The sequence below is a fragment of the Gordionus sp. m RMFG-2023 genome, chromosome 1, assembly GCF_954871325.1.
Source record: "Gordionus sp. m RMFG-2023 chromosome 1, tfGorSpeb1-WG-v2, whole genome shotgun sequence".
NCBI classification, from domain to species: Eukaryota; Metazoa; Nematomorpha; class Gordioida; order Chordodea; family Parachordodidae; genus Gordionus; species Gordionus sp. m RMFG-2023.
This window is the reverse complement of record NC_088775.1, coordinates 42114810-42186898: the sequence shown is the minus strand read 5'-3', so window position 1 is coordinate 42186898 and position 72089 is coordinate 42114810. Positions and strand designations below refer to the sequence as shown.

Genomic DNA, 72089 nt, shown 5'->3' with positions numbered 1-72089 from the left:
AATAATAAATGATAGTGATATTAAAAGATCTGTTTTGCATGTATCCTTAGATGCATTAACATAAGATTTATAAATCCGTGCAGAATTAAGTTAAACTATATTTTAAAAAATTAAAAGGTGGGTTAGTCTTAGATTCATTTTTTAAATATAATCACCTAGTCCACATTCATAAAAAAAGTCTTATGAAAATTTAAGAATAAAAGATACTATAAAATATTATATCATAAATCGAAACCTTTAAAACTAAATTATCGTAGTAGACTTGTTTTCTATATATTAATATTTCTTGCTGACAAATAATGGATAACCAAACTACAAAATGGCGCTACAGCTGATTACAATATGTGGACACTTTTATAATGCATTGAATGAATGAATCGTCAATCTATAGTTATATATATCATTGTTCGGGTCCTAAATATTCCCACAGCTGTTTTCGCGTTAAAAAGAAGAAAGATGGTGAATACAAACTAGACATTTTTTTAAATTTTATTTTTAACATTTTTAAAATTTTAATAAATTTATAAATATTTATACAATAATTTACACAATATTACTACTAAAGTAAAACATATTAATTTTTTTAATTGTATTAATATAGAAATAACATTTAACTTTATATAAATATATATAACAATTATAAATAAAATATTTAAATATATATAAAATAATATTTATTTATATATATTAAGAAAGACTATTAAAACATATCATAATCCTGGATTAATATAAATGATTTCAGATAATAATAGAATAAACCTATAATCTTGCATCTATGTTTTGTCAGGTATAAAAGAAAGGTTATTGACAAACTGTCAGATGACAGTTATAAAGATTTAATATGACGTAAAATAATATACCAAATTTTTATCCACTATTTTCTATTTTTATCTAAGATAAAAAGCTTAAATATATTTTTTTAATATGCCCCACTGAGTATTTTGGAAGAGATATCTTAAAGCTCCCTACCTATTTTTTTTCTCTCACCTTCCTCATTCTATACTGTGTGTGTGTGCATTAGACTAAAAAATTTTCAATAATTATCTTCATATAGCCATTTATGCCACTTATCCTTTACATTATTTTAACTAGATATACAAAAATACGAATCGAATCGAATAATTCATATTCGTAGGAATAATAAAATGATTATTCGATTCGATTCGTCGAATATTCAATTCAATTTGAAAATTTTATTTAACCGTAAATTAAAAAAGATAATATTAAATTTATTTTGTAAAATTTAACTTTGAATTTTATTAGTAAGATAATATAGATACATATATAGTATAATAATGTAGAAAAATCAATATAATATTCATATCATGTAGAACAAATATACCAATAACAAATTTTTAAAGAAAAAATATCTGGTTCGCCCGTCATTCTTAACGGGATAGCTAGTTATTTAAAATTGTATATGAGTTATAAATTACATATAAATAAATACTTTCTTCGTCCATCATAAAACAATTTTCAGAGGTTAATTTTGTATTATGAATTATTCGAATAAAAACAGCCGTTAACAACATTTAGAAATATAAAATGTTTCTTCATTTTTCCTAGGAAATTTTATTAAATAGGAATAATTGTAAATAATTCCTACTAATAATATATTATTAATAAATTATTTTAATCGAATAATCTCGAATTATTCGATCGAATAATATATTTTCCTATTAGAATTTTTCAATCGAAATTGTGTTATTCGTATTCGTAAAATACGAATCTAATCAAATCGAATATCTTATAACAAATAATTCGTTTTAGGTATAATTTTAACTATTATTATTATAATTTTAGACACATCAAAAAAGACACCAACTATCGATGATTTTTTTGGAATAATATTATTGAAAATCTTTTAGACGCATTTTTTTAAATCTAAAAATAATCGAATGAAAAATTTTGATGATTTTACTTATATAAAAAAATATATATTAAATTTAATATTGCATTGCCCTCGAGTTCTAGGGTTGAATAATTTGGAGGCTATGTCTCCTACCCACCCCGGCCATGTAGACACTGATTATAGATATTACCAGATGAAATCCTTAACTACGCATATATTTAAAATTTATTGTGGTGTTTATGTTTTAAGTCCATGTTACTTATTTGTAATAAATTGTCATTTCTATTGTATTCTAGGTCTTTAGGCTTTGTCTTCTGAAAATATCCAACCAAACCATTTTAAATTTCTGAACCCTTCAGATTCGAAGCTATGTTAAACTTTACATTGATAGTGAAATGTGCATATATTTATCAAGATCTTTAACTGTGGATAACTAAATTTTGAAAAGTTAACATCATCCAGCAAATCACATTAAGTAATTATTTTTTAATAAAATCTAAATCAAAAGTGTTTAATTATTTCTAATCTATTAAATTGTTAAGATTAGGTAAGTTTCAATTACATATTTATTTAAATTCTAAGTCTATATTTTTTAAAGTAATCAGATTTTATATTTATAATTTTTATACCTATTATTGACCAAGACATGTGAAAAGTCTAATAATTAATTAATCGATTGTTTTAAGTTAAAAATGTGAAATTGATTTTATGAATATAATAATGATTATATTTATATTCTACATTTCTTTTATAAATTATCTCCTTCCATATATTTAGACCTGATACAAAAAATATGAATAATAAAGTTTTATTTTAAAATATATTTTCAAAAATTCTCAATTTATATGACAAAAAATTAAAAAGCTGCAAATATCCTATAATAAAATATAATATTTAATTATAAATAATATGACATTCAGATTCTATTTGTAATGTAAAAATTAATTGTCGAACTATAACATATTGAAAAAAACTAGACAAAAATTTTATGGATGAAAAAGATGTAATCGATTTCACCAATCTTTTCCTCACAAATAAAACAACATACATCCACAATGTAAATATCGATTCAGTCATATAATTTTACTTTTCCCCAAAAATAATAATTTCAACCTTTATAATTTAACGTTTTTTACGATTTTTAATAAAAATATATGCATAACAATTGAATCTGTTGAATGTGAATATGCAAGTTAATATCTAACATACTTTATCTAAGCAAAAGTGTTCAACTCCATTTCAATGCTATAACAACATTTCTTTCTGTGAAAACTATTATCGGAATATTATTAAATATGAAGTTTACATTGACACATATTCACAACCAGCCTGATGAATATTAAGAAGAGAATTATATTTTAGTAACTATGAATAAACTTAAAGAACAAATTAGAGCTTACAACTATCAAAACATATAATCAAGTTATGCGTATTAGAAAAATGGATCCTCTCGTTCAACTCTATTCTAATGCTCTACCAACATTTCTATCTGTCAAAACTATTATGAATCGTGTTATTAAATCATTGAGACCACCTTTGCCTTTCATAAATTCTGATATCCGATTATAAATTAATACTTGATAATAAGACTTTTTTTAATTTGTAATGAAAATAATGAATTATTAATATTTTCTACACATGAACTACTTGAAAGTCTCTGTAATGCCGACCAAATTTTGATGGGCGGCACATTTTTTTCGTGTCCTATATTATTTAAGCAATTATACACTATTCATACAATAATTCTTTGCGCGTATATATTATTGCCAAATAAAAATAAAGAATTCTAAAAATAACCATTGTCGATCTATAGGTATTTTCTTTTCTCCAAGCCATTATAGATTTTTAAATGAGAGTACTTACAAACTCGAATAAATATTTACAACCTGCTATTTTCATTATGGTCAATGTATTTTAAGACGAATACAGGGTAATAGGTTGACAGCATATAGAATTCTTAATCCTGATTTTAAGAGATTTTATCGCAGACTAATGGCGATACCTTTCTTAACCGAAATCGACATACCATTGGTATTGTCAGAATTAAATAATGAAGTAGAGGCCTTTAATTTAGATCCCATAAGAGATCTCTTTACATACTTTAAAAGTACTTGGATTAACCCAAACGCTAAATTTAAATATAAGATGTGGAACATGTATGATGTTCAAGGTGTAAGAACAAATAACCATGTTGAAGGATTTCATCGTTCTATAAGTGTATATTACTTATTGTTACTTATCCTAATTTATATATTTTTATTGATATGTTAAAACAAATAAATGGGAAAAAAGTTACCGAGAGAAAAAAAAATACTGCAAAATAGACAAGAAATATTTTTATATTACACTACCTATACACCTTAGTAGTATTTAGAAAGTCAAAAAATCAAATATTCTACGAAGATATTTCTGTGAATTAAAATCTTTATTTTCGCATATCTTGGATAAGATATTTAATATCGAAAAAAAAAATTAAATGAAAAATAATCTAGTCAGCAGGTATATCATTATTTTTTTTCGATATTAAACATTGGTGTATAAGTAGTGTAATATAAAAATGTTTCTTGTCTGATTTTCTCGTCTATTATACAGTATTTTTTTTTCTTTCGGTAACTTTTTTCCCATTACGCAATTGGATAAATTTTATATCCATATCTTGTTGTATTTGTTTTAATATATCAATAAAAAGATATAAATTAGGATGAGAATATGTTATATACTCTTTTAAAGAACGATGAAATCCCTCAACATGGTTATTTGTTCTAACACCTTGAACATCATACATGTTCCACATCTTATATTTAAATTTAGCGTTTGGGTTAATCCAAGTACTTTTAAAGTATGTAAAGAGATCTCTTATGGGATCTATAAAGGCCTCTACTTCATTATTTAATTCTGACAGTACCAATCGTATGTCGATTTCGGTTAAGAAAGGTATCGCCATTAGTCTGCGATAAAATCTCTTAAAATCAGGATTAAGACGACTATATGCTGTCAACCTATTACCCTGTATTCGTCTTAAAATGCATTGACAATAATGAAAGTAGCATCCCTTGACAGAAATGGTTGGAAAAATTTCTTCGAGTTCTGTAAGTGCTCCCATTTCGAAATTTATAAGTGCTTTAGAAGGAGAAAAGGAAAAACCTATAGATCGGCAATAGTTTTTTAAAAGATTCAACATTTTTAGATACGTTTCTTTATTTTTATTTGGCAATAATATATATGCGCAAGGAATTATTGTATGATTAATCATTATATGAATAGTGTATAATTGCTTAAATAATATAGGACACGAAAAAAATGTGCCGTCCATCAAAATTTGGTCGGCATTACAGAGACTTTCAAGTAGTTCATGTGTAGAAAATATTAATAATTCATTATTTTCATTACAAATTAAAAAAGTCTTATTATCAAGTGTTAATTTATAATCCCCGTATAATCGGATATCAGAATTTATAAGAGGCAAAGGTGGTCTCAATGATTTAATAACACGATTCATAATAGTTTTGACAGATAGAAATGTTGGTAGAGCATTAGAATAGAGTTGAACGAGAGGATCCATTTTTCTAATACGCATAACTTGATTATATGTTTTACGTTTGCTTTGATAGGGGTACGCTCGAATTTGTTATTTAAGTTTATTCATAGTTACTAAAATTGCATAATGCTCTTCCTCAGATTCAGAATGATGGTTGTGAATATGTGTCAATGTAAACTGCATATTTAATAATGTACCTCTTGCCGTACAATGACTTAGTCTACATTTAAATAAAATTCCAAACTTATGATGAACATATAGAAATTTATTTGAATATAACAAATTACGTTTTTTTTGGGAAAGAATAAAATTATATGCTGTTCTACATTTAAATATGAGAATTGAATGTTATTAACTGATATTGGTAAAGTTACAGAGCTATCAGCTGCAATGGAGATATCGATTACAACTTCTTCATCTATAAAACTTTCGTCCAAAAATGGTAAAACATGGAGATCATCCTCTCCATCATCTTGTTCATGATTAATCACAGAAGTCACAATCTCTTCATTTCTACCCATCGATTCTTAAGGAAAAATATATTTTTGATTAATTATGATAAAATTAAAAAGAAAATATACTAACAAAATTTTGATTAACTATGATAAAATTAAAAAGAAAATATATTAAAAAATTTTGATTAACCAAAATCAGCATCTTCTCGAATAGGATTGATCATCGAGGATATCGACTCCGGACCTTCTTCAAGGATCCCAGAAATCCCCACAGCACCTCCATCTTCTTGTTCATGATTAATCACAGAAGTCACGATCTCTTCATTTCTACTTATCGATTCTTAAGGAAAAATATATTTTTGATCAATTATGATAAAATTAAAAAGAAAATATACTAACAAAATTTTGATTAACTATGATAAAATTAAAAAGAAAATATATTAAAAAATTTTGATTAACCAAAATCAGCATCTTCTCGAATAGGATTGATCATCGAGGATATCGACTCCGGACCTTCTTCAAGGATCCCAGAAATCCCCACAGCACTTCCATCTTCTTGTTCATGAATATTCACAGAAGTCACATTATCTTCATTTCTGATACTTAAGGAAAAATATACTAATTTGATTTTCATATTATATTGTAAAATACTTCCTCTTCTTGCAGTCAAGTACTTGCAAATATCTAGAAAATAATAAATTACATCTTGTATATTAAAATCTTGCAGATTAAATAATTTACCATTGCATTCTGCTGTCAGAGTAAATACATTATTTAATGTAAATCCTCTACCATGGCAGGTTGGAGAAGTACAAATATAATAAATTTTACATTTATAATATTTGGATTTTCGGTATGAAGTTGGTATCATTATTTAAGATTGCCACAATAACAGTATTGAAGTAAATACTTTAAAATATTAATATGTAAAAATTTTAATTAAAACAATTACCTTTTCCTTTAAGGAGATAAACAGATATACAATATTGATGTAAATGAGATTGCCACAATAACAGTATTGAAGTAAATACTTTAAAATATTAATATGTAAAAATTTTAATTAAAACAATTACCTTTTCCTTTAAGGAGATAAACAGATATACAATATTGATGTAAATGAGATTGCCACAATAACAGTATTGAAGTAAATACTTTAAAATATTAATATGTAAAAATTTTAATTAAAACAATTACCTTTTCCTTTAAGGAGATAAACACAAATTCAATATTGAAGTAAAGACTTTTTCTAGGAAATATTTCGAAATTTTGAAGCGAAATGGTATAATGACAAAAGACAGACAAACGGATCGGACCGATACCAAATAATTGGGGTTTAAATGGTTGAGGAATGTTTAAAAATAAATTTATATTTATATAATAATATTAATCAAGTAGATAAATTAAATTAAAACTATGATTGAAATAAGTATTTTCTTGATTGAGTCAAAGGAATCTGGGTGATAAGTTTTTTTGGCAATTATATATAGGCAGTGGACCTTATTTGGTTGAATATTTGAGGGTGTAATAGATATAAGTATGGAATATCTTGTAAGAGTATAATTTTGGTGAGTTTTATATCAGTGATATTGTGGCAATCTATGTCTCTGAATAATTTCTGGGCGAAAGTAAATTAATGATATTATGTAGTACTGTTGGAGTAAATGTTGAGTTTTTTTATTTTAGAGAATACCAATATAATTTAATTGAAGATCAGTTGAGGTTAGGATTCATTTGATTATTTTACTTAATTACATTATAAACAAATTATTTGATATAAAATTGTAAATTTTTAAAAATATATTATTATTATTGAGCATTTATGTGGTTACAGTCCGCAATTACCGTATCGTACCGCCTTTACTATTTTTCAGCCATAATTAGGGATTTTTTCGCATGACTTTTTGCTAAATTTTGCTTAAGCTTAAAATTTGTATGCTCAATTTAACAAGCTGATTGCTCAATATTTATTTTTACTTTATAAATATTGCCTTATGATTCCGTCATATTTTAGAAAATATGATAGTTATAATACTACTATGTATTACAAATGCACCAGGCCATCATGTGCAAGGAAAGGGATATTTAAAAATAATACCTTCCAAAAATCTAAATATTGTACAGGTATATTTTTTGTTAATCTTATATAAAATAATTATATTATAGCTCCTGCCTGCTTAGAAATAACACAAGTTAAATCTATAGCCACACAAAGTAAAATATAATTCTAATTTTATAATTTATAAAAATTTATTTTAAGCTGATTACATAAATGTAGATAGTATATCAGTAGCCACTCAAAGTAAAATATAATTCTAACTTTATTTTAAAATTTTATCTGAAATATTTTCTCCAGCAACATTTGAGATCATAACCAACCAAGGTAAATTATAAAATATATTACTAATATGCTATCTTGTTAACCTGGAAATTGTATTCTTAGCATCAAATAATATGATCCCTCTAACTAACCTAAGTAAATTTAAAATGTGTCATCTTGTTAACTTGGAAATTTTATTCTTAGCATCAAATAATATGATCCCTCCAACTAACCAAAGTAAATTTAAAATATGTCATCTTGTTAACTTGGAAATTTTATTCTTAGCAACAAATAATATGATCCCTCCAACTAACCAAAATAAATTTAAAATATGTCATCTTGTTAACTTGGAAATTTTATTCTTAGCATCAAATAATATGACCCCTCCAACCAACCAAAGTAAATTTAAAATATGCCATCTTATTAACTTGGAAATTTTATTCTTAGCATCAAATAATATGATCCCTCCAACCAACCAAAGTAAATTTAAAATATGCCATCTTATTAACTTGGAGATTTTATTCTTAGCATCAAATAATATGATCCCTCCAACTAACCAAAGTAAATTTAAAATATGTCATCTTGTTAACTTGGAAATTTTATTCTTAACATCAAATAATATGATCCCTCCAACTAACCAAAGTAAATTTAAAATATGTCATCTTGTTAACTTGGAAATTTTATTCTTAGCATCAAATAATATGATCACTCCAACTAACCAAAATAAATTTAAAATATGTCATCTTGTTAACTTGGAAATTTTATTCTTAGCATCAAATAATATGATCCCTCCAACCAACCAAAGTAAATTTAAAATATGCCATCTTATTAACTTGGAAATTTTATTCTTAGCATCAAATAATATGATCCCTCCAACTAACCAAAGTAAATTTAAAATATGTCATCTTGTTAACTTGGAAATTTTATTCTTAGCATCAAATAATATGATCCCTCCAACTAACCAAAGTAAATTTAAAATATGTCATCTTGTTAACTTGGAAATTTTATTCTTAGCATCAAATAATATGACCCCTCCAACCAACCAAAGTAAATTTAAAATATGCCATCTTATTAACTTGGAAATTTTATTCTTAGCATCAAATAATATGATCCCTCCAACCAACCAAAGTAAATTTAAAATATGCCATCTTATTAACTTGGAGATTTTATTCTTAGCATCAAATAATATGATCCCTCCAACTAACCAAAGTAAATTTAAAATATGTCATCTTGTTAACTTGGAAATTTTATTCTTAGCATCAAATAATATGATCCCTCCAACTAACCAAAGTAAATTTAAAATATGTCATCTTGTTAACTTGGAAATTTTATTCTTAGCATCAAATAATATGATCACTCCAACTAACCAAAATAAATTTAAAATATGTCATCTTGTTAACTTGGAAATTTTATTCTTAGCATCAAATAATATGATCCCTCCAACCAACCAAAGTAAATTTAAAATATGCCATCTTATTAACTTGGAAATTTTATTCTTAGCATCAAATAATATGATCCCTCCAACTAACCAAAGTAAATTTAAAATATGTCATCTTGTTAACTTGGAAATTTTATTCTTAGCATCAAATAATATGATCCCTCCAACTAACCAAAGTAAATTTAAAATATGTCATCTTGTTAACTTGGAAATTTTATTCTTAGCATCAAATAATATGACCCCTCCAACCAACCAAAGTAAATTTAAAATATGCCATCTTATTAACTTGGAAATTTTATTCTTAGCATCAAATAATATGATCCCTCCAACCAACCAAAGTAAATTTAAAATATGCCATCTTATTAACTTGGAAATTTTATTCTTAGCATCAAATAATATGATCCCTCCAACCAACCAAAGTAAATTTAAAATATGCCATCTTATTAACTTGGAAATTTTATTCTTAGCATCAAATAATATGATCCCTCCAACCAACCAAAGTAAATTTAAAATATGCCATCTTATTAACTTGGAAATTTTATTCTTAGCATCAAATAATATGATCCCTCCAACTAACCAAAGTAAATTTAAAATATGTCATCTTGTTAACTTGGAAATTTTATTCTTAGCATCAAATAATATGATCCCTCCAACCAACCAAAGTAAATTTAAAATATGCCATCTTATTAACTTGGAAATTTTATTCTTAGCATCAAATAATATGATCCCTCCAACCAACCAAAGTAAATTTAAAATATGCCATCTTATTAACTTGGAAATTTTATTCTTAGCATCAAATAATATGATCCCTCCAACCAACCAAAGTAAATTTAAAATATGCCATCTTATTAACTTGGAAATTTTATTCTTAGCATCAAATAATATGATCCCTCCAACTAACCAAAGTAAATTTAAAATATGTCATCTTGTTAACTTGGAAATTTTATTCTTAGCATCAAATAATATGATCCCTCCAACCAACCAAAGTAAATTTAAAATATGCCATCTTATTAACTTGGAAATTTTATTCTTAGCATCAAATAATATAATCCCTCCAACTAACCAAAGTAAATTTAAAATATGCTACTAATTTTATCTGGAAATTATCTTTTGTAGGCATTGAAGATTATTCGTATAAATTTATAAAATCTAAATTTAATAATAATTTAATCTATTCAAATAAATATTTATATCATCGCAATAGATATTTTTATAAATGTCGTTTACAAAGTTGTAAGGGAAGGGGTATATTAGGTACTCATTTTATGATGACTAAGCAACATAATCATGATAATGATGAAAAGTATTATGAACTTTTACTTACATTAAATGAATTAAAAAATCAAACAAAATTAAATAAATATTTAAGCTTACATAAAATATATAAAAAGGTTATGCGCGTAAGGAAATTAGATTCCTTTGCGATGCGACATCCTAAAACCTTACCAACATTTTTGTCGGTAAATACAATTATGGCACGCGTTATTCAATCGACGCGGCCATTCTTACCTCGCACAAATGCTGATATAGCATTGCTTGAGGAACATAAAGTCACAATAACTAATAATAATTTTTTAATTTGTAATGATAAATTATTTATTTTTTCTACTCGTATACTTTTATCTCGCCTTTGTTTGGCAGATAAAATATATCTAGATGGCACGTTTAATGCCGCCCCTAAACTATTTAAACAATTTTACACTATAAATATTATTATAAATAATACATTAATTATCTGTGCATATATTCTTTTACCAGATAAATATAAAAATACATATATTCGAATGTTTTATTTATTAAAAAATTATTGCTTATCATTAGGTTTAATTTTTTCGCCACCAAGTGCAACAATAGATTTTGAAAATGGCTTATTTTTAGCCCTAAAGGAAATTTTTCCAAGAATTATTGTTAAGGGTTGCTATTTCCATTTCTGTCAATGCATCGTAAGACGCATTCAGGAATATCGCCTGACCCAACTACACAGGCGAAATCCTTATATTCATAAATTTTTTCGTATTATAATGGCCATCCCATTTTTATTAGAAAGGGATGTGCCATCTATAATGATTGAGTTAACTAACCAAGCTCGATCTTTTCAATTAAGTTCTATTTTAGATTTTTTAAATTATTTTAAAAATACTTGGATTAACAGTAATGCCAAGTTCAAATATGAAGTGGAACACATTTGATGTTAGAGGGGTGAGGACGAATAACCACGTTGAAGGATTTAATCGTGCTTTAAAGGAATACGTTCCTTATTCTCACCCCAATATTTATTTATTTATTGATATCATTAAAAATATAGAACAAGATATGGATCTTATGTTGATGCAATTAGATGATGGGCGAAAAGTTACCGAAAGAAGAAAAAATATATCTTATTAAATTATAAAATAAGAGAGATAATGATACTTTATTGTGGATATTTGACTGTAACCCGCAATTACTATTATTAAATAATGTTAAAAAAGCTAAGCTAAAATGGCTGACAAAATGGCCCCTATAAGTTTGAAGTGAGAGATTTAAAAATATTAAAAAATTTAAACTTTACAGATTAGACAGATTTTACTATTTAAAGTAAATTATTTAATATTTAATTAATTTGATATAAAGAAAAGTTTATTAATATAAATATTAGAAAATATATAATTTTAGTATTAAATATTTATATAAATTAATAATATAATATAATATTGAAAATACATATTTATTTAAATTAGATATGAAAAATATGTAAATTTATTAAATTGTAAGATTATAAGATTTTATTAAAATATAATAATTAATATAATTTATTTAATATATTTATAATATAAATTGCATATTTTAATATTATTAACATATTTAATAAATAGAATTTATTCAATATTATATATATTTTTTATAATAATTCATAACAAATTTTTCTTCTGCATTAGATAACTTATCTGTTTAATAATAAAAATATAAATCAATTTTTTTGTAATATTTATTCTAAAAAATAACCTATAATGGTAAACTAGGAGTCATTTATTTACCTCGTTTTCTGTATATAATTTCATGAGACTTGTAGCTGGGTAGAAAATAAATTTGAGGGTAAATGGAAAATAGATATTTATTATTTCTATAAATATCACATTTACTCATATATTTTAATATTTTTTGTAATTTCTAATGATTAATGAAATCGTTAATTTTTTTACTAGGAACTATATAAATAAAATTTTTATAGTATGTATATATACTTATTATTCCTTTAAATATCTGATTAACTCATTTTTTTTGTTATTTCTAAAGATTAATGGGATCGTTGATTATTTTTTCTTACTAAGAACTCCTTTGATATAATTTTTACAGTAGGTTATTACTATTATTCCTTTAAATATCTGATTAACTTATGGATACATATTAATTTCTTTTTATTTCAAGTGTATAATTTGACAATACAAAACATTAAATTATTATTCATTATAAAATTTTTCTAAAAATTCGCGTAGACAATATTAAAAAAAATTTTTATAAGAATTTACATATATCAGGTTAAATAAAAAAAATAATTTTATAAAAGTGCGCGAAACAATAATAAAAATGATAATTTTGAATTGAAATAATTTATAAAAAAAATATAACGACAATAAATATAAGTTATACAAACTGATAAAAAAATATACAAAGGAAGGTTTCATATTTGTAATTTAAAAAGAATATTCATCTTTTATAAATTGAATAAAAGAATCTAATAATTATTGAAATTTTATTTAATTTAACATATATATTTTATTGGAATAAGAGTATCGCCTCTGATGGCGATACTCTGAGATAAAATTTTGTTAACTTTCTCTTTATATTTTTTTTATTATTATAAAATTAAATTAAATCAAAAGTTTATATAAAATGAAAAAGTGATTTTTACAATTTCGTTAATGTAATAAATATCATCAGTCATTTACATAAAATTAATACATCTGTTAAAATAAATCACTTTATCAAATAAAATATACATTAAAAAAGTTTACATTACAACAGAAGGGTAGTGTACCATTCAGGCATTCCAATCTCAATAACATTATGATTAGTATTATGAACTTTTACCATATAAAACTCTCCACAAATGATGATATAACAATAGTTGAGGAACATAAATAGATTTTGAAATTGGCATATACCATTTCAGCCAAACCCAACTACAATAAAATAACTTGGATCAACAGTAATGATATTTTTTTAATGATTTCAAAAAAAATATAAAACAAATTGATTAGATGATGGACAAAAAGTCACCAGTACAAAAAAATGAGCTAAACACCAATAAATTTTTTAGAATATAAATATCTGGATATTTTATCCAAATATTCAATGGGACTATATAAATTTCCACAATAAAGTATCATTATCTCTCTTATTTTATAATCTAATAAGATATATTTTTTCTTCTTTCGGTAACTTTTCGCCCATCATCTAATTGCATCAACATCAGATCCATATTTTGTTCTATATTTTTAATGATATCAATAAATAAATAAATATTGGAGTGAGGATAAGGAACGTATTCCTTTAAAGCACGATTAAATCCTTCAACGTGGTTATTCGTCCTCACCCCTCTAACATCAAATGTGTTCCACATTTCATATTTGAACTTGGCATTACTGTTAATCCAAGTATTTTCAAAATAATTTAAAAAATCTAAAATAGAACTTAATTGAAAAGATCGAGCTTGGTTAGTTAACTCAATCATTATAGATGGCACATCCCTTTCTAATAAAAATAGGATGGCCATTATAATACGAAAAAATTTATGAATATAAGGATTTCGCCTGTGTAGTTGGGTCAGGCGATATTCCTGAATGCGTCATACGATGCATTGACAGAAATGGAAATAGCAACGCGTAACAATAATTCTTGGAAAAATTTCCTTTAGGGCTAAAAATAAGCCATTTTCAAAATCTATTGTTGCACTTGGTGGCGAAAAAATTAAACCTAATGATAAGCAATAATTTTTTAATAAATAAAACATTCGAATATATGTATTTTTATATTTATCTGGTAAAAGAATATACGCACAGATAATTAATGTATTATTTATAATAATATTTATAGTGTAAAATTGTTTAAATAGTTTAGGGGCGGCATTAAACGTGCCATCTAGATATATTTTATCTGCCAAACAAAGGCGAGATAAAAGTATACGAGTAGAAAAAATAAATAATTTATCATTACAAATTAAAAAATTATTATTAGTTATTGTGACTTTATGTTCCTCGAGCAATGCTATATCAGCATTTGTGCGAGGTAAGAATGGCCGCGTCGATTGAATAACGCGTGCCATAATTGTATTTACCGACAAAAATGTTGGTAAGGTTTTAGGATGTCGCATCGCAAAGGAATCTAATTTCCTTTCGCGCATAACCTTTTTATATATTTTATGTAAGCTTAAATATTTATTTAATTTTGTTTGATTTTTTAATTCATTTAATGTAAGTAAAAGTTCATAATACTCTTCATCATTATCATGATTATGTTGCTTAGTCATGATAAAATGAGTACCTAATATACCCCTTCCCTTACAACTTTGTAAACGACATTTATAAAAATATCCTCTATTGCGATGATATAAATATTTATTTGAATAGATTAAATTATTATTAAATTTAGATTTTATAAATTTATACGAATAATCTTCAATGCCTATAAAAGATAATTTCCAGATAAAATTAGTAGCATATTTTAAATTTACTTTGGTTAGTTGGAGGGATCATATTATTTGATGCTAAGAATAAAATTTCCAAGTTAACAAGACGACATATTTTAAATTTACTTTGGTTGGTTGGAGGGATCATATTATTTGATGCTAAGAATAAAATTTCCAAGTTAACAAGATTACATATTTTAAATTTACTTTGGTTGGATGGAGGGATCATATTATTTGATGCTAAGAATAAAATTTCCAGTTAATAAGATGGCATATTTTAAATTTACTTTGGTTGGTTGGAGGGATCATATTATTTGATGCTAAGAATAAAATTTCCAAGTTAATAAGATGGCATATTTTAAATTTACATTGGTTAGTTGGAGGGATCATATTATTTGATGCTAAGAATAAAATTTCCAAGTTAATAAGATGGCATATTTTAAATTTACTTTGGTTGGTTGAAGGGATCATATTATTTGATGCTAAGAATAAAATTTCCAAGTTAATAAGATGGCATATTTTAAATTTACTTTGGTTGGTTGGAGGGATCATATTATTTGATGCTAAGAATAAAATTTCCAAGTTAACAAGATGACATATTTTAAATTTATTTTGGTTAGTTGGAGGGATCATATTATTTGATGCTAAGAATAAAATTTCCAAGTTAACAAGATGACATATTTTAAATTTACTTTGGTTAGTTGGAGGGATCATATTATTTGATGCTAAGAATAAAATTTCCAAGTTAACAAGATGACATATTTTAAATTTACTTTGGTTAGTTGGAGGGATCATATTATTTGATGCTAAGAATAAAATTTCCAAGTTAATAAGATGGCATATTTTAAATTTACTTTGGTTGGTTGGAGGGATCATATTATTTGATGCTAAGAAAAAATTTCCAAGTTAACAAGATGACATATAGTTGGAGGGATCATATTATTTGATGCTAAGAATACAATTTTCAGGTTAACAAGATAGCATATTAGTAATATACAGGCTTGTTAACCGATCTTTTTAAAACGATCGAATCCCGATCACGAACTTTTCAAAAAAAGAGGATCGAAATCCAGGATCGACCTTTTTTCTATTTAAATTTCTGAAGGAGATTTCTGACCGATGCAAAATTAACTAATATATGTTATAAATTTATTGTAATTGTAATAATATAATATAACCGATGCAAAATTAACTAATATAAAAATAAATTAAATATGGTAGAAATTTATTGTAATTGAATAATAAATATAACAATTATAATATATTTATTTATAATTAAAATTAGCTTTTAATAATAAAATTTTTTCTAAATTATCATCATTTAAACATCCGCGTCTTTCATTTAGAACATGTTTAGCTTTACAAAACAAGCGCTCCTCAAAGGTGTATTATATTCAATAAATTTTTTTTTAAAATTAATATAAGTATTAAAAATATTCATGGAATCATCATTTGAATAAAAAAATTTTAACGGAACAAGAATATTGTACAGTATTTTTTCCCAAAAAAGCATCAATGTCATCCATACATTCATTTGAGGTATCCGCATATGGTTGTTCCTGCATATTTCCCAAATGGGCAACTAATCTTTCTTTTACCATCATATTTTGTGCAGATTAATATAAGGCCATTAAGTTGTTTAAATTTAGGGTGAATCATGGCTGCCAAAATGTTACTGTCTTCATACAGTGAAGGAAATCTATATTATAAAATGATAATTAATTTATTATTAAATAAGTGTTCATTTTATTCATATAAATCAAATCAAGTATCTGCAAAACCTAACCCTTTTAAATTTTACAGTCAAGTCTGGCACATCATCTGTATGGTATTTATTTATATTTGGGATCATAAATATTGATTAAATGTAAACTTAATACTTAATATACAAAGAAATTAACATTGTAATTTATTTACAAAGAATATTAATCAAAATATTAGCTTAAAATTCAAATAATCTAATAAATTTTTAATGTCTTCAAAGGCCCATTAATATTTTACAAGATATCAGAGGTTTAGTAGAACTGGCCTGTTAAAAATATTTTACTAAATTTGCCAGATCTTTGCAATTTTTTAATATATTTTGCAGATATCTGATAATATAAAATAATTGCATAAAAAAATATTACCTTTTATCAATACCTCTAAGAACACATTCTACAAGGGGCTGACAATACCGCAGGCAGTTAAATTTCGTTAATTTATCTATCAATATCGATAGAATTTAGATATCCCTGCTCCATATTATCCTCCCTTTCCAAGATTTTTAACGAGATCGCCAAAGGTTCTATAACCTATAAAATTTAAATTTATTTAGAGAATATCATTGTATTACTGTTGCATGCTCTTTAATAAAAAAACATTCCTCTTGCCTAAACATTGCAAATCCAATTTGATCACATACTTGTTCTACTTCTGTTGGGAATAAGAATTCCATCTTGTCTTGTTGGGAGCTATTAAATATCTTCCCAATTTCTCCAATAAAATATCCGCCATTTTTGACGACATATTTTGTTTATTAACTAAAGCAAAACATTTTGCAAAAGTGGATCTAGATACGTTTATAATTGAGATCACTATCTGCCATCTTTGCATCTGTTGTTGCAATAAGGTTAAGATTAGGGCAACAACAACGTTGATGTTTTGGTAGGCTGATAGTAGGAATAATTGGGTCATCAACGGATAATATGTCATCCAAATTTATCAATTCCATATCCTCAATACTATCTTCTTCATTTTCTCCAAAAACTCTAGAAAATATAAATTTATTTAAATATTTTTTGCTAAATATAAATATTACTTAAATGCCTTGACAAAGTTGGTTCCATTGTCAGTCACCTTCTTCACCACCTTATTATGAATTTTATAGAACTTGTGGATACCCATGATTTCATTGGCCAAAACATCATACGTTTGCTTCCCAATTATCCTCCTCAGTGCCAAAGCGGCTGACCTTCTCTTGAGGGTTTACGGATCCAGCCAATGTGCAGTAAGTCCAATAAAAGCCCTAATAAAATAAATATTATAAAATTCATATAAATAAATATAATATACCTTCGATGACCACTCCAACAATCAGCAGTGGTGCATACATAAGAAACTTCAGACAAGAGAAGGAAGTAGATATCCTGTTGCCCAGTGTTTGGCGACAAATAATTTTTGTCGCAGGAGAAAAAGTTTAATCATTTTTTCAAATGAAGGATCATCAACCAGAGACAGTGGTTGGAAGGTGTCAATAATAAAATCTATGATAACCTTGTCTGCTGTTTTTTGCGATACAGCTGGAATGTTTAGATTGTTAAAATTTAATTTAGATTGTCTGGATTTGCAACCAGAACCACTTTGGTTTTGCAGTGATATATTTTTTTGTGTAGAGAATTCGTTGAGGTGTTTGGTAATCTCATTTTTAAATTCATTGTGCTTTTTCTTTATAAAAGATGAAAATAACTTCTCCTGAATCAAATTTCATTTTTAAAATTTTATATGGAAATTTAAAGTTAAAAAAAACAATGTACAGGCTGAATGTAAAACCTATATAAACAAAAATATGATAAAGGGTTCAACAAATTTTGTTAAACATATTAAAGTATGTTATTAGTGGTTAAAAGGGGGTAGGTTATCTCAAAAATTTAAGTTACAATTCTATCATTATTAAAAGTTGCCCAAGATGATTTTGGCCAAAGATTTTGATAAAGCATTTTCCTATTATGAACATAATGAGCCTTTTTGGCATTTAAGAACTTATGGATTGAGTCAAATGATATAAAAAATACTTTCAATTCAAAATATATTAATAAAAAAAGCCCTAAAAATGTTGTCAAGAGGATTATATAATCAAGCTCAAACTGAAAATATAATACTAATTGATTAGATTTAACATATTATAATAAAGAAATAATAGAATAGATATTTATTTTTCTTTTGGTGAAAAATTGCTAAGTTCAATACAAATAACATTGAAATGGATGTTTTAATTATAATAAAGAAAGTCAAAATACATTTTAAAGACTTAATTATTAGTTATTACACTACATTTATTATAAATACTCTTCTTTTGAAAATTGAACTAATATAATAGTAATATTAAAAAATAAATGCCTAATTATTATATATAAATAACAAAACCAAGATTAACTCTTCATCAAATATTTTATTAATTATACTGTATCTAATAATTCATTTTTTTAAAAAAGAATCTGTGTCTAGATTCTATTTCTGTAGGACCTGCTCAACTCAGGAATGTAATAAATTAAATTTAAACATGTTGACATTAAGATAAGCAAATAAAAAAAATTTAAAAGAATTACTTGTAAATATCTCTTTAAGTTCGAGGATGATATTTTGGAAGATGATATTATCCTCTTACAGAGACGGCATTTGGTGCTGATCATATTATAAGAGTTGCTTTCATCCATTTCACATAAAGTAAAATACTTACGTAATTTCAAAAATGGTAAAAGATTCTCATTCACTTATATCTGCTGTTACATCGACATTTACATTTACCTATTAAAATAAATATTAATATATTATTATAAATTTATATTAAATAACTTGTAAGAGCTCTAAATCTCGTAAAATTTAGGAAATGAATAAATATATCTATAAAATAAGTGGTGGAATGGAAGTTGATAAAATATGAAGATAGATATTTTTTTTAAATATTTTAATTTAATTTTCAAAATTTTTATTTTATTTAATGCTTTTTAAGTAAAAAATTAATTTTTAAAAAGATCGGGATCGAATTTTAAACAAAATGATCTCGATCCTCAATTTAAGTCAGAATCATAAATCTCGTAAAATTGACAAATTTGCGATCGAATCCAGGATCGTCGATCTTTTGATTCGATCTTTTAACAACTCTGGTAATATATTATATAATTTACCTTGGTTGGTTATGGTCTCAAATGTTGCTGGAGAAAATATTTCAGATAAAATTTTAAAATAAAGTTAGAATTATATTTTACTTTGTGTGGCTACTGATATACTATCTACATTTATGGGATCAGCTATAAAATAAATTTTTATAAATTATAAAATTAGAATTATTTTTACTTTGTGTGGCTATAGACTTAACTTGTGTTATTTCTAAGCAGGCAGGAGCTATAATATAATTATTTATATAAGATTAACAAAAAATATACTTGTACACTATTTAGATTTTTGGAAGGTATTATTTTTAAATATCCCTTTCCCTGCACATGATGGCCTGGTGAATTTGTAATACATAGTAGTATTATAACTATCATATTTTCTAAAATGTGATGGAATCATAAGGCAATATTTATAAAGTAAAAGTATATATTGAGCAATCAGCTTGTTAAATTGAGCATACAAATTTTAAGCTTAAGCAAAATTTAGCAAAAAGTCATGCGAAAAAATCCCTAATTATGGCTGAAAAATAGTAAAGGCTGTACGATACGCATTTATGTGATACGTGATAAAAGCGTTTTCGCCCTCTGGTTGTGGATAAACCTCAAAAATCGATCAAACTGGATAGTTAATTAAGGGAAAAAAATGAGGAACCCTTCACACGTTTGTGGGCAAGCCTTACGTACTTGTACGCGCAACAATCCGAGAACTGTTGCTTAAACGTCTATAGGCTAATAAACAAAAGAAATGGGCAAAACAAAAGCCTATATCCAAAAAAAAATAATTTAATTACTTTAAGGGTGGGTGCTGGCTAATTTTAAGTTTAGCATCTAATGTAAGCCTTGACAATTACTATCAATAATTAAGAATGTGTTCATATCAATTGAAATTAGAATTTATTCATGAAAATAAGAAAAAGAAGCTAATGGGTTTACCGCAAATTGTTTAAATAGGTGAAAATTCCAGTGAATAGACAAAACTAGTCAGTAATAGGTTTATGACTATCCAGCAACGAACACCACACAACAAAGGTTTTATTTTTCTTTTCCAGAGAAACAAAATTCTATGGAGTGATAGATAGAATTTATAGAGAAAAAGGTCTTTGATATTAATAAAGATATGAAAGAAAGGAACTACGACGCAGAAATAGGAACCAGCTCCGTAAGTTTTAGGAAATAGAACAGTAATTGTTGGCCAGGATTAACAAAAGGCATGGCTTGATTGTTATATGATAGTCTATCACTCACGGAAAGACTCTACCAACAAACATAATTACAAACCTCGCCACCCCCTCGACTGGTTTCTTCATAAATGAAATAACAAGTGGTCAAAGACTAAGGCTGCTTTCATAGTGGAGACGGATCCGATTTTTATCCGTTCCGTCAAAAGTCAATCTCATTAAAAATGATATATATGTTCATAGTGCGTCCGTTCCGATACCTTCCGTCTTGAAAACGCCGGCAAATTTTGAAGTCAAAACATTTTGACTTTTTGATCCGGCAAATTTTATAGAGCGTTATAACGTTACTTACTTGTTAAAAATAACTAAATATAATTTTTTATTTCTAATATTTTAGCTTGTTCATGTTAAAAATGAAAATTAATGTGTTAGATTTAATTGAAGTTGTTAGAGGATCTAAATTTATATATGATAAATTTGTTTAAAGTTACAAGGATTATTGCAAAAAATCAGAATTTTTGATAAATTTAGGCCTACAATTTGGTGAATCAGGTATTAAAACTTTATAAATATAACATAAATTTTTTTGAATATATTTTATCAATTAAATTGAACACTTTCAATAATTATATATATATATTTAGAATTGATCAAACAATATGATCATTCATTACCTCTGTTTTATATTTTTGAGGTGATGAGTTAAATTTATTGTATTAATATATCTCATCTAAGTATTTAGATAAAAAGATTTAGCTTACTATTTAATTCTTAAATTTGGTGTTACAATGTTAATCAATATCTTTGAATAATTATTTAGGAGCAAACTTAATTTTTTTAATTAAATTAAATACTATCAATAATTGAGCTAACAATATGATTATTTATCTGTTTTATATTTTTAGGTGATGAGTTAAAGACTAGATGGAACAATCTAAGAGATTACCAAAATAAATAATATAAAAAAACTCTGGATAAACAGATGATTTTTTTTATATAAAAGTCAATTAAAAAAATAAATTATATATTTTTAAAATTTTTATTATAAAATAAATATATTATAATTATTAAACATATTATAAATTTTTTATTACAAAATAATAAATATTTGCTTTGTGCTTTTTAAACTTAGCCTGACCTATAATTATATCATTTTAAGTACCATATCAGGAAAGGTCTGATAAAAATAAATTTGATTAGTCAAGGCTTACTAAGTATACAAGATATTTACACTGAGGATAAAACATGGGAAATTGAAAATAATTATTTTATTAACAAGTTCTTGTATTTTTATAAAAATAAAATATATACCAAAAAATATAAAGAAATTTAATAAATATAAATTCAAAATATTGAAAAATAAAATATTAATTTAAAATATTAGTTTGCGAGGGCAAAATGTCTATATTATTAAAATAATTCCTAAATAAATTTCTTATTTTTTTATTTTGATCTGAACTATTTTTAATACTCTGTTGGTTACATAAAGGATAATTTGAACCAACAGGATCAAAACTTATTATATTTAAATTTTCTTTACTTAATATTATATTATGCAAAATACAAGTTGCTTTAATGATGTTTTCAAAAACAGATAGACTAACCTCAACCTGTTTTAATAAAATTCTCCACTTTGAGGTTAAAACCCCAAAACTACACTCCACTATCCTTCTTGCCCGGGATAGGCGGTAGTTAAATATTTTAAAATCATTATTATTATTTTTAATATATGGTTTCATCAAATATCTTTTCAGAGGATATGCTCCATCCCCTAAAATAACATGAGGCCTATATTTGAATTAGGTAAAAGCTTAGGGGGTGGAATTGGGAGCTCACCATTTTCAATTCTTTTTGATAGAAGTGAGCAAAGACTCTTCCATCACTTTGGCTTCCATAACTGCCAACATCTATAACCATAAATTTGCCATTATGATCCACCAATGCTTGAAGGATTATTGAAAATCCATGCTTGTAATTGAAAAACTGTGTTCCTGTGTGCGGAGGCTTATTTGTCTTACAATGCTTCCCATCAATGGCCCCTAGTAAAATATTAAATTTTAATATAGTAAAAATAATTATATCTATCACCTATACAGTTTGGGAAGTTCCACATCTCCTCAAAGCCTTGAGCTACTTCCTCAAACATCTGTAATGTAGGTACCATCATATGGATAGGTTGCAAAATATCCCATAAAGCCTTGGTTGTATCTCCTATTATTTGCTTAATAGTAGATACTCCTAATTTATAATTATAAGACATGGAGACATATGAATCCCCAGTTGCAAGATATCTAGATGAAATGCAGTAAGAAATTATAAAAATGTATTTTAAATTATAAAAATAAGTAATAAGATATAATGTGTCTGATAAAAATAATAATTAATAAGTTTTTCAACTTTATTAATATAAATATAAGGGTTAGATCTCAATATTAAATATTAAATTATTTTAATATATATGATAAGCTAATTTTAATAAATTTATAAGATATATACAGGTTAAAAAAAACTATAAATAAATACCTCAGGGTAATCATTAACTTTTCATCTGATGTAATTTGATTCTTGATAAAATTTGTTTTCTTTTTTTGTGATTGTAAATTTTATGATTTAGTATATAATAAAACGTTTCCTATTTTTTAAAATGGAATTATGAAAATACTATATTTAATAATATACTCACTTTTTTCATACGCATGTAATTATAAAACTTGAGGTCATCTTTAAGTAATTTTGGCAGCAAAGTAAAATATGCTCCCTCCTTCCTCCTTTTCGAATTAACTATATTTTTTTCTTTCTTGAATAAGAGATCATATATAATACATAATTTAACTAAGGAATATTGGTTCATTTTAAAAAATAAATCATATCATATTATACACTGGGGAGACATCCCACAATTAAGTGGGCACTCCACCACCCCATAGAGGGCGTCTCCAGTGCAGTGAATTTGCATTCACTGTTTGGCAGAAAATTTACCCTACTGTCTGGGCCCTGTGAGTGGGATGACAGGTACCACTCGTGGATAAGCCAGGATCCACAAAGTTGACAGTAATTTACCCTACTGTCAGGGTCCCGTTTAATTTGAGTGGGATAACGGGTACCACTCGTGGATAAGCCAGGATCCACATTGTAAATAATGTTTATTTATTATAAAAGATAAGATAGGAATATGTATTAGAAAAAAGGGGAGGGGGGGGGGTGATTAAGGAGTAAAGAGGAAGAAGAATTAGTTTTTGTAATTTATTTATTTTTTTTTGTTTTCTCTTTTTTTTTATATATTATTGGTAATAAGAGATTCTTGTGTTAAAATAATGTTAATATCATATTGATCAAGGAGTTTTCTAAGTATAGTTGTTTTTGAAAGTAGGCCAGGAATGTTGTAGGAGTAGATTGTTAGATTTTTGAAAATTGACATAATATAAATTTTAAAGTAAATTGTAAGATAAATTTGAATTTTGAAATAGAAAAAAAATGGGGAAAAAATAAGCAGACGATACTTGGAAAATTGAAAAAGGAAAAAGCAGACAAGAGAAATGATGAATAAGAAAATATCCATGAAATTAAGTAAGAGAGGATTAAAGTTAAATTTTGTTTAAGAAAGAAGTTGTAATTATATTAAATGTTGATTTATATTATTTTGTTTAAAATAAGTTAATAAGATTAATATATAGAAAAAATAAATTGTTAAAGGAAATAAATAATTGAAATAAAAGATAAATAAATGATTTATAATGCTACTTGCTAAACTTTATAGTAGCTTAGGTAAAGAATTGGAGAAGATAAGAAAGAATTAAGTTATGATGAATTGATTGAGATAAATTAGTAAATAAAGAAGAGAATTTATTTCTTTGAATCTAGAAAAAATAAAAAAATTAATGAATAAAAGTAATAACTTGACAGAGATATATTATGGGTTATGTATAATCCTCAGCAATTAAAAAAGAGTCTCATTACTCTCCCAAACATCTTCCATGCATTTGAAAGAATTTACTAGAGTTTTGATTCAGAAGAGTAGAAGTCAGGCTTTTCATGTCATAAAAAATGTAGTCGCAAAGTAAATATTTAAGGAATATAGTGTGCTTGAAAATGAAATTGTGAGTGATAGAAGTATTTGTAGAATTGATAGATATCATTATTTCTTGGAGGTGGCAATTTAACATCAGTCATTTTCCCGCAGACGAAAAAAGTCCATTTAATATTTAAAAAATAAAATAATGTCTAATCTGTTTAAGTCGAATTGTTATAAAAAAATTCATAATGAAAGCCTTGTCGGACGCCGTCATATCAGATGTTTTGACGTCAAATCGGAACCGTCTCCACTATGAAAGCAGCCTAAGGGAAAACAAAGCTCCGGGGCTAGATAATATCACAGCAGAAAAACCAAAAATAGCACCTATAACAATATCTCGCTACCTATTAGCCCTCTTTCAATAAAATATAGGAGAGCGGAACTACTGCAGTGGGATTGAACAAATCCTACCTAAGTAACTACCCAAAAAACTAAAACCACAGAAATTCTGAGCTATAGCCATCACATCCTGTAGCATGGGAAAAAAATTTTTTTGGTTCACTCAAAAACCACAAGCATATCACCTACACCGAATCCCCCCCCCCCCAAATACATAAGTATATACAGGCCAAGAAAAGAATATACTGGAGCCAAAAATTAATTCAGAAAAATAATCATGCAGAAAAAGTAAGTACAAACCCCCTTCTACTTTACATTTATAAATTATAGCAGAGCTATTGATAATGTTAACCATGCAGCTTCGTTGTCAGAAAAGGGAAGACCCCAACATCTTCCAGATCCAGAAAACCACTAATACATGTTTGGATGCTTCGAAATCAATGACGAAGAAAATCCCCTACCTCCAATGTAAAAAGGAGTAAAACAAGGCTAAACTCTTGCCACTCCTAAATAAATAAAAACATAAAAATAAAAGAGAACACTGGGAACGACCAATGTATTATATTTAGACTCCAATTAAGATGTAATGTTTTGAAAAAGAAAAAAGTTAAAGACGTTAAATCTATTTAACTAGCAATAATAAAGAAAAATATTGAAATGAATAAAAAAAAACAGTTTTCCTCCTTATTTTTCCCAAGAAAAACAAGTAACCACTTCAAAAACTTATAGTTAGAACAGGGTAAATGTAGTCACAATGTATTTAGGAAATATACTTAATAATAAAAGTAGTTGCAAAGAAGAAGAAAAATTAGAATACAAAGGTGAGTGGAAACTTTTAAACGTATACAAAAAGTATGGAAGATAAGAGAGAAATCGGTATTTTCTAGACTGAGGGCACATCCACTATTCCTATATTAATCTATGGAGGGGGCGGACATGTTAGAGAGACCAAAGAAACTGGGGAAGTAAAAAATAAATTAAAAAAATAAAATAAAAGAAATAGATGACCATAAACAAATAAATGTCTCATAAACAAAAGAGGATACCCTCTACCCCAGAAACATTTCGAACTCAAAATCTATGGAAAAATACAAAACATACCCAAAAACTAAGTTAAAAAAAGCCAAAGATTAATTCTAGCCCACATAAGAAACGTAAATCACAAACTATTTCTCAAATGCCATTAATATATCTTAACTCATATAATGGGAAAAATGTATAGAAGTACAACAACAGACATTGTATGTGTAATTAAAAATATGGGACGGACTGTTTTAAATTAGTACATTAAGTCAATAAGATAAATAAAAGCTAATGTCAGTGAAGCTAGTAATTCACAGAAAAGGTGAAAGACAAAGTCAGGAGGTAAATTGAGAAATGAAGAAATTAAATAACCTGAAATACAGAAATAAAAAAATTTAAAAAAAAAATTATGAGAGGTTTAGTTAGTTCGATTTAATTTTTAGTAATTTCTTTATAGATTTTTTGTGTTTGTTTAGCCTTAGGAATTAATGGCATCAATAACGAGGTTATTTTTACTATCGTTTCTCAAAATATGGGCAAAGAGAGTAAGACGCTTCTTTTTTAAAGACACGTGAACTTGGGTAGGTTAGACATCTTCCAAAGGTTTCCATTTGAGATAATATTAGGGTAGAAAATTCCATTTATTATTCTTAAGCATTTATTTACAAACGTTTGTAATTTCCTAGTTTCGGTCTTGGTAATCTCCAATGTATCACCGCTAAAAGAGAATCGGGATGATGGTTGAGCTGAAAATACGGAGTCTTGTCAAAACGGATATCTCTCTAGCTTTCCACAGTTTAAAAAATTTATAAAAAGCTGCCCTAGCATTTTGTATACGAATTTTTAGTTCCACTTTGCAACTACCTTTATTGTCAATGGTTACTCTAGATATTTAAAGGATTTCATCACCTTAACCAACTTTCCCCCAACCACCAAATTATTCAGAAGAGGCGCCTGAGACGAGGACATTATCACTGTTTTATCAAAGTTTATATCCAAGTCAACCTTAAAACTAAAGGAGTTCAATATAGAGATCAAATTTTGGGTTTCTTCCAAACTTTTTGTTATCAATACTATGTCATCAGCATAACATATCACCCTATTTTCCAAGAAGAACGACTGACTGGATCTTAATTCTAAGAGTTTCGCATATGATTTTATTCATAAGTATATTAAACAATAGCGGGGAAAGAACACTACCCCTTTCTTTGTCCTAAAAGATGGAGAAACCTTATTATTGATTTTTAAGGAGGCAAAAAAACTACTATAATGTGTTTTAAGGATCCTTATAATATTAGAGTCAATGCCACATTCGGTTAAAATCTTCCAAAGCGCATCATGTTTAACATTATCAAAAGCACGTTTAAAGTCGATAAAAATAAAGTAAAAAGTTATTTATACTTCTCACATTTCTGCATTATAATCTTTAAAGCTAATATTGGTTCGTTTATATTTCTACTTGGACGGTAAGCACAAATGTATTTAGACAAAAGGTTTGGTGTAGAGGAAAGAATGCGGTTTTTTAAAAGAACCATAAAATCTTTTGATGCAAATAGACGTGAGAGCGATGACTCTATAATCCTTGAATTTAGATAAATTTGGAATTTTCGGTAAGTTGCAAAAGATAGTCCTATTCCAATCCGCTGGCATCATCCCAGTAAACCATATCTTGTTAAACAAAGGCAGTAAGAACCGAGAGATCGTTAAGGGAGCTGCTTTCAGATGTTCGCCTGTAATGTTATCCGTACCCGGACATTTATTATTCCTAAGCTTCTTAATAGCGGCCACAATTTAAGCCAATGAAAAGTTTGCGTCCAATTGTCCAACACTTTGACTAGTGGATGGGATTAAGGTAGGCCTCCTAGAATCAAAGACTCTCATATAGTGATCCAGCCATAACGCCATCCAGTGGCGTAGCCAGAATTAATCCATGGGGGGGAAGGGGGGGGGGGGTTTGAAAATTTTTTTTTAGGGCTTCGCCCCCAAACCCCCTTATCAAAATTTGCCAATATTTTGTGTATTATACCCAGGCCAGCATAAATATTAAAAAATATTAGAATTAAAATTTTTGCCAAATTTATAATTAATAAGCGACTGAAAGCATTATTTTGAAAATGTTATCAATATTTAGTAAATTGTATATTAATTCAATCTATTCGATGTAAAAAAAATTTGCCTCCCCCCAAACCTTCCAATTTTATGATCAACTCAATATATCTTATTCTATGTTAAAAATAATTATTTTAATTAAATTTTTGCATATAACAATATTTTGCAGAGATTTTATTTATTATTAACTTTATTTATTTAACTATGTATTTATTTAACTATGTATTTATTTTAATAATATATAAAAAAATAAATTTCAAAATATATAAATTTTATACAGATTATTATATTAAAAATTGAATAAATAACTATATTTTAAAAAAATAAAATTGCAATAAAATATGTAATTCTTGCTAAAAAAATACAATTTAACAATTTTATTTAGTATAAACCCTTTATTTAACTATGTGTTTATTTTATATACAAAAAATAAATTTGAAAATTAGAATTTTTATACAGATTACTATTTTAATATCTATATTTTAAAAAAATAAAATTACAATAAAATATAAGTAATTCTTGTATGCAATTCAAAAAAATATAATTTAACAGTTATATTTAATACAAATGAGTATATTATATAAATAATTCTTATTGTAGGTGCAATACTATTATTAAATATAGTATAAAAATATCATGACTAAAAATTCATTATAATTAAGTTTTACATATAAAAATTTTATGACTAAGAAAATATTACAATTATATGATTTGAATTTATAAAGAGAGGTCTACTTTTCTCTGAGATTTGGCTAATTCATCTAGAATCAAATTTTTATCTAGAATAATCTCCTTATAAATATTTAATAGGGCTAATCCATTTAAACGGTTTTCACCGGTGCTATTTCTTAAATAGGTTTTTAACTTTTTCAAAGTTGAAAAAGACCTTTCATTACTGCAGGTACTAATCGGTAAAGTAGCTAAAATAAAAAACAATGTTTTGATATTGGGCAGGGAATCTAAAGTGCAATTACACATGGAAAGGGCCTTCAAAGCATTTTTTGGTCTCAAAGAGTACTCTATTCTGCTAAGATTTTTATACCGACATCACAAAGTAACTTATCATACGACCCTAATAAATCATCAGAATAAAACTCTGAGATGTTCTTAATATCCTCTCGCGTTTCAAGTGTAATCAACAATTCAGACTCAACCGGCAAAAGAAAATAAAAGCTTTTTAAAATAAAATTGTGACTTATAAATCTTTCCTTTAATTGAAATAAAAATGTATCAATAAGTGGAATAAAAATGTTAATTTTATAAAAATCCTCAATCGTAGATGCATCAATATTTGAGCGATTGGATTGTCTAGAAACTACTCTAGGTTTAAAAATTTCAATCCCAAACATATTAGCGATCTCCTTTACTTTCTCATATATTTCGTGAAATTTTTCATCCACATTATCTCTGATATTTGTTAATATTTCAACAAAATCCTTTGCCCTATTCATAACCTCCCTTAAATCCAAATCAATTTTTTGTAACATTTTGCTAAAATCATATGTATAATTAAATAAAAAATAAACACATTGAATTGAAATTAAAAATTGAGGCTTCGTAATAGCCTGTAAAAGATTTTCCGCATCTGCGGAATCTTTTTCTTTGCGTAATATGTATGATTCCAGTGCCGCAAAAATAACCTCATATAACTCGATGAAAACCTTCACCGATTGTTGTCTTTCAATGAATCTTGTGGGACAAAATCTTTTGAATTTTTTTTTTGAATTTTTTGAATCAATTTCATAGAACGTTTGGGTAAAAATCTTCCTCTTCTTGGGTGGGGTAAAGAAGTCACAAACCGACGATATTGTTTCTAAATTTTGAAAAATATATAAAAATTATATAAAGATATCTATAATACATAATAAAATCTAATAAATTTCAATTAAATCAAAATCTTTTTACGTAAACTGTTCCAAATATCTCTAATTTCACATGCCTATCATCAAATTCAGGCAATGTGAACTGCAGTGAACATAAAGAGCTGTGCTATAAAGCTCTCTAATTCTTGATTGGACCCCTTTAACATGGCCACTCATCGAGAGAGCTCCATCGTACCCTTGGCCTCTCAGTAGATTTATATTTAAATCCAGGTTTTGAAGTGATTTAATAATTTGATTAGCAATCGTTTCTGACTTAGTGTCAGGTAATTCAATAAATTGAACAAATAGTTCCTTCATTTTATAATTACCTGATTCCATATCAATAAACCTTATTGCTATGGATAGTTGTTCAATATTACCAATATCGGAAGTTTCATCCGCCAAAACACTAAAAAATGGTGATGCTTTGACTTTTGAAGAAACTTCCTTTAATATAAACTGATTGCATATTGATATTATTTCATTTTGAATAGTGGGACTTAGGTAAGTAGCATTTTTAGAGGAGCTTTCAAAAAGCTTTAGGTAGTTGTCATTATTATTACAAAAAAATTTCAATAATTCCTTGAAATTTCCTTCATTGTGAGAAGGGGATGTAAGTGTTATGGGGCCAGGAGATATCCTATGAGCTCTTAACGCCAAGCCCTGCCTCCCTAACCAAATGATAGCATCAATAATTATAATTATTCTTGATCGATTTTTTGTAACAATATCAAAATTTTTTTTATTCAATACATTGGATATTGATATCTTTTGATTCATTGAGATTTCTTTTAAAGAATCCATTATCTCACAGGAATTAAGATGATATTTATTTTTTTGATGATAATTAAAATTTTCGAGCGCATCTTTCCATCTTGTGTACACCTGACTTACCAATGTTTTGAGTTTTTGTAACCTATTTCCAGCATATCTTGGGGAAAATATGACGCAAACTTTACAAAATGCGCCCTTTTCATCGGCTGAGTAAGCAAGCCACTTATATTTGTTAAGCCAGGATGCTTGAAAGATTAAATTTCTTTTGCCCAAGGGCAATGGAAATTTATAACATTTATCAGGTATCCAAATATTTTCAACAGCTAACAATTTTTCATTATCATTTTTAAAATGAAAATTTAAGTAAAGTGAAACATCTTTTTGAGAACGGTGTGGTGTTTCTATATTTTTTTTTAGATTTTAAATGATATATTTCAATATGAATTTCAATGTTAAGAGCTGAGCAGCACAAGAAAAAAATCTGGATTATAAAAAATGTATCTCAGATAGATATCAAAGTTTCTTAATAAAAATTTAAAGACAGATACAAGTAGAAAGAAATTACTATAGAATATCATTACCAATACAAAATATCTTTATTGTTATTTAATAAATTTAACTATGCCAGAAATTATTTACATACAATATATCTTTATTCTTTTATTGTTATTTAATATTTTAGTTCATATAATTTATATATATTTTTAAACGATGTGATCATTTAAAATTAAAACTCCTTTTTTTATAAATATATTTCATTGTGATATTCATATTCATATTGTATTATATATAATATATTATCTTATTTCTCTAAATTGAAACCGTTTTTTAAATATAATTATTCGCAATAAAAAAATAATAATTTTTTATTTTATAAAAAAAAAATAAAAAAAATAATAATTTAAAAAAAAAAAAAATTTTCCATGGGGGGGTTTCGACCCCAAACCCCCACCCCCCTTGTCTACGCCACTGACGCCATCTGTTCGTCGGGGTCAGTAACTAATTTATTATTATCCGGCCTTATAGTTGGAAGAGTCTTGAACACTTTGGCTTTACAAAAGTAATTTAGTCTCTTGTAGGCGTCGAAAGTTCTATTCTCCCTCATATCCCTGTCTATCTCAAAGCTTTTTTAGCAATAAAAATCCTTCTATCTCTCCTTAGGAGTCTATGAATTGAGGTCCATAAATGACCATCGCGCTCTCCTTGTAACTTGATTTGAGCTATCATGCGAATGATGTCATCGGATAGCCATTACTGTCTTGGTGGAGAACTGTTGATGTTAGGGAGATGATTGCAGGCATCAAACTAGTTGTTTTTGAAAGACGCCCAACATTCTTCAACAGACTGAGACTTCGATGAGGATAAGAAAGTTGCCTCCCTATCATTTAAGATTAGATCGAGCTGTAGTTGCAGGACGTTGCAGATGTGTTGCATTCCTTTTCCAGGACAGGTATCTAGGCTGGGGTTGAAGAGAAGGACGCCGAGAGTTTCCCCATAAATTTCTCACAGTAATACTGGCTCTGATTAAGTTATGATCAGAAATATTAATATTAGGCATTGCTTTTACATCGATGAACCAGCTATGAATGTTCGAGATGATAAAATCGATCTGAGATTTGGTATTATTTCTTCTGAAGGTTAGGGTGTTAGATTCGCTGTGTGAAAAGAAAGTATTTTCAACCTTGAGGTTTATACTCCTGCACATCTCCAATAACTTCATACTGTCATCACTGCTTAATTGAGAGAGAGCTGCATTCCCAATTACTCCATCTCTAATAAAGGAGTCATCTTTTCCGATCCTAGTATTTAAGTCCCCAAGGATTATCAAATTATGACTCCTAGGAAGAGAGTTAACAATGTATTCGAGGTCATCAAGGAAAAAGACAAATGTCAGATAAATCAAAAGCAGTTTTACAAAAAAATCAGTTATATTTTATATGTAAAGATCTACGACCTTTAAATGCTACAGAAAGTGAAGGATTTTATAAGCTTGGCCAAGAGTTAATTAATGTTGGTGTTACATATGGACAACAAAATATAAAAGATATACTTGTTAGTCGAAAAACTCTTATGAATACAGTAGCTCCAAAAATATATGAAGAAATTAAAATTAAGATAAAAAGCTTGATCAAAAACAATTACTTGTCCATAACCACCGACTTTTGGACAGATGAGTATAAAAATAGTAGTTTTTTAACTATTACTGGGCATGTTATCATTAAGGATTTTGAATTAAAATATTTGTTTTGGCTACAAGGGTAGGGTAATGGATGAAAAAAAAACAGGAGTCAATATCAAAATTATAGTAAATTCAATTTTGGAAGAATACACAGACATAGAAAATTATTTAAGTAAATGTATAGTGGTAACTGATAACGGGGCAAACCTAATATGTGCATTTAAAGATGATGAAAGGCTACCCTGCATATCCCATATATTAAACAACATTATGCATTACATTTTTGATAATTGTTTACATGAAATAGCTGTAAATATAAATGGTGTGAAAAATATAGTACAGTATTTCAAACAATCAACAGCTAACAGCAAACTAGGCTACACTCTTAAACAAGAAGTGATAACTAGATGGAACTCTGTATATATCATGATACAGAGTTTCTTAATTCAGGTGTACTTGCTTAGCAAGCGAGAATTAAATCGACTAACCACTGTTGATATTACCATCTTACGGCAGTTAGAATTTTTTTTTATCAATATTTAAAGAATGCTCGGAAAATCTGAGTGCCGATTCTCATCCCACATTAAATGAAGTTTATCTGTGGAGACAAAAATTATTAAAGTTTTGTCAACCCTCTGAAGGGGATACAACAATAATAGAAGCCTTAAAAATCAGGACTGGATGTCTTTTAAAAGAAAGATTCATCATGCAGCCCCTACATAAAGTAGGCTTAATTTTGGATCCCAATTTCAAAAGCCTTAAGTTTTTATCAGAAAAAAAACAATATATATAAAACTACCATAAAAATGCTAAATGTCATAAAATATGATATGAATAAGTCAATGCCAAAGCCAACTATTAGCTGTCATAATTCGTCCTACACTCACAAGAAATCTAATATTCTAAATGAAACATTTAGAGAATTTCTAGATGATACTGATGAACCCTCACCATCTATCGAAGAAAGCTGCAAGGATACTTAAAAGATTCATCGCTCAGAAGACAAATAATAATGATATTATTTTGAAGTTTTGGAAGCATGAAAATTCGTTTCCTTTTTTGAAAAAATTAACGAGTAAAATTTTATCCGCCCCTGCAAGTTCGGCATCTAGTGAAAGATTGTTTTCTGTAGCCAATCGCTTGTTGGAAAAAAGGCGTACTCAATTAAAATCAAAAAACATGGATATTATTTTTTTTTTAAATAAAAATTTCGATTTATAAATTGTATTATTTTTTGTTATGGAATTATAGAAATAAATAGAATAAATTCAAAAAAGTGTATATTGATAGGTTACCAATTTTGAAAAATTTAAAAACCCCATGAATTTTCGGGCGTGACGTGCGTGAATCAAAATATTGCCTGTCGTGAGCGGGCGGGTCGGGTCAAAAATTTTTTAGTGGTAAGCGTGAGTGGGCGTGAATTTTTTTTATTACCACCTATTTTGTGAGCCGGAAACGTAAAAATATACAACTAAGCGGTTTTGGATAGAGAATTAAATTCTGAGTTCAATGATATAATTATATTTAAAATTACGTTTAAGATGTTAGTCTCCCAGTTAAAATGATTTTACGACATAAAAATTATTTTGTGAACCGAAAACGTAAAAAAAAACATCTAAGCGGTTTAGGATAGAGAATTAAATTCTGAGTTCAATGATATAATTATATTCGTTTAAGATGTTAGCCTTTCCCCGTTAAATGCTTTCGCGACAAAAAAATTATTTTGTGAGCCGGAAACGTAAAAATATATATCTAACCGGTTTTGGATAGAGAATTGAATTCTGAGTTCAATGATATAATTATATTCAAAATTACGTTTAAGATGTTAGCCTTTCCCCATTAAAATGCTTTCGCGACATAAATTTTTTTTTGTGAACCGGAAACGTAAAAAAATACATCTAAGCGGTTTTGGATAGAGAATTAAATTCTGAGTTCAATATAATTATATTCAAAATTACGTTTAAGATTTTAGCCTTTCCCCTCTTAAATGCTTTCTCAAATTAAAAATACCTTAAAAAATTTATGTTTCTCATTTACTTCTTTATTAAATAATTACAATATATTTATACTTACTTAATATATAAAATCATAACCAAATATTAATTTAATTAAAAATATTAATTTAAAAATTAATATGATAAAATTAATATGATAAAATTAATTTTTAAAAACCGTAAATTATTTCAAAGTATTAATAAAAAAATTGAAAAGATCTTAAAATTTCCATATTTTTAATATATTATAATGTAATGTTATTATAATATTTTTTATCTAAAAAAAGCAATAAATCAATCAAATATCTCATTAATCATTTTCTTTGTTATTTTTATTTTCAATATTATTTTTTAGCCTTTCGTATTACCAAGCCTTTCGACTTTTAGACCTTGCGAGAAAAATGATATTTTCTTGAAAAAGTCGTTTGAATTAAAAGAAAAACATAAATAAAATTAATAAATAGACAGAATAAGTAAAATAGAAACATATTTGGGAGGAAGTCATAAAAATATTAGCGAGTGAGAGAAAAGGGAAATAAAAATTAAGCGTTAAACTAACATATATAATATAAAATATATACGATATTCAAAGTCCAAACAAATATATATATATAAATATAGTCTAATATATGTAATATAAAATAATATATACATAACAAAATGTTAGCGTTGTGTTTGTGATTTATATTTATATAAAATCTAATGGACAGTTAGAAACCAACCTAAAATATGTATACTAAGGAATATATACATAATATGTACTATGAATATATATATATATAAATAATAAAGTATAATGTAATATATATTTCGTTAATCTAATAAATCTAAATAAAATGTAAAATAATGTTACAATGTGCTAACATTAATATGTTTGTTAGTCAAGCTCAAAAAGTTTTAAGCAATAAAATTCTAAAAATGAATTAAATATGTTATATGAAGTAAGAAATATTTAAAACTATAGAATTCCAAAAATTGAGTTAATTTTAACTAATTGAGCTAAAAACTTACAAAACTAGAGAAAAAAACTTTCAAAAACTTATAAAATATCAAATTTAAACTGATCCAATTTTAATTAATATACTCATAGGACGAAAAAGATATTTAATTCAGAAAAGTCGAATCATAAATAATGTTATCATACAATAAGATAAACTCTTTTGTGAAAATAAGAACTAAATAAGATATATGAAAGCAAAGAGCTACAACATAATTAATGTAAAACATAAAATAAAATGTCTAATTTTTCTAATATGTATATAATGTAATATAGAAAAGTCAAAAACTTTGACTAATTTAGATTAATATTTATAAAATGTAATTTATATCTATATTGAGAAGTCAAACATCAATTATAGTTTAAGAACTAATAAAATCTCTAAAATCTACTAAATTAAACAAATTTAAAGCTAAAACATTTAAATGTTATAATATATACTAATCCAATGTACTTATTTAATGAAGTTTAAAACATACTTTTAACAAAGTATTTACTATATATGAAATTTAAGCCCACTTTAAAACCATTAAAAGTATCAAGTAGCTAAATATTTTTGTTATATGTTGGTTAAATCTACTATAAACAGAAAAATCTACTAAAACCAATTTAGGATCTGGACAAAAACAATAAAGTATATTGAGACTAAACCATTTTAAAATAAAATCACAGTGTAGGCAGATTACAGATAAAAGTATTAAAAATTTCATATATTTGTAATATGTTAATTATATTTTAACGTATCTAATAATTCATTTTTTTTTATAAAGAATCTGTATCTAGATTCTATTTCTGAAGGACCTGCTCAACTCAAGGAATGTAATAAATTAAATTTAAACATGTTGACATTAAGATTATCAAATAAAAAAAATTTTAAAAGAAAGGATGATATTTTGGAAGATGATATTATCTTCTTACAGAGACGGCATTTGGTGCTGATCATATTATAAGAGTTGCTTTCATCCATTTCACATAAAGTAAAATACTTACGTAATTTCAAAAATGGTAAAAGATTCTCATTCTCACATATATCTGTTGTTACATCAATAGTAGAAGCAATAGAATCTTCTAAATCCATTTACATATACTTATTAAAATAAATATTAATATATTATTATAAATTTATATTAAATAACTTGTAATAGCTCTAAATCTCGTAAAATTTAGGAAATGAATAAATTTATCTATAAAATAAATGGTGGAATGGAAGTTGATAAAATATAAAGATAGATATTTTTTTTAAAAATAATATTTTAATAATTTTCAAAATTTTTATTTTATTTATTGCTTTTTAAGTAAAAAATTAATTTTTAAAAAGATCGGGATCGAATTTTAAACAAAATGATCTCGATCTCGATCCTTAATTTAAGTCAGAATCATAAATCTCGTAAAATTGACAAATTTGCGATCGAATCCAGGATCGTCGATCTTTTGATTCGATCTTTTAACAACTCTGATTTTATGTTATGGTAACAATAAAATACATAAAGGTAAAACCATTTTAAGTTACTAGAATATAACAAGGAAGACAAATTACTGGCTACATATTTCTTAATTTGTAATATATAGTATTAGTACTTTTCAGAGAGAGGTTAATACAGCATTTTGTTGAAACAGCTAATGGAAAAATAAAATCAAAATATACCCATTTTGAGAAGACTAAAAAAAAATCAACTGCTAATTGAAATAGGTATTGAAATCGGATGGGGGAAAGGTTTCAAACAATTTTGGCCTGTTTAACAACATTAATGGTTATAATATTTGAGGTATTCTTTTTAGAAGGTTAGTGCCCGTCCATTTTGATATCGATTAATATCCTTATTTTTTCTTGTAGGCATCCTTATTTTCATCACATCTTCTGGGGTTATAATCTTTTTATTCAAAAGGATAGTCTCATAATCTGTGTTATCTGTTATCGCGATTTTTGGCATTTTACAATGTGATTTTGTCCATCTGATTTGAAAACTTTATAATCTATCAATTAAAATCATTTAAATCCAAACGTCTTCAATTTATTTCACATGATCATATCGTGTTTACTAAAACCATAAAAAGGATAATCAAATAAAGATTTTTCTTTCCATTGTTTATATTTTGAAAAGCTATTGAATATTTGATCAACGTACAAGCTACAAAATGTCGCTACGGCTGATTTCAATGTGTGGACGTTCTTTAGCATGATCGCCAATCTAGTTATATATATCATTGCTCTGAGGAAATATTTCTTTCAGGCCATTGTGATATTTCAGTAATAGCAAATAATTAGCTCTTCTAACTCCTTAAAACTGTTACTGCTTGATGGCAGAGACTCCTTCATGTTGGACAAGGTTGCAATTTCTTTTTCCCTGTTGGACAAAAAGTTTCAGAAATAATTATTATTTGACTAGAAATTTGAAAATGGTAATAAATATTACGCCACTATAAATTTGAAAATAATAAGTAAATATTACACCGGAAAACTTGAAATCGAAATTAATTGATAAAATAACAGTAGATAAATGTGAGTAATTAAATATATATTTAATATGAGATACGAATAAATATTAACAAATATAAATTAATATAAACAATAATATTTTTGAAAAATATATCCGTCATCAGCACATTTTAGCTCCCCGCTGCGTACGCCAATGCCCTGAGGTTGTAAAGGCTAGCGACGCCCCTGACCTATGATTATCATATCATATCACGAATAATACTATTTTGACTTTGACAAGTGAACGTTTCATGTTATATTTTTTTTAAAATTATGCTTAGACCACATCACATCAAATCCTATTTAAATTTTTTTTGTATATCAACGAAATATTCTTATTTTAAATTCGTATGCTCTATATATAATCCAAATACTCCTTTTTTTCGTTATTATGCTTCTAGTAGAAGTTAATAATATAATAATTTTTTAATTTTTTTTAGATTATAAGAGAAAGATGAGATCAATTTTAAATGAAAATTTAATTTCTGACATTTTTGACTTAGAAAAATTAAAGCATGATATGAATTTAATTGTTGAAGCATTGCACAAAAGGTTTAAATTACAAATTACACTTCAGCATTCTGCAGGTAATAAATATGATATTGATGAAACTTTTATTTTCTTACAGGAATGCTTAATGAAATATCTATTGAAAAGGATAAAAAATTATACAATTTAAATGAAATAGCACAAATCACCATGAAATCTCATGATTTATTTATAATTAATATGACATTTCACCCTGATGTAAGTTATGCCTTAATATTTGTAATAATTATATAGTTACAAAAGGAGAATATAATTAAGTAGGACTGTGCTGATATTAAATATCAGATCAGGGGATATTTTATATTGGAAAATACAGGACTGGGCCTAGACTTATTATGTTTTTGGTTATTTTGTTATTATATATCAAGCATGTAATAAAGAGGGGTTAGATCCCCCACCCAAATTTGCATTTTTTCTTAAATTTTATTTTTTGCTAATAAAGATTTTCTCCCTACAACCCCCCCCCCCCCCTCACCCCATCCCTAAAAATTTAATGAAATATATCACTAAAAGATTAAAAAATAATTAATGAAAATAATTTTTTAAAATAATAACTAAATATAAAATTTTTAGGAAAAAGCATTTTCTTAAGAAAATATGTGAAACCCCTAAATTATTTTTATAAAAATATATAGCCAAAGGCCTACAATAAGTGGACCTAAACTCCATTAAAATTTATAGCAGTAGTGACCCCCCTCTCCTCTATTGAAAAATTATATATATGCCTTTGATATATAAATATATAATATTTTTTATTTTATACATAATAAAATATTAATATAGGGAACCAAAATTTAATTTATTTTTAATATTTTTAAAAAATCTAATTATTTTGAAAGATAATATAGCTAAATTTGGTATTATTTTTTGTTTTATAACAAGAAAAAGGCTTAAACATATGAGCCACATTCTATTATAGCTGATTTTTGAAAATGATGAATTCAGATTTTTTTCAAAATAAAATTACCTAAGTTTGAAAATTTTGTTTACAGATGAGAGAACAACACAGGCATTATATTAACAATCATTATAATAAAAGTTATTTAATAAAAATATGTATTGTATTGGTATTAAAATAAAAAATCTATAGAGTATAATCAATATGGTGTCATAGGCCATGTCCTGGGATATATGTAAGCAGGTAGCCCATATGGATAGGTTTAATATCAGGATTATAACTTAAAACATATTTATATACAAACTATTATAAAAATACTTCTTGTTTTAATCGTATTCCAGTTGTGCTATTAAGTTCCTGAGGCAATAATTTGTAGGTACATTCTATCATTTTCCTCCATTGTGGGGTAAAAGAAGGATGGCAATGTTCCATGGGCATATAAGAAATATATATCTCCTCATTAATTTCATTTTTTTTAGTACCATGGCTAACCACCATACCATAAATATATGTTATGAATCCTTTGATATCAACAAAAAGCAAATTATAGGCATTTGAGATTTGTTAAAATCCTCTGCATATGAATATATTTTTGATTTTAGTTTACTTAAACTCAAAGGAGATAGAGTGTATTTTCTGAGTTCCTGGAATGAGGCAAACTAAATTGAATCATTCTAATCTCTTCTAAATTGTATTGTTCATTGGTTATATATCTAAAATTTACTGGCGGCATGTTTTGCAAACTGATATAAATCAACTGGTGTTAAAATGTACCCTGAACTGGTGCGCCGAAGGCTTGAAGGTGCTGCCAATCTTTTAAATGTTTCAATGGAATTTAGCTGAAAAATACCATTCAGTTGCTATGTCAAAACCAGATTCATGTTAACATAATTTGTAAAAAATTTATGTTTTTTATTGTACTATATTGATTATATCCAAAGTTGAACTGGTTGGGCTCTTCAGATATATCCTCAATGGATTATATATTTATCAAATGTAAGCAACATGAGTAATGTAATGATTAACCTATTGTAATAGACCTTTGGATTTTTTAATCATGCTTGGCGGCACCTAGTTTTATATATTTAATAAAATGAGGATATCCAATAAAATATTATATTAAGTAAAAATCCCGACCTAAAATTTAAAAGGTTTCAATTCATTAAACTTACCTTTTCTGGATATTTTTGACCTTTCTAAACAATGGATCATTGCATAGAGATTTCATTTGTTGGGAGATTAGAACCGTTGTCAAATAATGAAAAGTTAGAACATATAATTAAATCTTTATTAAATACTTAAATATAAAGTGAAAACATAATCAAAATAAAAAAAAATAAAATTAATATAAATTAAAATTAAAAATTAAGTTTGCAAAATAATAATTATAATCATCATACAAGTAAAATATTCCCGATTATATATACTTTTCTATACTATTCATTTACATAGTGTTAAATAACAAACTTAAAATCCTGAACCTTATTTAATCTGAATAATAAATCTTTTTATTCATTTTTCTTATTTGAATATTACAACACCCTTCCACTTAGATTAGACCTACATTTTGCGAAATATCAATATTCGTGCATGTATCTCATTACTATTTTATTTCCTTCGCTCACTTACATCACCGATAATTCTGTTTCTTGTCTTAGTCTGTTATTGATGAGCTCTTAGCACTGACAACTTGATTAACGCATACCTTTAAACGATACACGACTTCTAATCAACGATTATCGATACTACGTCTTAAATTCTCCTGATAAATTAACTTGGTCTTTTGCTTGTTTCTAACGTTCTCTTGTAACTAATGATCATTGCTTTATCTCGATCAACGATGTACGATGCTTGATCTGCCATTTTTCACGAATTCTTGTTTCTTAGATCATCGATTTTTTATCTTATAATAAAGTTTTGATAAGCAATTGGCGATAATTTGTGAACGATTAACGATTGCATTCTGGTATTGACCACTTGTTCTACCTAGTCGCTTGTCAATAAAATTTCTAATGACGAAAAGCCGTTTCTCTTTATGAAGATGGTTAATCCACAACCTAGTATTATATAAAACGATTACTTGTACCTATACCTATCTCTTGTGACGAATTCTTTTTAGCTAAACGACTAATTCTATTCTTTTCCGAATTACTACCTTTAATATTGATACCATTTTTTTATTGCACTCATTCTTTGTCCTGGTCGATAGTCATTTCATACATCCCCTTCCCCCTTTATTTAGAATTTCTTTTTCAGAGTTAATTAGACTGAATTTTTGTAATCGCCCTGGCGCCTCTTCTCTCCAACATCATTGTCAAAGTTGGGAGTTTTTGGATTGTGAACTTAAGAACCTAAATATAAAAAAAATATATACTAAATATGATTATTAATCTTTATTAAATAAATAACTATAATCAATTACAAAGTGAAAAACATAATCAAAATAAAAGAAAAATAAAATTAATATATAAAAATAAAAGTAAAAATTAAAAATTATATGTAAAAGTAAAAATTATAATCATCATGCAAGTAAAATATTCCCGATTATATATACTTTTCTATACTATTCATTTACATAGTGTTTAAACAACAAACTTAAAATCTTGAACTTTATTTAATCTGAATAATAAATCTTTTTTATTCATTTTTCTTATTTGAATATTACAACAATCACTTTAAAAATATAATAGAAAGTAAGAAATAAAAAATGAATAAGCTGATAAAATCTTTAAAAAGATTGTTTGGACCAATATATTATAAAAATTTAGGGTCAGAGCTGAAAAATAGATTTAATTCTGGGCTCAGGCTTCAAAATAGTCCAGTAGATTGAAAATTTGCTGGGTTAAACAGGAATAAATCCCCAATGTAATAATATATACCAAATTTTATTACTAATATTTTGTCAAGCTTAGCGCCATCTATATTAAATTTTTTATTTATAAAAATAATAAAAATTTAAATAAAATTAAAAAAACCAAAAAATGGATCTAGATTGTATATTTTTTACAAATCAAAAATTTAATGCTCTAGCTCAAGTTATGGATCTTCAAAGTTCGTTGAAAGCCTTTTCCTCTTTTAACGAATATCAATTACTCAAATTATTTTTGTTTAACAAATTATATATCATTTTGTAGCCTTAAAAATTCTCCTTCAGAAAATGCAAAAACTATTAAAAAAATATGTTCAGTGTCTTTGTATTTCCGGTAAAACAAAAAAAATTATTATTCATAATTTAATAATAATTAAATTTCTATTTTTAACTATTCTTTACTAATTCGTGCTTATGGATATTACAAGCCTATTTTTTTATTATTTTAAGTTAGGTATATTATATTTAATAAAGTTTTTTTAAATGTTAAGTTGAAAATAATTTTAATGTCATTTTTTTTAAAGAAATTTGCTTTAAAAACTAGCCTCAGCTTAAATTCTCATACAATATAAGTAGAATATAATTTTTTTATTGAAAATACTAATAGTAGTGTGTATAAAATATTGACTAGAAATAATTTAAAAAACAATTTTTTTTTTAACTTCTTATCAAATAAAATATTATACAAAACTTTTTATTAAATACTATAATTATAATGTGATTTTTAATTTTCGTGGGAATGTTACCAATTCATCAAGAATTTCGTTTGTCATTGGAACCAAATCTCTGTGGATATTTAACAGAGCTAACCCATTTTGCTAAGAATTGGAAGTAGTACTTCGTAAATATGTTTTCAACTTCTCAAGTTGGAAAAAGTCCTTTCATTCGTACATGTTGTAATAGGCAAACATGCAAGAATATAAAACAACTTCAAAATATTAGGAAATTGAGCCAAGGTTTCTTTACACCGATTGAGCGCATCAATAGCAAGCTCAGGTAAAATAGCTAAACATAGTAAATATTTATACCACAATTCGAATTTACTGTTTAAATTTATTTCAGTATCAATATCATAGGAATAAAATTTTGCTAAATATTTAATTTTACCAATAGTGGCATTAGAAAACGAAGAAGGATCGTTGGGTAATAAAACTTGAAGATTGCTAAAGACTTGTTTTTTTTATCTAAAAACTGTACTTTTATTTGCGATAAAAAAGTATCTAAGAATGGGATGAAAATGGATATTTTATAATATTGTTCAGTTGAGCCAATATTTATTTTACATCTCAATAATTGCCTAGGTGCTAGACGAGGTTTAATTAGTGTTATATCATAAAATTTAGCCTTCGATTCAACGTCTAGACAAATATTATACAATATTCATCTACATTCATTTTTATTGTATCTACCTGTTCTTATATATTTTCAGCCAAATCAATAACCTGAACCAAATCTAAATTTGGTTTTTGTGAATTTCTACAAAGTAATGAGCTATAGGAAAATAATGTATTGATGCAACTAGCAGCAATGATAAACTCTGATTAATCAATTGAATTCAATAATAATATCGCTTCTGACGACACATTACTTTTTTTCATGCTCAGTCTTATTTAACTTTTGTATTTCTATTTCTTCTGTTCTACAAAATGGAAGTAAAAATGAAAAATGTTTAAAAAATTATAGATATTTATTAATAAATAAAATATTATTAAAAATACTTATTAATTCTAACTCACTAATAATTTTGAATTTAATAAAATAATTATATATAATAATAAAATAAATTACCGTTTGATTTCAATCTCTTTGTCTAAAAATTTTGCCTAAAAATTTTGCCATTTTATCAATATTTTTGAATAATGTTAATGTACTCACACACAAGGAAAGTAAATTTTAATAAAATTTATTTATAAAAAATAAGTTTTATGTTGGGAAATTGATACAAATATTTGTAAAATTTTGATTGGGGGAAGGGGGGGGGTAAATTTTTTATTAGCTTAAAATGATATTTATGAAAACAGTCAATTTGCGATGGGGTGGGGGGGGAATTTCCCCCCATTGGTTACGCGCCTGACCCAACATTATATCACTTATAACTATATATAATCATTATAACCATATCTAATTGACGAATATATTATAATTCATGTTGTATAAATTTTTTAAAAAAATTTTACGGCCCGCCCGGGTCGGGCCTGTAGGTCTCTGATAATTATAATGTATTTTATAAATAAAAATATATGAATCTTAATTATAAATAACCATTAATATTTCTATAAAATTATTATATGCACTATAAATTTTTTAAAAGTACATTTTTATACCCCAATAATGAGAAACTATTTTTAAATTATTTTTATTGACACCCCAATAATGAGAAACTATTTTTTTAATTATTTTTATTGACAGCGCCCTCTATAAATTTTGATTTTTTCCCCCTAGAATTATAAAAACTAAATAATATAATAAATATATTGGTAATAAATCTATTTTATGAGTTTCATCCTTTTAAACTCTCTTTATAATTGATTTTTTTATTCCTAAAATTGTAAAAAATTATATAAAATTAAAATTCTTATTTTCTTCACTAAGATTTTTACTTAAATATATTTGGAATTAACATATTAGATGACTTTTGTTGTTTTAAATGGGGCACTATTCAAAATTTTTTTGTTTTCCCGGAAACAGTAATACTGAAAATAATTTTTGCATTTTCTTAAGGAGAATTTTAAGGACTGCAAAATGATATACAATTTGTTATTTTAGATCAAATTTTTTTTGAGCATTTTGAGAGGCTCTCATCGAACTTCAAAGGCCCATAATTTGGGATATATTTGTAGGGTAATTTAATTTGTATTTGTATAAAATATACAATCTATTTAACCTTCACACCAAGTTTCATCTATTTTTAGAAAGGTTGTTTGAATCACTAGTCGATTTATCATGGAATTACCCAATTGTATTAAAATGGTTAATTAGAATATAGACCGATTGCTAAATTTTATTATTTTATTTTGAAAATAATTTATAAATTAATTCGATGATGCAAACTAAAATAATATATATTAAAATGGTTTAATTAGAATAGACCGATTGCTAAATTTTATTATTTTATTTTGAAAATAATATATAAATTAATTCGATGATGCAAATTAAAATAATATATATAAAAATGGTTTAATTAGAATAGACCGATTGCTAAATTTTATTATATTTTGAAAATAATATATAAATTAATTCGATGATGCAAATTAAAATAATATATATTGTGATGTAAATAGTGAAAGAAATTTTTATTAAAAATTTTTAAAAATTTTGTATCTTATTCTAATAAAAAGTTCTCTATTTTTGCGTGATAATTCAGAAAATAATTATACTAGTTTAACCCCTCATTCATAATTAGCGCGTTGCCCTGCCTTCATAGTTAGCACGATATCGCGCATAAGTATACAATATATTCTGTATTTTTGTGCATTTTTATATACTACGCCGCGAATTCGCGCTAACTCTGAATGGAGGGAGTCGATACTATAATACATATGTAACAATATCAAATGTATAATAATCTTTTATAAGTTATTGCCCAAAGTTGAAAAGGCTTTAATGATCTCAGGAATGAATTTGGGAATTCAGAAGGAAGGGAATCATATATATATCACCATTCCAAAGTAAATAATGAAATTTAATTTATTAAAATATTTTTAAATAGAATCACACATGAGTATAAAGAAAATTTGTCTAAATCAGCAAAACATTTATCCCAAAAATCAAAAGATCAAATTAGAGACTTGCAAAATAGTTTAATAAAAGAAATTTATACAAAAGAAGGCTCATATTCTAAAGATATCATTTTAGATTCCAAATTAAAGGTATTATAAACCAGAGTTTGGAACCTGAACAAAAAAGGGTTCTGATCCGGTTCCAAACTCTGTTTTAGCAATAGGAAAAAATTATAAAATAAATAAATCCTCAAAAATCAATCACAACATTTCAAACCATATATATATAGGGTTGGGCAAATTTTCGGAATATTATTTCAGATACAAATGCTTTTCAATTTTTTTTATCTAAAATACAAGATACTTGGTGAAAATTTAAAAAGAAACAACTTTTTTAAATGAAATACTCAAGATATATATCAAACTATCCTTTTTTTAACATACTAGCATAACCCGTTAAGAATGACAGGTAATCAGAATTTTCTCCTTATGGATAAATAATAAATTTTACCTTCATTGACGATGGATGAATCAGAATAATAGTCAAATAAGAGGAATAGATTATTCGTATTCATCCTTCCAAGATTTCTATAAATTTTTAGAGAAAAGGCCAAATATATTATGAAAAATATGGAATAAAAAAAATATGATTTGTGAGTTATCATATTTATCAATTCTTTTAAGAAATTTTCCACATCCAGACGCATGGTTTTGCTCTCTAACTTCGTATAAAATCTACATTCTTCTCAAAGAATCATTTAAATGCTTTTAAAACCTTCCTAAATACTCTACTAAAAAAAGACCTGCCATAATAGATTCGAATCAATCATGGGGGCAAACCTGATTATCTCACAAACACTGTGGTGGTATCCACCCCATTGCAATGGGATATTTAGAAGATTATTAGCAAAAATATTTAGTGTTAAGGGAGAAGGTATAGCTTCACATGCTATTTGTATTCCAAAACCCTTCCTAACATGGCTATTATCAAAGTAGACTTTAAAAATGTTTTTAATAGCAAATTTTATGAACATTTCATAAATTGTTTTTATCCCAAATTTCCTGTTTATTAAAAATTCCTAGAGACATACTGTAACATTAAAACTTCTTTATTCAGCCCACATGTCATAGATTTTGACAAAAGGATCCAGCAGGGCGAAAACGTCCTCGTTTACTTGGTATTCATTATGACATCCATTATCTTAAACCTAAATTTGATTTAGATATAATTCTTTGGCATCTTGATGATGGAACAATCTGTGATGCTCTTCCTAAAATAATTGGTTTTCAATTTCTTGAAGCCAATTTTAAAAGACTCATTCTTATTAAGTCCAAATCCGGAATCTGTTTTCATTATAACAATATACAAAACCCTCATATGGCAAAATAAATTTTTTATTGAGTACATAAATAATAATTAAAAAAAAATAATGAAATTAATATAATTAAAAAAAAGTATACAAAGTTAGATTAACAAAAAAAATGGATTTCTAGGATTCGAACCCAAAGCCATCAGATTCGTAAGCGACGCTCTTGCCTATTAGGCCAGCTTTTCAAAGTTGACGATTTTTAAAATATATATGATAAATTGTGACACTGTGACTATCACACCGCTTATATATATATTATTATAGATATATGTTTATGATGTATAAGATGTGTGAGATGGTAATGTTAGATATTATTTTAATGGATGCTTTGATGAATGAGTGTTTGATATGGTATGATGCTTTTGATATGGTATGATGCTTAAAAATACTATTGGCTATTACGTTATGAAAAATTTTAAAATATAAGAATACCTATTTAATAGTTTAAATTTTATAGCAAAAAACTTTAAATCGTATATGAATATGTAACACTAATTCTTTTATCTTCTATTTAATTAATTTTGCCAGATTAAGTAAAAAAAATCTTTACTGGGATTCGAACACCATGACCTTCAAATTTGTGAGCGAGGCACTTGCCGATTAGGCCACAGACGCTTTTAAAAAATCGTGAATTTTTAAAATATATTATAAATTGTGACTGTGACACAGCTTTTATATATATTATGATTATAGATAAATATTATTAGATGTTATTTTTTTATTACATAATTTATAGGTTTAAGTAAAAACATTAAAATAACATAAAGAGCCAATCAACTATTATAATAATTTTTATACATTGGACAGGCAAGTTAAACAAAATTTTTAAATACAGTGTTGTGATGATTTAATGTAACATATTGACGATTTAATTTAAACACATGCATATATAATTATAATCTTTACAAATGTACAACAAAAGAAATAATATAATTATATATGCATGTGTTTAAATTAAATCGTCAATATGTTACATTAAATCATCACAACACTGTAAATGAGCAGGCAGGTGCATCAAAACTTGCCCATCGCAGATCTCTCCTCCTTTTTAAAAATGAGGAGCGGGAGCTAGCTCCTTTTAGGGCTGGAGTGGTGGAGCGCCGCTCATTATTTTTTAAAAATTAATAATATTTATTAATTAAAATCCAATAAAAAGGAAATTTTATTTTATTTAAATTATATCATTATTAAATGTTGAGCCGAGTTTTATATTGGTTTTTTGTGGAAAATCTTGTAAGTCATATTAATATTCATTTTATAGATATATAATAAAATATAGTTTTCGACATATGGATTTAGAGATCATAGAAGAAAAAATAGAATTTCCATTTCCATCATACAAAAAATATTTTTAACTTCTAATAGATGTTGATCCAAATGATCAAACAATTTTAAGAGCAAAATGCCTTTTGTGTTTAAGTAAAAGTATTTCATTTTCAAAAGCTCCAATCTATAAAAGTATCTAAAAGTAATAAATCTTTCTTTACGAAATGATAACTATATTTTTTTTTATTTTGGAATAATTTTTTTTAAAATGGTTATATTATTTTTGGGCTATTCATTATAGTTGAGCTTGGATTGTTACATATGATGCTTTTTTAAATATATTTAAATATTTATTTTAATTTTCTCATTACTTGTTCAACCACCTTTTTTATACCTGAATTAAAAAATATCTTTATAAAATACAATACCCCGCTTCCCTCTAGTTTTCCTATGGAGCGCTTATTTAGTATTGCAAAACAGGTCTAAGGGGAGATGCGTGGATGTTTGTTAGATTCTAATTTAAAAAATTTATTACTTTTAAAGGCTAATAAAAGATTATAAATATTATGATAGATCATTTAATATAAATAAAACTTTTCGATAAAAAAATATGATAATGTAATAGCGGAAACGGGAGCTAGCTCCTTTTGAGAAGGTAGGAGCGGGAGCTAGCTACTTTTAAAAGGGAGCGTTTACAACTCTGATTATATTCAATTTATTTTATTTTTAAAATTATAGTGAAATTACCTTTCTTATATTATAGTTTCGAAAATGACTTGTGAAATCTTTATTTAAAATATATATTTATTTTATTTATATAAAAGATCAAATTATTTTTTAGTTTTTATTACACATAATATAATGAAAAAATATATCTATATTATATAATAATCTACTGTAATATCAAAGGAATAGATCGGATTCCCTCTTCGATATATCGTATTGTAAGTGAATAGAAGGCTGTGAAATCATAATTAATGAAATTAAGCAAAAGGCTAGTAATTGCCTCGATTATATGGATTGTTATTAGTTTTAAATTAAATTACCGGAAGTTTTTAAAAATTATTATTATTATCATCGATTTGTAGAGGGTTTTGCACAGATAGCAGCACCTTTATATAATTTATTAAAGAAGGGAGAAAAATTCGTGTGGCAAGATGAACAGGAGGATGCTTTTGAAGAGCTGAAATGTAAAATCGGAAGAGAACCGATGACTCAATAAAATGATATTATAATTTTTTATGACGATGACTAAAATAATATTATAAACTTTTATAACACTGACTAAAATAATAAAAATTTTTATAACGCTGACTAAAATAATATAAATTTTTATGACTAAAAAAAATACATATATAACAATAATAACTCATTTTAATCCTATTTTTTTGGTATTTTTAACTAGGTGGACCCGATTAAATTTTTTTAACCCGAAGCTGAGTTGCTTGCAGGGTTTTACTATCTAACCCCAGAAGACACCATTGCGTTTTGCTGCTTCTTTACTTTTAGTAAATAATATTTATTTGAATTATTTGGAATATTTACCTGAATCCCGTGTCTAAACCCCCAGTTTAAACCTCGGGTCTGGACTCCGGTGTAACGTGTGAAAGTGATCTATGAGATTTCGAAATCCCACACCATCAAACTCCCACGGATGGGTGTGAGATTTTGATTTCAATGCCCCACAATGTTTTTAAACTAAAGTAAAAATTTTCATATGAATTTTAAATAATTTATAATATAAAGACATTAATGGTATATCTATGTTTTAGAATAATATTTTAATAATGCTTTGCAAGAGATATATTGTTTCATTTCAAGAGCTCATTTTATTTTTTTAAGATTAGTCGAATAATGAGAAATGTAAATTCAAGGAACATCATTAGAGTTAAGGATATAATAAGATTTCTCTTTTTAATAATATAAATTTAATTGCTTATGAATAAATAGTCGATTATTTATAACTAGCTGATAGCCCGTCAAAAATGACGGGTAATCAGAATTTTCTCCTTATGGATAAATAATAAATTTTAACTTCATTTGACGATGGATGAATCAGAATAATAATCAAATGAGAGGAATAGATTATCCGTATTCATTCTTTCAAGATTTCTATAAATTTTTAGAGAAAAGGCCAAATATATTATGGAAAATTTGGAATAAAAAATATATGATTTGTGAATTATGATATTTATTAGTTGGTCATTCCATGTCAAATCAATCACTTTACAACCCGACCATCTCAGATTTTGTTAAAATTTGGTATTTAAGTCACTAAAGTATTGTAAGTGACGAATCCAAAATATTAGACTCTTAACTCTATTAGAACCGGAGATATAGGGCTTCAAAGTGGCTCAGCTTGGTCATTTTTTGAAAAAAATGAATTTTTAAAATTGGGATAACTTTTATACTAGATGCACTATGTATATCTATTATGGCTCATTTTATAGCCCTAAGTAAACTCTTGAACGTATGTTAAATAAAATTAATTTTTAGTTTATATATTTTTCTTAAATTGCGGTTAAAAATTTGTAATTAATTTTTTAAAATGTTAGACTAAAAATTTTTTCCCAAATTTCAGACAATTTGTAAAGATTACCAAGAAATGTTCATATAAAAAATTTCAGAGTGAGCCCAAAAATATTAATGAAAAATCCGCTAGATGGCGTAAGTAATTTAAAATATTAATTTTAACAATATAAGTCAAATTTTTTTTATTCCATAATAAAATATATATCGAATAATTAATAATAGTAAGCTTAAAATAATTTTAATTAAATTATCGATTTTTCGAAAAAATTTTCCAATAATTTATCTCTGTTATTTTTCCTAAAATTTATAATTTTTAAAATTAATTAATTTATTAATATTTTATTAAAATGTTTTGTACAAATCCATTAAATCTGCCAAATCATTATTCCAAAAAAGGACTTCGTAAAGTCAGTATTTGGATGACAATGTATTATAAAATTAACAAAGGAGATTATATTTGTCCTAAATGTCGCAAATCTTTATATAAAAAGAAGAAAGATGTTTCAATTTTAGAGGATGGTAACATAGCTACAACCTCAAATAATTTCCTAAACTCCATCCATATAGAAAATAATTATCCAAATAATAATGATAATGCGCAAATCCCTACAATTTTTTTAGAATCTTTAAATTATACTTTAGATCAAATGTGGCATTCACCAATAAAAAAAAAGAGACTAAGAGAGAAAGGATATCCCAAGAAAAAACTTGGCAGAATTTCAACCGCGATTGCCAAAATTCTTCAACCCAAAACGAATACAAATGGTAGCGAAGATTTAATAACTCATATGAAAAATAATTATCCATTATTGTTGATCCGTAATTCAAAATTTATTCTTGGTCAAAAGGGTATTCTTTCAACCCCCAATCCTAAAGCAGGTAAAACCATAAATCAGGGCACAGTTGACACTGTAAAAAGTTTCTATTTAAATGACGAATATAGTAGATTATTACCCGGAAAAAAAGATTGCGTTTCTATAATTGAAAATGATGAAAGGATTAACGTTCAAAAAAGGTTAATTCTTAATAATTTAAAAGAAATCTATATAAATTTCAAAACTATCTACCCTTCTCTTAAAATCGAAATTGCATAATGCCAGGTTCAAGTGGCACTTACTAGGTTTGTGTCTGCCTAATCCATCAGAATGTTAAGTTGCTAATAATAGGTAGCAATTTAGCAACTTTAACAAAAAATAGGGATTTTGAGATAAAGACTTACAAAGACATAATTCCAAAAATCTTCCCTACCAGCCTGTTATTTTGGCGAATGTCATGAATGTCCGGGGGACCAAGAATTAAGGGCTAAATTAGAAAATTTATTAATTGCACATGATATATACAGGATAACGTTCAAGCAATGGATATCTGTAGATAGAACCAGTCTAGAAACCCTAACGCAAACAGCTGACGAATTTCTTAATTACTTATTTGAAAAAATATTTATTTTGATTCGCCATGCTTTTATTACTGAACAACAAAACAGATTCCATCAGAATCTTAAAAATAATTTAGAGCATAATCATTATTTGATTATCTGTGATTTTTCTGAAAATTACTCATTTATACTTCAAGATGAAGTCCAAAGTTATCACTGGGCCACTTCCCAGGTTACTCTACATCCATTTGGTTTATATTATAAAGTATATAATGTATTAAATCATATAAGTTATGTGGCCATATCTGAATCGCTGGAACATAACACTTGTTTATTTTATTTATTCCAAAAAAATTGATAAATTTTCTAAAAAATTACTTTTTATCCGATCCAAAATACATTTTTTATTATTCCGATGGGTCCGCGGCTCAATATAAAAATAGGAAAAATTTTATAAATTTGTGTTATCATCAAGTAGACTTCGCCATCCCAGCAGAATGGCATTTTTTTTCTACTGCCCATGGGAAAAATGTTTGCTATGGAATAGGGGGAACCGTTAAACGCTTGGCTGCGCGAGCCAGTTTACAACGTCCTTATGATAATCAAATAAAATCTCCCTATGAATTCTTTAAATTTGTTGAGGAAAATATAAAAAATATTTATTTTTCCTATACAACCCATAAAGAATACCAAGATGAGCAAGAATTTTTAGCGGAACGATTTGCAAGAGCTCTTTCAATTCCTGGTACTCAAAAAATTCATGCAGTCTATCCTGTTAATTTATCACAAATAAATACAAAAAAATATTCCAGTGCTATTGAAGCGAAATTAGAAAAAATACAAAATATAATAAGCGAAATATCAACTAAAGATATTAAAGGGTATGTTACATGTTTATATGATAATGAATGGTGGGTAGCATACATTCAAGATATTATTAGCGATGCTGAAATAAAGGTAATTTTTTTACATCCAAAAGGACCTTCTCAATCCTTTTATTATCCATCAATACCAGATATTCTAATTATTCCGATATATGATATTCTCACAATTGTCAACCCCTTGACAGCCACCGGAAGAACATACACTTTAACTAATGATGAATCTAACTTGGCAATATATAAATTAAATTTAAAGAAATTTAATTAAAATTATTTTAAGATTACTATTATTAATTATTCGATATATATTTTATTATGGAATAAAAAAAATTTGACTTATATTGTTAAAATTGATATTTTAAATTACTTACGCCATCTAGCGGATTTTTTAAAAATGAGATTTTCTCTAATTAATTTTTTTGGGCCACTCTGAAATTTTTTATATGAACAGTTCTTGGTAATCTTTACAAAATATCTGAAATTTGGAAAAAAAATTTTAGTCTAACATTTTAAAAAATTAATCACAAATTTTTAACCGCAATTATAAAAAAATATATAAACTAAAAATTAATTTTATTTAACATACGTTCAAGAGTTTACTTAGGGCTATAAAATGAGCCATAATAGATATACATAGTGCATCTAGTATAAAAGTTATCCCAATTTTAAAAATTCATTTTTTTCAAAAAATGACCAAGCTGAGCCACTTTGAAGCCTTATATCTCCGGTTCTAATAGAGTTAAGAGTCTAATATTTTGGATTCGTCACTTACAATACTTTACTAACTTAAATACCAAATTTTAACAAAATCTAAGATGGTCGGGTTGTAAAGTGATTGATTTGACATGGAATGACCCTAGTGCTATAAGCGTTACCACAGAAAAGAAACGCGTTATCGTTACTCGTTACATCTGAGAAAAGGAACGCGTTACCGTTACTCGTTACCTTTTTAAAAAAGGAACGCGCGTTACCGATTTTCAAAAAAGTAACTGGCTACTCGTTACTTAAAAAAATTAAATATATACAAAAATAATATTTATTTTTTTCTGACAATATATAATAAAATAATACTATACAAAAAGAATATATAAGATCGTTTTATAAAAAAAATATTTATATTATTTAATTATAATATAAATAAAATTATACAAAAGATAACATCTTTATGTAACAATTTTTTATTTATTTTTAGCAACAATTGATTTCAAAATTTTGATCAGACAAACAAGAGCGCTTAGTGCTCAACACAGCTGGTTAAATAATGAGATGCAGAGTTATTAAAGGATCTAGATACATATAAAAATGTGGTATCTGTATCTTGATAGATTTTTGATTAAAATATCTATATCTAGATATTATTTTAGACGATGTATCTATATCTAGATCCATTTAAAAAGTATCTTTTAACAACTCTGATGGGATGTTATATATAGTATTTTAATAATAAATAAAAACAAGAAATTGAAGATATAAAAAACTCAATATAATACTTTGAACCAAAACCAATATTTTGTTAATCTTGGGTTTTTATAGTTGGTTCCCAGCCCAATACTGTAGTATAATTTAATTGCTTATAATTAGTGTTGTGTCAATCCACATATTTTTCACCGATCCGATCCGATATTGCTTTAACCTGATCCGATATTTATATTGATTTTTCACCACCCCCCTTTGAACCAAATGTAATTATGAAATCAATATTTTTTATGCAAAAAATCAAATTATGCATTTAATCTAATTTTTTTTATTTCTACAATTAAGACTATAATTAAAAAAACAAATATTTGATAATATATACATTTTAAGTTGATATGAATTATAAAATTGTATTTAATATATAAAATTATAATATATTAGATTTTTTTAAAATAAATACGAGAGCCTCTAGATTTCTGGTAATAAGCTTAGACGATATGGAGTATCTATATCCCCTGCCGTACTGAAGGTAAACTCAGATGATTCCGCAGATAACGCATTTTGCAAAATTATCTTTGTCTTTTGTAAAATATTTCTAGTGTTGTTAAAGTTACTTTTGAAACATAACTAGTTACAGTTACTAGTTACATTGGCAAAAATATAACTAGTTACAGTTATTTTTCAAAAGTAACTAGTTACATTATAAGTTACTTTATACATCATTCATTTAAAAATAATATACAATTTATTTATATAAAAAATAAGTAAACCGAAAAAAATATCGGAAAATAGAATATTTATATTTACATCGAATAAAAATATCCTATATATTTGCATTAAAAAAAACATATTTATTTTTCGTAAAAATTTGAATGTTTATTTGCTTTTAACAACAATTGGATTTCAAAATTTTTATCTAGTGGGAGACGCGCTCGTTTCCCTCCAAAGATGAGCTTCCCTAGACTTAATAGCGCTCTACAGGAGCACTTGATGTAATAATAACATTATATTTAATAAAGAGTATTTTTACATTTGGAAAATCTTCATATAAAGATAATGTGCTGTTATTGGATTTAATAAAATTTTCAATAAATTCATCATTATCAATAATATTTTGACGCTTTAAATCCAAAAATCCAACTACATCTAATGATGTTTGTTGCGAACATGAGCCATTTGTGTTAGATTCACCGCGAGGTATTAAAGTATTTATTAAATCTAAAATTTCCATCTTTTTTGATATATTCTTTTCTTGCCTTATCCAAAACTAATCAGTTTAAATAGTGAATGAAGAATAGCAGTAATTATGTTATCATTATCATAAAAATCATGAAACCTATATCATTGTATTATTAATTTATAAATAATTATTTAATTTAAGTTACCTTTTTTTAATACTAGCTAATATGGCATCTTTTAAAGGTTGACAATATTTTAATTCTTGATCACCTTCCAGACAGATAAGTATCTGTGTTATTGTTGGGGTATAATAACCTAGATACATATATTTTTCACCTTCTAGTATATCAATAGCTTTAGCTACTGGTTGCATAATCTAATTTTTTTAATTGTGAATTATTTATAAGACATTAATTTAAATTTACACTGCAATATTCTTTAATAAAATCACGATCTTGTGATGTAAATTTACACAATTCTAATTCATCACATAATAAATCGAAATCCAAAGACATTAGTGATAATATTTTAGATAAAGATGTATAAAAAGAACTAGTGATCTTAAAAAAATTTCGGGCCAGGCCGGGCTTGAAAAATTAGGCCCGATGCAGATCACTAAAAAGAACCCCATCTTGTTACAATGGGATATGGCAGCTGAGAATGTAATCTATTTTTAATTTGCTCAGCTGATGGCCCAGATTTGTTTTGTGTATTCCACAAACGTTGACATTTAGATATAGCAACCTTATACACTTTCCTATAATCCTTATTGTTTAAAAGTATTTTATTGGCATCTTGTGTTGCCACTAAGTTTAGACTAGGGTGTTAGTAAAAAATTAATAAATGTTTATTTATTTATTATAAAATGGTTGATATGTACAATATTTATTGACCTTAGTAGTCTTTAATGAATATTTTGGATTACCTTTTAATTAATATAATTTTTAGTTGAAATATACTTAGATTTTTATCAACCTATTTTAGTTGTGATGCCTAGAGAGATTATTGCTAAACATAGTGGAGAAAAATTCTTATAGTTTATTCTTACAATGAATTAATTTAAACTATAATTAGTTGATGTTACAACTTTTGTTTAATAATAGGATCTATCGGGTTAAATTGGTCACTTCCAAGTAGAATTTCAATGTGAGATATATTTAATAAGGTGATTAAGGAAAAAAATAATACATAAGGAATTGAGTTATTTATGAAGCTTAGGTTTAGATGGGAGAAAAAAGGGAAACTTAACTTATTTCCAATTAACTTAATTTAGATTTGATATTGCTACATAGTTAGTTCTATTTAAATTAATAAGATTTATGTTATATTGGTCACTTCCAGGTAAAAGTTTGGTCCAGAATTAAGAATCATCTCTTGACCAATCATCTAAATTTAGATACAACATTTCTTCATTTCAACAGACTTTTGTTCCATATAAAGATACTAGTATCAAATATTATGAAATTAATTTACTTAAGACATATCCTTGTACATTTAATATTATTTACCACATCTCTTTCATTATCATAATCTACTTATCAGATTGGGAATTATTTTAGTAGATGTTGCATGGTATTTTTAAAATCCTCCAAGATTAAAAAAATAGGTTTATTTATTCCAAAGGAAATGAAAATCTATTAATTCACATTTACACAATTTAAAAAAATAAATTTATCACAACATATTAAATAAAATGAATTATTTGAATATATTATTTAGATTTATACAAACATATTTTTAAAAGTAACTTTACTTTTGGCAATTATATTGGTAAAAATGTAACTAGTTACTAGTTACAATTTTTAAAATATAACTAGTTACAGTTATTTTTTAGCAAAAATGTAACTAGGCAACTAGTTACCTTAACAACACTAAATATTTCCATAATTCAGATATCTAAATAATAAAAAAGGCGTTATTATTTAAAAAGATTTAAAATAATTAAAACTTTGGGTGTTCCTTTCTATAAAAAAAACTTTTAACTATAAATCTAATTTAAAAAAGAATAAAATTTAGAGGGTGTTTGTGCATTTGCATTGTTTAAAAAAAAATTATTTAGAAAATATAATAATGTAAAATAAATACACATAACATAAAATAACAAAAAAAAATAAAAGTTAAAAGATCGGATCGGTTTTTTACAGGTATCAGCCCTTTTGGAAAATGCTAAATATCGGTGTTGATCCGATCCGATATTTAATTTCGATACAGCCCTACTTATATTTTAATTCCATGATTAAGCTTTTCAAAATATTATGAAAGAATATTATTCTATTATTAAAGTAATGTTTAAAATAATGATATATTAATTTATCTTTTTACTTTAAAATGCTTTTTTAAGTTTGAACTACTTGACATTGAGGTTGAAATATTTGTGTTGGGATATAATTTACATTTACAAAGTGTAGACTTGGTACCATTAATTTTCTTTATTGGTGTAAATTATGTTTTAAATTGGGACCAGGGGGAGGGTTAAATCATCTTCATTTGAAGAAGTAAGTACTATGGACATAATTCTAAAATAAATTATAAAATAGAATAACAATATTATTAACATTTACTTTGAATTTTGATTGAATATTAATTTCGACAGAAAATTTAACAACGAGAATTTAAAATAAGAATGAAGGAAGTGGTTGATATGAATTAAAACTCGGCTTAAATTATTTATATTATGAATTAAAAAATAAAAAAAATAATTTTATAATACAATAAAATATGTTTTTCCTTTTGTTGATATTTTTTAAGAAAAAATATAAAGTAACCTTTTGCGTTACCGTTACTCAAAAAAAGGAACGCATTACTGTTACTCGTTACCTCTAGAAGGAGGTAACGAATGGCGTTCCTTTTCTTCAAAAAAGTAACATCGTTAGTAATGACGTTACTTTTTTGACGTTACTTTGCAGCACTAATATTTATCAATTCCTTTAACAAATTTTCCACATTCAAACGCAATGGTTTTTGCCCTCTCACTTTGTATAAAATCTACATTCATTTCAAAGAATCATTTAAATGCTCTTAAAACCTTCCTAAATACTCTTTTAAAAAAAAGACCTGCCAACATAGATTCGAATCAATTATGGGAGCAAACCTGATTATCTCATAAACACTGCACTATGGTATCTACCACATTGCAATGGGCTATTTAGAAGATTATTAACAAAAATAATTGCCATGGATCAAAACCCAGAGTCTTAACTTATTAAATCTACTTATCTTTTAGGATTTGGTGTTAAAGGAGAAGGCAAAATAGCTTCACATGCCATTTGTATTATATTAAGAATCTTCCTCTTAACATGGCTATTATCAAAGACTTTAAAAATGCTTTCAATAGCAGATTTCGTGAACCTTTCATAAAAAATTTTTATCCCAAATTTCCCGTTTATTCAAATTCCGAGAGACATACTATAACATCAAAGCTTCTTTATTCAGCCCACATGTCATATATTCTGACGAAAGGATCGATCCAGCAGGGGGCACACGTTTTGCCTTGGTATTCATTATCAAAATAAGGTAAATTTCTGATTCTAATTTTAGTGGCATAGCCAGGGATCCAAGGGGGGAGGAGGTTTAAAAATTTTTTATTCGCCCCCAAACCCTATTTTAAAAATTTGCCAATTTTGTACTTTATTGGTGTCTAACCACTATAGTAGCCAGCATAAATGAAAAAAATATTAGTAACAAAATTTTGGCCAAATTTATGATTAATACGCGACTGAATTATTCTGAATATTTTATCAATGTTTAGTCAATTGTAAATTAATTCAATCCATTCGGCGTAGAAAGAATAATAAAATCGTCCCCCAAACCTCCCATTTTTTATGATCACTCAATATATCTTATTCTATGTTAAAAATAATTATTTTAATTAAATTTTTGCATATAACAAAATTTTGAAGAGAATTTCATTATAGATTTTATTTATTATTTATACAATAAAATGAATTTCAAAATATATAAATTTTATACAGATTATATTAAAAATTTATTCTAAATAACTTTATTTAAAAAAAATAGAAACAATAAAATAAGTAATTAACAATTATAATTAATACAAATGAGTATATTAATAAAACATAAATAATTCTTATTAGAGATCTGCAAAAGTATAAAAATCGGGTTCTGGCTGGGTCGGGCCTTGGAAATTTTTTTAAATATATCAATTATATAAATTTTTAATGTAAAATAAAAATATTTGATTTTATTTATAAAAACTAGACGCCATATAACACATCTTTTATTTTGAGTAATTATAAAAATGAATTTCTATATTTAAATAAATTCGGGCCAGCCCTACAAAACTTTTTTAAAAATATTTCGGGTTCGGGCCGGCAAATCTTTTTTAAAATAATTTCGGGCGGGGTTGAAAAATTAGCCCCGATGCAGATCACTAATTCTTAGTCCAAATGCAATATTTTTATTAAAAATAGTATAATATATAAATATTATGACTAAGAATTTATTTTTATTACGTTTTGAATATAAAAATTTTATGACTAAGATCATATTATAATAATATAGCAATTTTATAATTTGAATTTATAAAGAGAGGTCTACTTTTCTCTGAGATTTGACTAATTCATCTAGAATCAAATTTTTATCTAGAATAATCTCCTTTTAAATATTTAATATTGAGAATTTATTTAAACGGCTTTACCGATGCTATATCTTAAATAAGTTTTTAACCTTTTTAAAGTTGAAAAAGACCTTTCATTAGAGCAGGTGCTAGTCGGTAAGGTAGCTAAAATAAAAACCAATGTTTTGATATTAGGCAGGGAATCTAAAGTGTAATTATACATGGAAAGGGCCTGCAAAGCATATTTTGGTCTCAATGAGTACTCTATTCTGTCAAAATTTTTATACCAAAATTCGACATCACAATGTAACTTATTATACGATCCTGATAATTCATCAGAATAAAACTGAGATTTTCTTAATATCCTCTTGCGTTTCAAGTGTATTTAGATTCAATCGGCAAAAGAAAATAAAAGCTGTTTAAAATAAAATTGTGACTGATAAATCTTTCCTTTAATTAAAATAAAAATGCAATAAGGGGAGTAAAAATATTTATTTTATAAAAATCCTCAATCGTAGATGCATCGACTATCTAGAAACTACTCTAGGTTTAAAATCTTTAATCATAAACATATTAGCGATCACCTTAACTTTCTCATTATATTTACCAAATTAAATGATTTTTCTTTTATTTAAATATTATAAAAAAATTAATTAAAATTTTTAAAACTATCTAATTAGTTTAACAATTTAAATTTTATTATTAAATTTATAAATATCTAATTTAACTATGCGAGAAAAAATTTACAATATATGTTTATTGTTATTTAATTTACTTATAATTTTTAATATATATTTCAGAGACCTGCAGAGGTACCATTTGCACGACCCGGCCCGGTTTTAAATTTTTAAGGCCCGGCCCTGATATTTAAAAAAAAAAATTTTTACGGCCCGGCCCGGATATTTTTTTAAAAAAATTTTTTACGGCCCGGCCCGGATATTTTTTTAAAAAAAAATTTCAGGCCCAGCTTGGAATTTTTTGAAATTATATTCGACCTGGTATATACAAAAATTCACCTATGAGGTATTTTACCATATTTTTCAGCGAGTATTATCGCTTATTATTTAAAAAATACATGTAAAAAGCTAATATTTTGAGAATATTATATTGAATTTATAAAAATTATAAAACTGTTATTTATAAAAATGGATATTTTGAGCATATACTATATTTTATATTGCATTTATAAAAATAAAACTAATATTCATAAAAATGGTAATAATATTTGTCATATACTATATTTTATATTACATTTAAAAAAAATAAAACTAATATTTAATTTATAAAAATGGAAAATATTTTGAGAATATAATATATTGTATTTAATTTACTATTTAATTTATAAAATAAAAATAAATCGCTATTTAAAAAAATGCATGTATAATAAATAGTATTTCGAAAATATAATCTAATTGCACAATTTGCACAATATTAATATAATTTATTTTATAATATAAATTTTTAACAAAATTATATAATATTGTAAAAAAAAATAATGAAAAATGTTGGATTAAAAACTTTCATGACTCAAGATAAATATAATAAATGCAATAAATATTTGACAGTTTGCAAAGTAAAAAACCAGCATGATTGACGAAACCCTGTACTCAAGAAAGATATTAAAAATTCACAAATTATCATGAAGAAAGAGAAGCATATCTACCTTTTCAGGTTGAAGATTACTTCTTCTTTCTTCAAGAATTCTCCCAGTAGTGGAAAAATTCCGCTCACAGCTTGCACTTAAAGCAGGAATTGCCAATTTTGCTAAAATTGGAAATTCGCTTTGATGAGCCGCCCACCACTCTAACAAATTATCCACCTTAAATGTTTTATCTATTATTTATGTAATTATAATATTCATCATCGGGTATTTGACATATTACCAGAATTACCATCGCCCCATTTGTCATAAAACGATTCAGTTTGTTTAACAACAGTCGTAATTTGACTGGTCGATGCTATTTCATTTACTTCCTGAGCCTCTTGTAATTTAATATAATCTTTTAATCTGTCCATGACTACATACGTAATTGCTTGAATTTGGGACAGAGAAAAAGAGAAATAAAATGATATGTAAAACAAATTTTTCAATTAAAAAATGCTTTATATTAAGTAAAATCAATTTTATTTCTCCTTTTCGCTTTGAAACCGAAATTTTTTTTAAAAATTTTTCCCGGCCCGGCCCGAACACTAATTTTTTTTAGAAACTTTTGCCGGCCCGGCCCGAACCCGAAATTTTTGCCGGCCCGGCCCTAACCCGAAATTTTTGCCGGCCCGGCCCTAACCCGAATTTTTTTTAATTCATCCTAAAGTAATAATTATATTTTTTTTAGCTTTTAGTTTATGTTTTATATTTAAGATTTTGTTTTTGCAAAAAATATCTTAGTAAACAGAAAATTTATTTAGTATTTAATTATTTATTTAAAATACTATCAAAAATACCTATAAACCAAACAATAATTATAATGTTAAATTACACAACTATATATTAGATTCATATTTATAATTATCATTTAAAAATATCAAAGCATCAACATTTTCTGGTTACAGTCTATTTCTTCTTTCGTCTAATAACCTTCCAGTCTTTGAAAAAGTTCTCTCTGAAGTTGTGGACGTTGCTGGAATTGCTAGAATTTTTCTAGCCAATTTTGTCATCTTTGGTAATCTAATTTCATTTTTATTCCACCATTTTAATATATCTTTTTCTGGATCTATATTTTCATTATTCTCTTTTATATTTAAATTCTTATAAATTTCAAGCTCATCTGTTTCTTTTTTTTCATATTCTTCCTCATTGTCCTCCCATCTTTCATATTCATTGCCTGATATATAAAAATAATATAAATAGAACAATTTTAAATGTACCTTTAGATCTTTTAGGCGATTCCACAATTTGAGAAACGCCTTGAATATCCAAATCTATAATATCAATTGAAGGACAATATTCTTCAGAATTAATTATATTTTTGACTGAATTCTCTACTTCTAATATTTCCATTGATGATAACATTCTTAATTTTCTATATTTGGGGCATAAAAATGTCGCTATTTTATGCAAAATATTGATTTTAAATTTAGATAATAAAAAATTTTTTAAATTGGTTTTTATTTCATTGTTTTGATAAAATGAATCATTTAAATCCTCGTGAAGAATATTATTAAAGCATAGCAGTACTTTATGTAAAGTAGGATTAATATCTCCTTCTAGTTCTTTAGTAGCTTTATCAAAAGGATATAAAATATCAATCAAATTTTTCAAAATAGATTTCTCCAAGTTTTCCATTTTATTAATATCTCCCTTGGATGATAAAAAATTGACGATGTCATCATATTGGTTATAAATAGATTTCAACATATTTAATTTTGAATTCCATCTAGTTTCGATATCTTGTTGTAATGTTTTGTCTAAATATTGATTCATGCCGGTTTGTTTAAAATACATGGTTAATTTTTTAGCAGAAATAAGGGTTTGATATATATTAGGAGCGATAATTTTCAAAGATTGTTCCTTAAAGGTATTTCGAAGAACAGTATTTAATAGATGTGCGCTGCAATTTAATCTGGTGTATTTTTCTAGGGCTTTAATTATATTAGCTCCTTGATCAGATATAAATATTATATTTTTCACTTGATCGGAAATTATTCCAATTGCAGCAAAATTTTGTAGCATTTCCTTATGTATGTTCGCGGCGGTTTTTTTCTCTTCTTTAAACTTATTCGTAAATAAAACATGTTTATATAAGGTTTCACCTTCGATATAATGAATTGAAACAGTTAAATAGGAAAACTTTTTAAAAGAATCTGTCCACATGTCTGTTGTAGCAGAGCATTTTTTATCAAATAATTGAACATTTATTTTATTAACCAAATTTGTTCTAATATGATCCATCATAACTATAGCATTTCTCGATAAAGTAGTTGGATGGGGAATAATTTCGCTACAGTCAATATTACCGTAAATGGAGCCAATTTGAATAAAATTTTGAGCCATTTTTATAAAGCCATCTCCAGTTATCGAATCAAAGGCACGCATGTCCTTGGCGCAATAATAGATCAAGGTATCACATAGTTTCTTTTTAATAGTTAAGGAAGAATTTAGATCTATTTTCTTTTGAATATACCTAGTTATTTTAGGAATAGAGGAATCGTCATTCTTAACGCGAGAATTTCCAGATGTACTTTTATATTGTAATATACTATTACATTTTTTACATTGGACGTAATCAAGTTTTTTGTTTTTATCATCAAATATGTCTTCAAAATTTTCCCATATATTGCTTTTACCTAAATGGGGCATATAAATATGTGTTCCATTTTGTATTTGTTTTTTTAAAAAAATTAAATTCATTTTTAAATTATATTTAAAATTTAAGTTTTATAAAAAAACATTTAAATTATTTTACCCATAATAAAATATATATGACATATGGCGTCTACTTTCTAAATAAATAAAATTAAATATTTATATTTTACAAATAAAAAATGTTGCCGCCTTGTTTCTTAAAAAAAAGTTTAATTATATATTTATACCAAGAATAAAAGATACATGCCATCATATGGCGTCTAGCTTCTTCAAATAAAATTAAATATTTTTATTTTACAAAAAATATTAGTGCCAATATTAAAAATTTTTTTAAGGCCCGGCCCGACCCGGCCCGAATTTTTTTAAAAAATATTAGGCCCGACCCAACCCGAACCCTATTAGATATGAATTATAAAAAAATATATTAATAATACTTGAATATTGGGGCTTATTTAAGATATTCCTTTATTTGATTGTTATGGTAAAATATGTTGTAAAAATTTAGATATGAATTATAAAAAAATATATTAATACTTTGAATAAATTTGCAGGAAATTAATAATTAGATCAATCTGTGGGTTGTTAGGTAGTGTTAACCATCAACCAATATTATATTAATCATAACTATAATATAATATAATCTTATAACTATTAACTCATAATGTAAAAATTTTTATAAAAAAATATTAAGGCCCGGCCCGGGTTTAACAATCTTAGGCCCGGCCCGGATATTTTTTAAAAAAATTTTTTTAGGCCCGGCCCGGATATGTTTAAAAAAATTTTTTTAGGCCCAGCCTGGCCCGGGTATATTTAAAAAATTTAAAATACTGGCCGGACTTAGGGCAGGGCCTGCAGGTCTCTGATATATTTTAAACCATGTTATCATTCAAAATTAAAAATTCTTATTTGTTTTTTTAAAATATATTTCATTTTCATATCGTATATAATTTTATTTAGAAACCATTTTTTAAATAAAATTATTCGCTATAAGAAAATTTTTTTTAACCCCCCCCCCCCCCTTCTCTACGCCACTGATTATTCCTTGTCATTCTTGTGGGACATCAGCTAGTAATCATATAAATGCAAATATTTATTAGATTATAGGAATAGATCCTTTCTTAAGGGTTTTTTTATTTATAATGGAAGCCACAAAGCACTCATTAGTAAATTGTTATCCACAGATTTTGAATAAGTTTGCATCTTCTCATAATATGGATCCATTCTTCAAGATGATCTTTATTATAAGTAAATATATTTTGATACAAGTACAAGCAGGGATTCGAACTGAACTCGAACCCGGAGAAGAAAATCCGGGTTTTTAGAAAAAAATCTAAACCCCAACCGAACCTGAATCCCATTTATAAAATTTTCAAAACCCCGAACCGAACCCGGGAATTTTATTTGAAACCGGGTTCAGTGTATTGTTTAAAATCATATAAGATATTTGTATAATTGTAAATAAAATATGAATAATTTAGTTGAGATTAGTGATCTGCATAGGGCCTAATTTTTCAAGCCCGGCCTGGCCCGAACCCGAAATTTTTTTAAAAAATTTTGCCGACCCGGCCCGAATTTACTTAAATATAGAAATTAATTTTTATAATAACTCAAAATAAACGATATGTTATTTGGCATCTACTTTCTATAAATAAAATCACATATTTTTATTTTACATAAAAAATTCAACATAAAATTGATGCCCGACCCGACCCTGCCCGAATTTTTTTAAAAAATATTAGGCTGGGCCGGGTACGGGCCTGGCTTGCAGTAGTGCTGTTGGTCGGAGCCGAAAAATTGGCTTAGGCTCAAGCCGGCTCAAAAGTTGGCTCAAGCCGGCTCAGGAGTTGGCTCAAGCCGGCTCAGGAATTGGCTCGAGTCTAATTTTGAGTCAAAATTTATTAATTTAAATATTTTAAAAGAATATAATAAATATTTTTTTTGTTTTTAAATTTTTTTAAAATTATTATATTATGGAAATAGATTTATTTATTTGATGTTTTTTTTTAATAAAAAAAAATGCTATGCTGATATTGTAATATTATTTTTGTTACAATTTATTAGTAATCTTCATGTCATGCCCAAAATTTTAAGCAGAAAAAATCTTTTGAAAAAGATTTTTGAACATTTGATAAGAATTTTAAATTTTCTTTGTAATTGAGGAAATTTTTTGAGAATTTTATTATAAATAAACTCTTTTAGATGAAATCTTTTATAGTTTTTTTTTATATCTTTGTAAAATTATCTATTTTTATGTATATTAAAAGAATTGGTTTCTAAATTACTTTTTTTAAAATATTTATTTGCTAAAATGTTTAAATAGAATTTCAGTGAAAATGTACTATAGATAAGTGACAATTGTCATAATCGTTATTTTTAAAGTTTTTTAACGCAAATGGGTATAAATATATATTGTAAACATGTTAAATTAAAATTTCATGAAGATGTACTATAGATAGACCTGTGCGCTGCAGGCTCACGCCGGTATTTTTATTCACGCCGGAAAAGCCGCCGATAGCTCGCCGCCGATTTTTATTATGGCGGCGGCGCGGCGTGTTTAATTTTTAGAAAGCATATTAATTATATTTATATATTAAATTATTATTATTTTAATTTGAATACTAACATTAATAAAATTAAAATATGAATTGTATTCTATTGCTATATATAATAAACTAGTGTATATCATTTACATTCATACATCATATTTTATTACTACAAACAATTCATATTAATTATTTTTATAGACTTGCACGTTTTAAACTACCCTATATACAATTATGAAAAACAACTCTCTCTACTAATCATAAATCAAGTTATGTCTGAAGGTACTTCGGAAATCTTATTTTGAAGATTGAAAATAAGAAAAGCACAATAATGCCTGATTATATTTATTGTAAACCTTGCTTAAAATTGGCGAAAAAAGATGACGAAGATTCGAATAAACATAATTCATTTTCACAGTATATTATTTTTATTTTAGACCTATATTTATATATATTTTTAGTTATGAAATAAAATGTTTTAGTAGAAATATAAGTACAAGTAATCTATTTCGGCACTTAATTAATTATCACAAACTAACAGAAAAAATAATTATATTCTAATTATTTTAAAGATTATAATGAATCACGTTTGATTGATAAGTGTCGGTAATAATTTTTGTAAACTTTAGTAAATTGTCATTTAACAACATTTTCCTCTAAGCTTATAAATTATAAGGCTTAGAGAAAAATTAAATCCAAAATATTATTATAAATCACATATAAATCTGATATCATATTGGCAGTGCATGCTACCAGAGTTAGTGTGGACTATGGAAAGATGTTTTTCAACGATTAAATTTATAAGCTATCTCCTTATAGATGTAATTTGAGTGGGACGAATTTTGAAGGTATATTAATTGTGTGGCTTAATAAAAAAAATTTAAGTAAAAAAAGTAAAATATTGTTCATATTAAAATTAATCATTGATATTTATTTTTATATTTATAAATTAAATTTTATTTTATAATGTGCAATTAATAAAAATGAAGGTTTTTATTTTAATTATGAAATAAAAAAATTTTTTTCCTTATACTTAATCCTAATGTAAGTTTGAATACAAAAGTGTTCAAACCGGTTTTTAGAGGATCGAACCGAACCGATATTTTTATTTTCTGCAAACCGAACTTAAACCTTGAACCGTTATTTTTACCTGAACCAAACCGATATTCGTTTCGGTTTGGATCCCTGCTAAAAATTAGAGTAATAAAAGTTAAATAAAAATGATGAAATATGTTACAAAAATAAAATATCTTTTTAAGTTAACAATAAAGAAATTTATAAAAATAAAAATTGTTTAAGTTAAGGCTCAGGTTAAAAATAAAAATATAAAAAATACTGCATTAATAAGAATATTTGAATATATAAATAAGATAAATTTATTTCATAACTATAAAAATATAAAATGATGTGAATATTTGTATATCTATAGTTTATTTTTTTATATTTTATTTAAATCGCATATAAATATGAATGGCTAGATAGATTATGCATATATATTGTTTTTAATTCAATATCCCATTAATTATATACTATTATGTATTTTTATTGAGAAATAATAATAATAAATAATTATTATTTATTTTCTTTTATATAAAAAATAAAAAACATTTTTCTAATATAGTTTTTTTTTAACATGATGATTTTAAAATGAAAATAAAAGGAAAAAAATTACTGACATGGACATGATACTTATAAATTTTTGGGGAATTACAGTGTTGTGATGATTTAATGAAACATATTGACGATTAAATTCAAACCCATTCATATAAAATTATAATATTTGCTAAAATAATTAAAATAACAAAAGGAATAATAAAAGAAATTTCAAATTTTAATTATTTTTACAAATATTATAATTTTATATGAATGGGTTTGAATTTAATCGTCAATATGTTCCATTAAATCATCACAACACTGTAAATAGAAACTGAATAATAACATTTTTCCAAAAGATACAATATAAAAATAATTAACTATTGTTTAAAAAATTCATATATAAATGAATGTAGAAAATAATTATATATTATTTATAATATATTAGGAAAATAAATTAATAAGAAAATTTCCGCAAGATAGAACATTTTAAATATAAAAAAATTCATAAATGCATAATACTTAACGTTAAAATTATTACAAACATAGACTTAATAAAATAAAGGTTGCTATTTTGCAAATGGCTGTCAAATGAAAGACGTTTTTATAACATTAATAAAATAATTTAATACGAAAGTAATATTTATTTAAAATAAACAATATATAAAAAATTCAATTAATTTTTTTTATAAAGTAGCTATTTTTTTTTGTCAAATAGGATTAACTAGCACTTTCAAAAGTAATATTTAACAACATTGAGCTATCGGAACGGAAATGATAATAATTATTATGATTTATCGGTTATATTTGTTTGACAAAATAAGATTGATTCTTTTTTTATTTCACGTAATTATCGAATTTTAATATTTTACCTAAATTTAGGTATTACAGTGATTATTTTTTTAAACAATATAATAAGATTCAAGATACAGCCAAAGAATATTTACAGAAACTAGAATCAATCCTTTCCTCCAAACAAAAAGAATTGCTATCGGGATTATAAATAATATATTTCAATTAGATATTAATAATGTTATTTAATTTCATTAAAATCTTTATATGTATCAAACTTTAAATTATTTTAAAGTTTCGGAATTCGATAATAAAATTTCCTTCTCTTTTTGATAATTTTCTAATAACAATATTTAAGCCAAGAGTTAACAAGTTTTTAAAAATAACGTAATAAATATATCACAAGTTATAAAATTTGTTACATTTTCATTGTTTGTTATAACAATAAAAAATATTTTATTTCAATCATTATTCTATGAGATAGTAGTTTGTTAAACGTCCCGATTTTGGTCGATTTTTAAAAATGGCCCGATTAAGATTTTGCCAAAGTAATATTAGGAAGACTCGAGATTTGGCAAATAGAGGTCCAAACCTTTCTGCCATCTACGAATCTTTATATATTATTATTTTAGCTAAAATCTTAATCGGGCCGTTAGACTGGGGCATTTTCTATCTATCATACATAACCACAGATTATGTCATGACTTTATATGCATTTCAACATTTCGCTTATAATTTGATCTGGTTAGAAGTAAGTTATGTTAAATGGTCCATCTCAATCCTCGACCAAAAAATGCAGAAAAATTTACCAAATAGTTAAATAGGCAAATTAAAACTTGAATTTGTTCATTATATTAGTAAAAATGGAAATTTTGAAAAAGATTCTTCTCTGGAAGTGAATAAGGCCCAGAGTATCAATATATATCCAAGGAAGATGAGCTTATAAATGTTTGTTTAGGTTCAGAAATCTTTAATGATTCACAAAATCACATATTATATTTTTATAGATTGTTTCCTTATATATCCCTGTAAATATTTAAAATCTTATTATGATTTAAAAATAAAGGAATGAAAAGGAACAAA

The 72089-nt window shown here is 25.9% G+C and overlaps 5 protein-coding genes and 2 long non-coding RNA genes across 7 annotated transcripts; 2 read left to right on the top strand and 5 right to left on the bottom strand.

Moving 5' to 3' along the window:
- Positions 1 to 4436: 4436 nt before the first annotated feature.
- LOC135925758 (uncharacterized) lies at positions 4437 to 5429 on the bottom strand. Its single transcript, XM_065461233.1, has one exon. The coding sequence runs from the start codon at positions 5427 to 5429 to the stop codon at positions 4437 to 4439; it is 993 nt and encodes a 330-aa protein (XP_065317305.1).
- A 103-nt stretch (positions 5430 to 5532) lies between these two features.
- LOC135925751 (uncharacterized) lies at positions 5533 to 6479 on the bottom strand. Its single transcript, XM_065461221.1, has 4 exons — positions 6305 to 6479; positions 6036 to 6185; positions 5678 to 5916; positions 5533 to 5610 (listed from the first exon to the last, which is right to left on the bottom strand). Exons 1-4 carry the CDS (start codon positions 6477 to 6479, stop codon positions 5533 to 5535), a joined length of 642 nt encoding a protein of 213 aa, XP_065317293.1.
- A 1365-nt stretch (positions 6480 to 7844) lies between these two features.
- Positions 7845 to 14469, top strand: LOC135925743 (uncharacterized). Its single transcript, XM_065461208.1, has 9 exons — positions 7845 to 7966; positions 8009 to 8056; positions 8103 to 8144; positions 8199 to 8225; positions 8286 to 8318; positions 8367 to 8399; positions 8448 to 8561; positions 11753 to 11952; positions 14386 to 14469. Exons 1-9 carry the CDS (start codon positions 7882 to 7884, stop codon positions 14467 to 14469), a joined length of 666 nt encoding a protein of 221 aa, XP_065317280.1. The 5' UTR covers positions 7845 to 7881.
- A 3295-nt stretch (positions 14470 to 17764) lies between these two features.
- LOC135922243 (uncharacterized) lies at positions 17765 to 18650 on the bottom strand. Its single transcript, XR_010570808.1, has 3 exons — positions 18323 to 18650; positions 18069 to 18275; positions 17765 to 18018 (listed from the first exon to the last, which is right to left on the bottom strand). It is a non-coding gene; the product is annotated as an uncharacterized LOC135922243 (long non-coding RNA).
- Positions 18651 to 20230: 1580 nt separating this feature from the next.
- LOC135922521 (uncharacterized) lies at positions 20231 to 20520 on the bottom strand. Its single transcript, XR_010570944.1, has 3 exons — positions 20413 to 20520; positions 20324 to 20371; positions 20231 to 20277 (listed from the first exon to the last, which is right to left on the bottom strand). It is a non-coding gene; the product is annotated as an uncharacterized LOC135922521 (long non-coding RNA).
- A 2253-nt stretch (positions 20521 to 22773) lies between these two features.
- On the bottom strand, positions 22774 to 24648 carry LOC135931654 (uncharacterized). The gene is made up of 4 exons (XM_065468906.1): positions 24004 to 24648; positions 23844 to 23952; positions 23409 to 23611; positions 22774 to 23359 (listed from the first exon to the last, which is right to left on the bottom strand). Exons 2-4 carry the CDS (start codon positions 23855 to 23857, stop codon positions 23109 to 23111), a joined length of 468 nt encoding a protein of 155 aa, XP_065324978.1. The 5' UTR covers positions 23858 to 23952; positions 24004 to 24648; the 3' UTR covers positions 22774 to 23108.
- Positions 24649 to 39420: 14772 nt separating this feature from the next.
- Positions 39421 to 71294, top strand: LOC135922258 (ribosome-recycling factor, mitochondrial-like). The gene is made up of 6 exons (XM_065456673.1): positions 39421 to 39551; positions 39586 to 39732; positions 39774 to 39892; positions 47038 to 47129; positions 47171 to 47330; positions 71134 to 71294. Exons 2-6 carry the CDS (start codon positions 39600 to 39602, stop codon positions 71215 to 71217), a joined length of 588 nt encoding a protein of 195 aa, XP_065312745.1. The 5' UTR covers positions 39421 to 39551; positions 39586 to 39599; the 3' UTR covers positions 71218 to 71294.
- Positions 71295 to 72089: the final 795 nt, after the last annotated feature.

Coding starts and splice junctions, on each gene's coding strand:
- LOC135925758 (XM_065461233.1), bottom strand. CDS start 5,429: ATGCGTATTAGAAAAATGGATCCTCTCGTTCAACTCTATTCTAATGCT.
- LOC135925751 (XM_065461221.1), bottom strand. CDS start 6,479: ATGAAAATCAAATTAGTATATTTTTCCTTAAGTATCAGAAATGAAGAT. Junction 5,917..6,035: donor TCGAGAAGATGCTGATTTTG/GTTAATCAAAAT, acceptor TTTTTCCTTAAG/AATCGATGGGTAGAAATGAA. Junction 5,611..5,677: donor TATTCTTTCCCAAAAAAAAC/GTAATTTGTTAT, acceptor ATTTAAATGTAG/ACTAAGTCATTGTACGGCAA.
- LOC135925743 (XM_065461208.1), top strand. CDS start 7,882: ATGTATTACAAATGCACCAGGCCATCATGTGCAAGGAAAGGGATATTT. Junction 7,967..8,008: donor AAAATCTAAATATTGTACAG/GTATATTTTTTG, acceptor ATTATATTATAG/CTCCTGCCTGCTTAGAAATA. Junction 8,226..8,285: donor TGAGATCATAACCAACCAAG/GTAAATTATAAA, acceptor TTGTATTCTTAG/CATCAAATAATATGATCCCT.
- LOC135931654 (XM_065468906.1), bottom strand. Junction 23,360..23,408: donor GAACTTCCCAAACTGTATAG/GTGATAGATATA, acceptor ATATTTTACTAG/GGGCCATTGATGGGAAGCAT.
- LOC135922258 (XM_065456673.1), top strand. CDS start 39,600: ATGAGATCAATTTTAAATGAAAATTTAATTTCTGACATTTTTGACTTA. Junction 47,130..47,170: donor ATATATATCACCATTCCAAA/GTAAATAATGAA, acceptor ATTTTTAAATAG/AATCACACATGAGTATAAAG. Junction 47,331..71,133: donor TTTTAGATTCCAAATTAAAG/GTATTATAAACC, acceptor CAATATAATAAG/ATTCAAGATACAGCCAAAGA.